This window comes from Taudactylus pleione, unplaced genomic scaffold (genome assembly GCF_031769625.1).
Source record: "Taudactylus pleione unplaced genomic scaffold, aTauple2 ptg001845l, whole genome shotgun sequence".
In the NCBI taxonomy this organism is placed as follows: Eukaryota; Metazoa; Chordata; class Amphibia; order Anura; family Myobatrachidae; genus Taudactylus; species Taudactylus pleione.
The window spans coordinates 991,473-1,063,561 of NW_028286242.1; the positions used below are offsets into that span (position 1 = coordinate 991,473).

General features: G+C 46.1%; 2 protein-coding genes across 3 annotated transcripts; one reads left to right on the top strand and one right to left on the bottom strand.

Moving 5' to 3' along the window:
* Positions 1 to 6,721: 6,721 nt before the first annotated feature.
* Positions 6,722 to 14,712, bottom strand: LOC148436289 (uncharacterized). 2 transcript variants are annotated; one of them, XM_088465086.1, is made up of 4 exons: positions 14,592 to 14,712; positions 11,070 to 11,231; positions 10,867 to 10,990; positions 6,722 to 10,510 (listed from the first exon to the last, which is right to left on the bottom strand). In XM_088465086.1, the coding sequence occupies exons 3-4, from the start codon at positions 10,895 to 10,897 to the stop codon at positions 7,734 to 7,736; spliced, it is 2,808 nt and encodes a 935-aa protein (XP_088321212.1). In that variant the 5' UTR covers positions 10,898 to 10,990; positions 11,070 to 11,231; positions 14,592 to 14,712; the 3' UTR covers positions 6,722 to 7,733. The 2 variants fall into 2 exon arrangements, with proteins under 2 accessions (XP_088321212.1, XP_088321213.1); XM_088465087.1 differs by lacking the exon at positions 11,070 to 11,231.
* Positions 14,713 to 39,580: 24,868 nt separating this feature from the next.
* On the top strand, positions 39,581 to 60,204 carry LOC148436290 (uncharacterized; the record flags this gene model as incomplete). The annotated part of the gene is made up of 6 exons (XM_088465083.1): positions 39,581 to 39,696; positions 41,521 to 41,627; positions 45,549 to 45,646; positions 45,800 to 45,911; positions 47,204 to 47,298; positions 60,093 to 60,204. Coding segments are annotated over exons 1-6 (541 nt in total), but the record flags the coding sequence as incomplete, so codon positions are not given.
* Between the last annotated feature and the right edge of the window lie 11,885 nt (positions 60,205 to 72,089).

The following is a 72,089-nucleotide window of genomic DNA, read 5'->3' on the forward strand; positions in this document are numbered from 1 at the left end:
AGGGGATACCAGTATAACCAGGCCAGTGTCAGGTCAGGGAGGACAGGGATTTTCAAGAAGAAATTTACTTAAAAACCTCCACCCAAAATAGATATATATAATGGGCAACCACAAAAACCATGGAATATGCCCACCACCAGGTTGCACAGCCTCCCAGCAAAACTTCAAGGACATTGGCCACATTTCATGGAACCTAACAGGAGCAGGATAAAGCCCATGAAAAGGAACTTACTGTGCATTTCAGCATGCTTAGCACATGTCAAGACGCGATAAGACGTGATATACAATCCCACTGCTTGGTAATGTAGTTGCATCAAAGGTCTGCCTCCTATTGTAGTTGTACCACAGTAATCCTAATCAAAACAGGCTGTGAAAAAAATTCCAATATACAATTGCCTCCCCCTGGATTTATGGCAAGACAACTAACTCAGAGGTCGTGCGGGAGGCAGGCGTAAGATATTGGTGGTTTTATGTGCCTCTCTTACCCAATTCGTAATCTGAAGGTATGGCCTGATTTAACCCGAAGTTGGTCAAAAGATAAAAACAACTGAGGAGAGAAAATATCAGTAGGGGTGGGAAGACTGCTCGTCTGTCACAGGGATATTCATATCAGGTATTAAACATATGACATAAAATACAGTAATAAACCAATAAAAATGAATTGTATATCCCTAGAAAAAAAACACTGGCTATAATCTCTCAAACATGCCGTATAATATAATGAGACAGTCTCATCTTAAAGGTCGAGAAGGGTGGGAGCTAATTCCACACAAAATGTGATATAGAAATGGTTTATACAACATCAGGGCCTGGAGCCGTGCCTTTAGGGAGTTGTGCAATGGCATATTTCACCTCATACATGGTCCATGGGGCACTCAGGGAATGCTCTTATATGTAGAGGGTATGTTGGGACCAGACAGGAAAGACGATACAGGTGAGTCAGAGTGATGGACATTGGTGCAGAACCCAAATGATACAGTTAGGATTAATAAGACCCTGATTGTCTAGAATGAATTTAATTCTTATACGGACTCAATGACCAGGCAGATTCCGAGCCAATAGTCCACCTGCTTTATTTTATATAATATAATATAAAATTTATATAACATATATGGAATGAAAAGAAATTGAACATAGGGGGGAATTCAATTAGCCGCAATAATGCGATAATTTTAAATATGTTATCACATCCTTTGCGGGTTTTTACTGCTCATCATGGCTATGCGCATTCACTATTGTCCTGCAATCCTATTACAAAAGCCAGAATGCGGTATTCGCGATATTATTTTTTGTACATTTTGAAGCGATAAGTATCGGTAAATATGGGGAAATGTGCCTGTACCCCAAAAAAAGGCAAATGGATATAGGATAACAATATGATTAGCGGCCCTAATGAAAGTATTAGGGGTTCTTAAAATGTGTCAAATGGCTGTTATACGCATGTCTCTAACACACTGACCTAATGATAGAAAGGGTTTTTTGGCAACGTAATTGTTATTTTTAAATTGGGGGTACATAAAATGTCTAAAAAGTTTATATATTTGTGTCATTTAAAAGCTCTAACACCGACCTGCAATCTTAAAAACACCTGTCCCACTCATACAGCACCCCCATATACCTGTCCCACTCATACAGCACCCCCATATACCTGTCACACTCATACAGCACCCCATGTACCTGTCCCACTCATACAGCACCCCCATATACCTGTCCCACTCATACAGCACCCCCATATACCTGTGCCACTCATACAGCACCCCATATACCTGTCCCACTCACACAGCACCCCCATATACCTGTCCCACTCAAACAGCACCCCATATACCTGTCCCACTCATACAGCACCCCCATATACCTGTCCCACTCATACAGCACCCCCATATACATGTCCCACTCATACAGAACCCCCATATATCTGTCACACTCATACAGCACCTCCATATACCTGTCCCACTCATACAGCACCCCTATATACATGTCACACTCATACAGCACCCCCATATATCTGTCACACTCATACAGCACCCCCATATACCTGTCCCACTCATACAGCACCCCATATACCTGTCCCACTCATACAGCACCCCCATATACCTGTCACACTCATACAGCACCCCCATATACCTGTCACACTCATAGCACCCCCATATACCTGTCTCACTCATAGCACTCCCATATCCCTGTCCCACTCATACAGCACCCCCATATATCTGTCCCACTCATACGGCACCCCCATATCTCTGTCCCACTCATACGGCACCCCCATATACCTGTCCCACTCATATGGCACCCCCATATACCTGTCACACTCATACGGCACCCTCATATACCTGTCACACTCATACGGCACCCCCATATACCTGTCCCACTCATACGGCACCCCCATATACCTGTCCCACTCATACGGCACCCCCATATACCTGTCACACTCATACGGTACCCCCATATACCTGTCTCACTCATAGCACTTCCATATACCTGTCTCACTCATACGGCACCCCAATATCCCTGTCCCACTCATACGGCACCCCCATATCCGTTACTCATACAGCACCCCCATATACCTGACACTCATACAGCACCCCCATATCCCTTTCCCACTCATACAGCACCCCATATCCCTGTCCCACTCATACGGCACCCCCATATACCTGTCACACTCATACAGCACCCCCATATACCTGTCACACTCATACCGCACCCCCATATACCTGTCTCACTCATACAGCACCCCTATATACCTGTCACTCATACAGCACACCCATATACCATAGCGCCCTCCTCCTCCCCCTCTCTGTGCTGTGTCCGCTGGCGCTGCATCATTCACTCTACAGTGACTTCTGGACTGTGCGTTCCAAAGCAGAAAGGCTACAACAAAATGGCCACCACCGCTGCCTGTACAGGGGACAGATTTCTTACATATTATGAATAATAGTGATGATAGGGGTGTTTCTATGCAAATGAGTGTGTGGATTCACTACTGCTTCCTGCAGCTCCACTCCCAGTTGCACAGTCGATGGAGGCGGGCCGGAGTCTGTGCAGCCTGAAAGCAGTAGTGAAGGTGTGCAGAAATTAGAAACTATCCCAACGCTGTTCCTACTCCTGAAGAAGTCCCCAGAATCCACAGCGGGACGAAACGCGTTGAGCAGGACCCCCTGTTGGTCACCTCCTTCTACCAGACAGATAAGCTGTTCCCATGTTTATTTTATGTACGAGTCTTTATTGTAAACTTATTAAATTATGTGTATGTGTTAAAACGTATTACACGATTGGAGGCTTTTGTTCCTTGTGTTTCTCTATGTGGACATGAACCACCTATGGAACTGAATGGAATCCGATATGAACAAGGAATTTAGGACCTTATTCAGAGGCGGTCGCACGGAGCGATTGGTCATAGCGAGCGATGTTTTTTTCAACTGCGCATGCGTGTACATGGCATTGCGCGTGCGCAAGCCTGTCTTTCCGACCGCAATCCTCTTGCTCGCTAGTCACTACGAGGTCGTAGCTGTGACTGACATTTCATGCCATTTGTGGGTGGTTACAGGGGAAGGTGCTTGTGAGCGGGGGTGTGGTGGTGCGCACGCAGGCGTGGTTGACCTTAAAAAGGGCGTTTTAAGGGCGTGCATATATCACTCAGCGAGTCATCACACACGTCATCTCGTTGCAATAACGACGCTACTGCTCCCAGAGCTAAGGGTAGCCCAGGGTCTACCTTAAGCATTGCGAGTGCAGGCGATGGTTTCTGCCTCAACCGATGTCTGTAGGCAATTAACAATGTAACAGGTGTTAATCGTGCTGACGTAGGTAGCTGCCTGCGAAACGACTCTGAATTAGGCCGTAAGAGATAGGAGGTGTGCTTTCATTGTTGTGGGTGTTTCCGCGCTTACGATGTGCGTTGCGACTGAGCGCTCGTTTTGCATATTCTCGATCACTTTGGGTGCGACCTATCGCTCCCGAGCGACCGCCTCTGAATGAGGTCCTTAATCATTACTGAGCTGTAAAGACATACAGTTGGTACGAGGCTTTGATATTATTGGTGCTGGAAGTCTATCCTATAGCACGAGTGGAGTGCTTTCTCACTAATATTTATTCACTTTCTTAAGTGTGTTTAGCACTATTAACATTCATATACCAGCTACACTATGTTTTGTTCTTTTCTTCTGAGATACACACGTGAGGGTCGTTATGTGAGGACACTTCAGGAATCATCCTAATGGCTTTGTGTGCTATGGGCCTGATTCAGAGCCGGACGCTCTGAACGGCGCCCGCTCTGAATCAGGGTGTTTTTGTTTGTTTTTTGTTGCGGCTTCTTGGCCGCTCCCATGGCTGTGGGTTACCACCCACAGCTTATGCGAGCTGCCATGATGATGGTCGCGATGGTCAAGACCATCGCGACCATCGGGCTTGCGACGAGACCCTTGCGGTAGGGTCTCGTTGCCGCAAGCCCCAGAGTGCTTTTGGCTCTAACAGAGCCGACGCACTCCCACTGACATCACTTGTGATGTCAGTGGGGCCGGCCCCAGACGGTAGTCATTCCCATGGGAAAGCCTCCGTCTGGGCAGCCACGCCCCCGGCCCGCCCACCAAAGGGGGCGTGCTGTCACTTAACATCGACAGCACGCCCCCTTTGGTACGAGACCCGGAGCGACGGCTTGCCCGTTGCTATCCGGGTCTCGCGCATTCGCACTGGGCCACCATCGACCCGCTTGCGAGCGCATAGCGCTCGCGAGCGGGTCTGAATCAGGCCCCATTATCCTTGAATTTCCTCTCTGAACATTGTTATTTGATTGGTACACTGAAGGCGCCTGTCTTCCACATTTCTATTCAAAATATATATATATATTTTGCCAGAAAATAGTAGACCGCAATCCTAGGGGTAAATTTACTGAAGTGCGAGTCTTTAGAAGTGAGCCTTAAAAGAGATGTTGCCCATAGCAACCAGATTCTAGCTATTATCTTCTAGAGGGTGCTAGTTAAATGTTAAGTAGATTCTGATTGGTTGCTATGGGCAACATCTCTTTTAAAACTCACTTCTAAAAACTCTCACTTTAGTAAATGTACCCCCTAGTCTTGAAGAATGACCATTGATCAATTGTATTGTGTTACTGTTAAGAGTTTCAGCACGTTCTCCATTCTCTTGTCAATGTAAAGTTAATATGTTACCAAGTAACATAATGCCATACACTTTATCATTTTTTAAGACCCTGAGTGCCAGCTAATATTTTCTGAACTACAGTATACATACCTACACTAGATGCCACCTGGGTACAGTATACATACCTACACTAGATGCCACCTGGGCAAAATATTTGTTGGTAAGCTATAATATACAAGTAAATATTGAGTGAATTGGACTCGACCTACGAGTCACCTTAGTTTGTCCCCTGTCCCACCCCCTACCTCTTCATCAAGTACCAAGGTATCGGCACTCATATCATCACCCACTTGTATGTTCTGGGGTGCTCAGACCAGAAAATGGAGGAAGGAGGACACTCATAAGGCTTGATGCAAAAAAAAAAAAAAAATGGTTTATTACCTCAGAAAAAAAACCATTGCAGGATCAGGAGTTAAAATCAAGCATGGCAAGTGCCCTCTTTCATCCATTTCTCTCTCTCATTATATAGGATTACAAATTCGGATAGCGCCAATGATTTCGTGTCGGCCACGAGGGGTTAGGTACAGGATCTGGGCGGGCAGGAAGCAGACGCATTCCGATAGTCAGAATCTCTGCAGAATTAGGCAAATCTAACCCTTTCCCACCTTTGCTGCAGCCTAACCCACCCTTCCCACAGCCTTTCCCCCAACCCTAACCCTCTCCCTAGGGCCTAACCCTAACCCTTAAACCTAACACTCACTATCAGGATGTCAATGATCGGGATTCTGGAGCCAGGATTCAGGGTGCTGTCGAGATTCCAACACCTGGATTCTGACTGCTGGAATCCTGACCGTTGGGATACCGACTGCATCCCCCTATGACTCAGGTTCTCAAACTCGGTCCTCAGGACCCCCAACAGTGCATGTTTTCCAGGTCTCCTCACAGAATCAAGTGAAATAATTAGCTCTACCTGGGGATCTTTTAAAATGTGTCGGTGAGTAATGACTACACCTGTGCACCTGCTGGGTGACCTACAAAATGTGACGTGTGTGGGGTCCTGATGACCGAGTTTGAGAACCATTGCACTATGAGAACCAGGTTATTTTTTTTGTTCAAGCAGTATTATTTTGTATGGTGTCACAGACCAAATGACTGATTGACTTTAGTGCAGTTTGACCTGTGCTTTTGGCTATTATACATGCAGTGCAGATCGCACGGCAATCCACGTGGCAAATGCAAACTCAACTTTTATAGATTTCTCCCTATAAAGGGAGCTGTATCAAGCCTTGGAGAGAGGTAAAGTCGAGAAGGCCCCCAAAACAAACAATGGCATTTCGTAGACTGTACTAGATAAATGACAGTTAAAAGCTGATTGGTTGCTTTTGGCAACTTCTCCACTTTTGTCTCTCTCCAAGGTTTGATTCACTTCCCCCATATGTGTCCACTACTTCAGATTTATAGACGCATATGCACCTTACATCGTGTCCCTTATCCTATACTGAGAGAAGGTACAATTATTGTGACAAGGGATGGAAGAGGGCTAAAGTTATAAGGCATATAATACATCTAATCATGTGTCTGTAAGTACATCAGGAAATAAAACAGGTGAATCCATTTACATGTAGTTTTTTTTATTCGCTTTATCAGTATTTGACAGAAAGACAACCATCTACATGGACTAACAATTTTCTAACTGTATTTTCTCATGCAGTGCTTTCTGCTGATGAAAATTGCTTCTGACACACCTGCCATTAATGACATTAGTACTAATGCTCCTCTCTATGTATTATCTAGTGCAGTGATGAGAAACGGGTGGTCCAGAGGGTCTTCACTTGCAGTCCCCAGCTAATTCCCGCTTTGTTGTCGTATGTTATAGCTTGTAACAGTTTGTGAAAGGCCTGCCGATAGGTTATTACAGATGGGTGTCTCTAGCATTTAATTAAATCTATTAATTTACCTTAATATTGAAATGCAGAGTAATGTGCGGTATATATCTATATATCTATACACACACACACGAGTGACGTTGGCATCTATAGAATACTCTGTGTGAGTTGTGTGCACTGGGAAGAGAAGCCTGTTTCTGACCGATCTCCTGCACCAACCATGGGGTGCAGACCCTTCCATACCTCTGCCCGATTGAAAGGCAGGGGCATTTAAGGGGCGGAGTTGGCTGGCGTTCCCGGCCAGCCTGAGTAAGCTGAGGCTTACTCACTGACTGGCAGCCCGATGCCGTCCACCACTGCGACCGTCGACCACCGATGGTCGCAATGGTGATGCCAGCCTGCGACCTCTGTCGCAGTGATGGATCGCAAATGCAGCAGATGGTTGTCATACACCTCCTGCTGCATTTGCATAATAGCAAGGACGTAATTGCAAAGCTGCCTGCATACAGCTTTGCAATTGCGAGCCTTGCTGAATCACCCCCAAAGACGGCTGCAATGGATGGCATAAGATCTGCGGGCGGGGCAAAAACCATCCGCTAGCATGCGCAAGACACTCCCCTCCCTCCAGCATTAGTTGAATGCAATCTCGCTTCCACGAATGCCCACAACTACATCTACTTTGCATGCAACCCAAAATAAGCCCCGCAGTCTGTGTCCCGTTTGAATGTTTTCCTAATAAAACTATTTCCACATTCAGAGAATGAATTTGAGTATCTCCCCAGTGTGGCTTCTTTCATGTCTAACACGCCCCGAGTTGCTCCTAAAACGTTTCCCACACTCAGAGCAAAAATGCGGTCTCTCTTTAAAGTGACTTCTCTGATGTGTATTAAGCTGCGATTTCTGCTTGAAACATTTCCCACACTTGGAGCATAAATACGGCCTCTGTCCTGTGTGAATCCTCAGATGCATTAACAATATTGCTTTTCTAGCAAAACATTTTCCACATTCGGAACAAGGGTATGGTTTCTCCCCTGTGTGAGTTCTCTGATGCATTATATAAATGGCCTTCCTCGTAAAGCATTTCCCACATTCAAAGCAAGAATATGGCTTCTCCCCTGTGTGACTTCTATGATGTCTAGCAAGTTCCATGTTACTGCTAAAGCATTTTCCACACTCTATGCACCTATATGGTCTCTCTCGCGTGTGACTTCTCTGATGTACAGCAAGGAGTGATTTACGGCTAAAACCCTTCCCGCACTCGGAGCAAGAATGCGGCCTCTCCCCCGTGTGGCTTCTCTGATGTCTAACAAGTTCTGTGTTACTGCTAAAGCATCTACCACACTCTACGCACCTATATGGTCCCTCTCCTGTGTGACTTCTCTGGTGTATAACAAGCAGTGATTTACGGCTAAAACCCCTCCCGCACTCGGAGCAAGGATATGGCCTCTCCCCTGTGTGGCGTCTCTGATGCGCAAGAAAATTTGCTCGACTAGTAAAACATTTCCCACATTCGAGACAAGAATACGGTTTCTCTCCGGCATGGATTCTCTGGTGTATAAGAAAATTTGCTTTCCTAGTGAAGCTCTTCCCACATTCAGAGCAGGAGTATGGCTTCACTCCTGAATGGGATCTCTGGTGCGCGCAAAGGTTTGCCTTCCTCGTAAAATACTTCCCACACTCAGCGCAGCCAAAGAGTTTCTCTCCTGTGTGTATCCTCTGATGCATGAGCACGTTGGCTCTGCTAGTAAAAGATTTCCCGCATTCGGAGCAGGAATATGGCCTCTCTCCTCTGTGCATTCTGAGGTGAGTATTGAGCTGCGATTTTTGGTAAAACCGCTTGCCGCATTCGGGGCAACAGTACGGCTTCTCTCCTGTGTGAATTCTCTGATGTATAAGAACATTTGCTTTGCTAGTAAAAGACTTCCCGCACTCGGAGCAGGAAAATGGCCTCTCCCCTGTGTGGCTCCTAAGATGCGTATTCAGTTGTGTTCTCTTTTTAAAACATTTCCCACATTCAGGACAAGAATAAGGCCTCTCTCCGGTGTGGACTTTCTGATGGGCGAGAAAGGTTGCCTTTTTGATAAAACATTTCCCACATTCAGAACACGCATAGGGACTCTCTACTACATGGACTCTCTGATGTCTAACAAGCTCCGAGTTACTGCTAAAACATCTCTCGCACTCTAAGCAGGGATACGGCCTCTCTCCCGTGTGACGTCTCTGGTGTATGTCAAGCTGCGATTTGCGGCTGAAACATTTCCCACATTCGGAGCAGGAAAAGGGTTTCTCTCCGGTGTGAGTCCTTTGGTGAGAAAGAAAGTTTGCTCTGCTAGTAAAAGATTTCCCACATTCCGCACAAAAATAGGGTTTCTCTCCAGCGTGAATTCTCTGATGTATCAGAAAGTTGGCTTTTCTAGTGAAACTTTTCCCACATTCTGAGCAGGAAAACGGTTTCTCTCCCGAGTGACTTCTCTGGTGTGAACGGAAGTTTGATTTTCTCGCAAAACTTTTCCCACAGTCAGGGCAGGAGTACGGCTTCTCTCCTGTGTGAACTCTCTGGTGCGTACGGAAGTCTGGTTTTCTAGCAAAACATTTCCCGCATTCTGAGCAAGAAAATGGCTTCTCTGCTGTATGCGTTTTCTGGTGTACAAGATACGATTTAAAGCTAAAAGATTCCCCACATTTGGAGCAGTACCAACATTTGTCTTCAGTGGGATTGTTCGTGTTCTTACTTTGGGGACTAACACAGTTGAAACGTTTCTCGCCAGTAGAACAAGATCCTGTTTCCTCCTCATAATGACTAACTGTACATTGCGTCTGATCTGTGGGCATATCATTTCCAGTGAGTGTCATACGTCCTTTACCAATATGAGTAGAAGTATACGGTGTATGATATGTGGGTGTACACATGTCAGTGAGGTTCACTCCATCAAATGAGGCTGATTCCGCAATATGAGTAGATGTATACTGTGTAGGATCTGTGGGTGTAGAAGTGTCTGTGAGGTCTACTCCATCACATGAGACGGATTCCTCTTTGATACAAATAGATATATATTGTGTATGATCTGTGGGTGTATAAATATCAGTGTCTGTGAGGCCTCCTCCATCACATGAGACTGGTTCCTCCTTAGTATGAGTAGATGTATACTGTGTATGATATGTGGGTGTATAAGTGTCAGTGTCTGTGAGGTCTCCTCCATCACTTGAGACTGGTTCCTCCTTAGTATGAGTAGATGTACACTGTGTATGATCTGTGGGTGTATAATTATCAGTGTGTGTGAGGTCTCCTGCATCACACAACACTGATTCCACCTTAATACGAGTAGATGTATACTGTGTATGATCTGTGGGTGTAAAAACGTCAGTGTGTGTCAGGGTTCCTCCATCACATGAGACTGGTTCCTCCATAATATTAGTAGATGTATACTGGGTAGGATATGTGGGTGTAAAAATGTCAGGTTGTGGGAGATTTCTTTCTCCAGAGGAGACCAATTCCTCCGTAATACGAGCAGGTGGATCTTTATATAGCTCTGTTGGGAAAAAGGTATTGTAGTTAGATTTCTAATATTTAATTTTCGCTCTACTACTAATGTGGTCAAAAAACAAAATCAATCATGCTCTTCAGAACCAGTTTAAGCTCCTCACCTTCATTACACTCACTCTTTCCCTCCTACATGTCCGATTTCATCTCTATCCACACTCGCTCTAACCCATTAAACACTAAAATTCAGACTCCCTACTTATAATGTTACAGTATATTACATTGCACTGACATCTGACCTTCATCTGTATATTTTATATTAAGTTAAAATATAAACCTCATACAGTATACATACATGACATCATCTACATACACAGACAGGATGGAGATTAGACCTCCTCTTACCCAGTGATGTGAGGGGCTGCTGATTCTCCATTATCACGTCCTTGTGCAGACCCCTGTGTCTTTCTATATATTCTTACTCCTCCATGGGGAAATAGACAGTGACGTCCTCACACCTTATAGGAACCTGACACACACAATGATACGGTCATCACCCAGACACAGCCCCTGGTGTTACTGTATAATGTCCTATTTACAGCAGTCACCTCTCCAGTCAGCAGCTGAATGATCTTGTGGTCATTGTGTCTCTCATGTATCGGTGAATGACGTTGGGGTACCGCAATAGGGAATAGGGCCCTGCTATATCCTCCTGACACAAAGGGGTCATCTGTTACATGCTCCTCAGGTGTCTTTACTACAGTGTTATCCTGTGTATTTGAAAAACATTATAAAAGGAATAGCACAGTAATTTCCCAGAATTCACTGTTACTCAGTCTCTGTGTTAGTAATAGAGATAAGACTGATGTCACTGTGACACTCCCAGACTCCTTCACCTCCCCAGTCAGGTCCCTGTGTTAGTAATAGAGATAATAGTGATGTCACTGTGACACTCCCAGACTCCTTCACCTCCCCAGTCAGGTCCCTGTGTTAGTAATAGTGATGTCACTGTGACACTCCCAGACTCCTTCACCTCCCCAGTCAGGTCCGTGTTAGTAATAGAGATAATAGTGAAGTCACTGTGACATTCCAAGACTCCCTCACCTCCCCAGTCAGGTCCCTGTGTTAGTAATAGTGATGTCACTGTGACACTCCCAGACTCCTTCACCTCCCCAGTCAGGTCCCTGTGTTAGTAATAGAGATAATAGTGAAGTCACTGTGACATTCCAAGACTCCCTCACCTTCCCAGTCAACAAGTGGTTTATCTCCAGAGTGAAATTTAATATTGGGTACTTTTTAACTTATACATTCCTAAAATGTCCTTAATAGGTTTTCTACAGTACTGTCTGCCCAATATTGACTTTTTATTTAACTGCGTTAGAACACTTCTGTTCTTCAACTGAAAATAGGTGAGACTAAGCACACATATAAACCTAACCATTTTGTAAATGACATCAGTAATCTGTTAAAACCAGTTCAAATACTGACCTGTCAAAACTTGGGCTACTTCAGGACCATGAGAATATGTCATTATTTAATAAAAAGAATGCTGAAGGGCTATTGTTTGTTTGCCTTTATTAGAGTGCACTGTCATTATATACATTTTTCCCTGGTGAACTACAGGTCCCAGCTGACCCTGGTGCCAGGGCAAGAACCAAGAAGTGGTTCTCCATGGGCCAGCATGCTCAGCAGTCATATTAGGCAACCAGGCCATGCTGGGTCTTGTTGTGCACCAAGGACAGAGTGTTTCTTTTCATACATCATTACCCAACATACACAGGGCATTGGTTGCTGGAAGAGCCTAATGTTATTGGCACCAGTGCAGTTTAGGGGACCTGTACACACACATTTTTTGCAAGCTGAGTCCCCTTGTGAAGCCAGCCCTGTGTTAGGCAACTGGAAACCCCCCTAAGTACGCATCTGGTTAATCTGTTAATGACTGCTTTCTTTTTATGGCAAGCAGGACTGGGTTATGATCCTAGTTCATTCCCAGTAAAGTAACATTGTTATTACAATTATTATATTGTCGCTGGGGTTAAATTATAGGATTGTGAGCTCCTAGGTCCAAGTTAGCACTCATAAGAATAGAAGAGAGGGAAAAAGTATTTAAATAACATATTTAATTAAAATCCATCCAGTTATAACATAACAGGGATGTACTTCTATGACATGACTTGCTGGAGGTAAACTCATTTAGGGAACACAAAAAAAAAAAAAAAAAAGTTGAAAAGAGAGAACTAAAACATTCTCTAATTGCAAATAAACATAAGTGTAGCATTTACATTTGCAGGGACAACTGTTGAATACTTTTTAGTATATACTCCAATGGGTGAATCACCATACATAAAAAACGGGATGTAGTCAGCATCCCTGTGTATGTGATGCCCACGGGTGAAATACCGGCACCGAAATCCCGACTTTTCGCCAGTCGGAAAAGTTTTGCAAACACTTTTTGCGTATACAAAAACTCAATGCAATGTAATAGGCGAATAGGTGGAGAAAAAAAGTGCTAAATCGCTATTTAGGGGTGCAAAGGTGGGGAAACCACTCAGCACCCTTGGGACAGCTCCCCAAAGGATAACTGCGATAAAATACTCGATGTAGGCGAAAAGTACGGAATGCAAAAAAGTATTGCGGGTGCGATACTAATTGAATACAGGCCAGTGTCGGGATCCCGGCACCAGAATCCCGACCACCGGCATCCCAATGGTAAGTATAGGGCGTTCGGGGGAGGATCAGGGTACGGGGTTAAGGTTAGGCACTAGGGGGGGAGGTTAGGTTTAGACACTGGGGTGGGAGTGTTAGGTTTAGGGTGCGGGGAGGGGGAGTTTAGGCACTAGGGTGGGAGGATAGGGTTAGGCACCAGGGAGGGAGGGTTAGGTTAGGTTTAGACACCGGGGTGGGAGTGTTAGGTTTAGGGTGCGGGGAGGGGGAGTCCAGGGCGAAATTGGGGCGCGAGCTGCAGTGCTGCTGAAGGCATTGCCATTGCAACGGCAGCTCGCCCCCTCGCAGCTAACTGAATTGACCCCTAAGGGGGAGATTAAACTTTCTGAAGAGGACCAGTGGTGGAGTTAAGCTGGGTGCACACTATCAGATAGTGCGTGCCGATTCAATAAACGCTCCATTCGAAACCAAAATATTACAAAAAACTGAATATTTGGGGAGTGTTAGGTTTAGTTAGCATGGCGGGGTTACGGTTTGGGGGAAGGGTTAGGGTTAGGCACTAAGGGCGGAGGGTTAGGTTTTAGGCACGAAGGGGGGAGGGTTAGGTTTTAGGCACGAAGGGGGGAGGGTTAGGTTTTAGGCACGAAGGGGGGAGGGTTAGGTTTTAGGCACTAACAGGAGAGTTAGGCTACAAGAAGGGAGGGTAAATATATTTACCCGACCCCTTTCGGGATACCAAACATCGTGATGCCAGGGTCAATATTTTGACAGGAGGCATCCCGACAGCCAGCTTTACATACCGATTCCATGTAAAACTACTGTCAAGTGGATTAGACACAGCATTTTATTTTCTATCTTACTGAGAACATATTGTATTTGTATCATTTATAACTAATATTTCACTTGACAACAAACAATCCCCTATAGGAATAGATTGATATAAATTTATTAAACTTGAGATTTCCTACATGTACATATTCAGTCCCTTGCACCCACCACCCCCTCATTTTTGTGAGTACCCATTTAAATTATGCATTTAGGGCAGGGGTCCCCAAACTTGGACCTTAAGGCACCCTAACAGTTCAGGTTTTAAGGATATCCATGCTTGTGCATAGATAGTATAATCAAACTGACTGAGGTACTATTAAGTCAGCAGTGCTTAAGTATGGATATCCTGAAAACCTGGACTGTTAGAGTGCCTTAAGGCCAGAGATTGGGAACCACTAGTTTAGGGGTTAGCAAATTCTCAGAAAACTGAGAAAATAGCGATAATAGAGAATCAGAGGAGCCTTGGTGGTAAACTGCTTGGTGCAGGGACAATAGTCAGTGTCTTTTTTTTGGTCTTGGCACAAACACTATCCTATGTACTACTAATAATCCCCCATTCATGTTTGCTGGGAGACTATCACTGTTTATATCCCTCCTATACATAATAGCAACATCATAGCAGACAAAAATAACATTACCTCCGGCTCGCTGGGCACGTCTCACACCATAACACGGACGCAGTTGGTGAATATATGATGTAAAAACCTGGGTTGTACCTGGGAGACTATAAGAAAATGGCCGCCGCTGCCCTGTATTGAGGACACTTGGACTAATAGTCTGATTTAAATTCCACGTTATTTATAAAACTTCAATTGTGTTTTCATAAATATTTACACGGAACTAAAGGGAGACGGAGGAGATTTACATACAGCTATTCATTGTAATCCCACTGCCCACCCCGAGCTCATCCGCGGACACTGAGCATGCGCGTTACTGTAGCAACCCGGCAAGTGATGGCTCGACGGCCATGTTGCAATGGGGCAATATAAATAAGTGATAACAGTCTAACTTAAGGTTGTAACAGAGAGGGGAGGTGCTGCTTGTTATTCCTCTTTACAAGTAACTGTGTTATATTAATATTGTACCTATTATTTATATGTAAAACATGATATGTGCATTCATCTGTATGTTGTGTGACTCTGTTTTATACATTATATCTATATCGTGTTCGTGTAATTAGAGAGTTGTGTAATTAGGTGAGAGAGAGGCTAGTTAACAGGGGTCTTCAACCTTGGCCCTCCAGCTGCTGTGGAACTACACATCCCAGCATGCACTGCCATAGTTTTAGAATGCTGTTATATCAAAAAAGTGGCAGTGCATGCTGGGATGCATAGTTCCACAGCAGCTGGAGGGCCAAAGTTGAAGACCCCTGGACTAGTATGTTAGCTTTCATCTGAACCTTACCGATTAAAAACATCCCGATCTAAATTTATGTACAATTATACATTTCATTTTTTTAAAAACCTTTCTACAAAATGTGTTCTGTATGTTCTACGCAGCCTACCGCTCCTCCTCCCATGCTAATAATAGTGAGGTACACCATTTTTTTTAAACAGTAAATTAAAGTAGCAGACTTAGGCCCGTATTCAATTTGAGCCGAGCCGCAATACTTTTTCACAGCCCGGACTTTTCGCCTACTTCGTCTGTTTGCAGGCGGAAAAAGTATCGCGCGTGTGCCTGTGTATCCCCGTATTCAACTTGAAAGTACGCGAAAACGGCAACTGACGAAACTGAAACAGGCGGAAAGTCCTGTCAGATTTGGGGAAATCAGCCTGACACCCCCCAAAAGATGCTCTGACATGGGGGTTCACTATTGGTACCCCTGAATAGCCACGCTGAAGGTATTTGGATTTTTTAAATGGGCTCAATAGGTGCCGTTTTGCGTGTTTCTGTAAGTGGTGAAGAATAGTAGTTAGCAAGTTTTTTTGGTTAAAATAACTATTCCCAGCAAATTTGGGGTACTTGAAAATGGGGGTCAGCATATTTAAAAGTTGCTAAAGTGAAGTTGAAAAAATCCTGAAAAATCCAACTGCCGTAAGCAACTGCAATCCAAAAAATACCTGGGGCATACTTGGGGACCCCCCCAGAGTCAAGTTCGCTAGTTTTTAACTTTGTACCCCAACTTTTTTTTTGGCCCCCTTTTTCAAAGTAATTTTTGGGGTGTCCTTAAGTGTTTTTTTTTTATTTTTTTTACACAGTTTACCTTTGGGGGACTGTCTGAAGGCTGCACGTGGGTTCCCACAACGTTGCACAAATCCCAATTCTGCACTTTTTGCCGCCTGCTATTCATAGGCGAAACTTTTTCGCCTAGTACATTGCATTGACTTTCCGCCTAGGCGGAAAGTCTTTCAAATTGAATACGGGGTAAAACCAAAACAGTCGAAAATGACGTCATCGCCGAAAAAGTATCGCGGATCCGGACTTTTCGCCTCAAATTGAATACGGGCCTAAAAGGACTTCACTGTAAATTAAGAAATCCTTTCTATAAATGTACCTGTCCCTCTCAGTGACCCCTGATCTGTTTCAAAAGATAGAATGATATGACTTATGCTGGGTACATAGGACACGATGTGTGTACCCAACGACGGGACGGCGCGATGGAGCGATGCACCGTGCTGTCCGTACACACTGCAGGATGCAGCGGGGGATGGCGGGGCGCAATGTGTCATACCATGTGGCATTTAACAGCATGGCATTGGTCACTGCATCGTCCCATCTGCTGTGCACACATGAAAAACACATTAAAAAACAGAGTGGTTTGGAGCTGAAGAATGGTTTGCATAATGTTACACAGTTCAAATTCTCTATGTGTCAACAGGTAACGGTAGTAATAGGTGTACGCAAATTATTCAACACGTGATCCTCCGTATCATATCCAGGTGTGGTATGATATATCGCCATTAAGAATGTCTTCACCATATCCACTGACACTTTAACACTTAGTCTTTTACAACCTAGAATTACGCACCAATTTAATATGGATTGGTTAGAACTATCCCTTAATAAAGACAAGGAAGCAGAGAAGTTCTTTAATATTTGGCTCCCATATGTTCACACATTAACACCTCAGGTTAAAGACACGCTTCGAGCTGCAGTTCAACTTACAGCCTGGTATAATGAAGAAACCTTGTCTTCAGGTGAACCACCATTTTAATTCCTGTATTGTTACGTTCCTCATGGATACATTGTATTGCACATCACTGTTGTGGTCCTGTTGATGTCTTGTCATTTTCTGATCAATATGTTATATTGTTTATTGCGGTTTTACAATAAAAATATGTTTTAAAAAAAAAAAAAGAATGTCTTCACCGTAATGTTGACATACTTGCATTGGAGCTCCAGCCGGCAGCGGCCACCCTCTTCACAGGTTGCCGATGACGCAAGTCGCCTTGATTCACGTCATCGTGGCTCCGCCCTCCATTCCACAATGCCGGTAATCTCAGCATTGGCTAAGGGTGGGGCAGAGATACAATGACCTGCCCTCCTCAGCCAAGCCCCTCCCCCTCACCCATCAAGCCCCACACCCTCCCTCCCTTCCCTTTTTATGATACATTATTATATATGTCACAATGAGTATGGACACCTAATTAAAACCTCTATGCAATCCTGTCTATACCTTTAAAATCCTGCCTATGCCTTCTAAAATTGTCGCTATTTAGCGTAATGAGTCGCACAGTAAATAAATGCTTTCAGACTTTGAGTGTGGTTCCAAAGCACAAAAAGTTATTATTCATTATAAAAACAGATGGCTACACGCTGTGATCTAAAAACAATTAGCGCAAATAAATCATACAGATCCAAGGTACAGTTGTTATATACGCACGCGCTCTGGGCCCAGATACCGGCATCAGCATTAGAAACCTTCATCAACAGCACAGCAAGAAGACTCTCGACTGGGGTCAGAGAGCGCACATATATACTCTTACAGGGATAGGCAATACAATAGACAAGTTTGGCATGATTCCATTGGTTCTTCTTAAAGGTGCCTCTGTTACAGGATAGCTCATAGGTCAATTCGAATGGACACAACAGCCTCCGACAACCCTTTGTGTCCTTTTTCCTGCTGCATGCTAATCTAAGCTGTTAACATTACAGAGTACATTTTAATGTTTTAACTCTCTATAGTCCATAGTTTGCAGATGCATGTTGCGATCTTCTCACCGATGATACCGGAAATCTGTGGGGAGACAGTGGATCAGTACAACACAAAACACGGTCTGCTTACCATGTACTAAACCTTAGATATCAAATAACCTTTATTACACAACATTAATAATTACTGCATAAACCTTGAATATTACACTTTAATGCTAGGGAACCTATTATGTAAGTGTGCAGTATGTAAGTATTGGGGAATTGGGAAAAGACGCTAGTTAGCATTGTGCGACTATGTGTTTTGTGGAGTACACCATGGTACGTGTTTTGCAGGGATAATCAATTTATTTGTATTAGTGGCTGTCTGTATTTATGTGGTGAGGACTTTTAACTTTCTATTGCGTGGAAATTGCACAACGCTGAATAATAGCATCGCCGTATGTACTTATAGTGGCGAGTTTCACTAAAATGGCGCTGGGCGGCCAATCGCAAAATGGCGTCTCATTGCCATTCGCAAGATGGCGTCGCCTCAATTTAATTTTAAACCGATGCTGTCTCAGCCGATTATCCGGTTTCGACATGAGCAATAAATATATGTAAATATAATCAATCGATACAACACTCCTTAAATAGATTTTTCACTATTTTAACCTAACCCTAAACCTAACTTTAGCACAAAAAATGTTATGTCGACATTTTCACTGTCGACATCCAGAACATGTTGACATTCTGACAGGATACCATTGTATTATCCTTCATTATATCTTGATATGTTGCACTGACTATAGTAAGTAGGTGTCCTCATTAGGAGGTCCTTATTTGTGCCTCAGGGCCTGATTCAGACCCAGACGCTAAGCCGCGAACACACGCTATGGCCGATAATCGCCCGTTTGCGCTTGCATATGCGTCAATATGCGCATACGCGAGTCACTGCGCTCGGGAATTGTGCTCTTGTAGTACACAGACTGGACACTACTATGGGCTCTATTTACTACAATCCGCATATTGAATGCGGATTGTTGTGTGATATTACCGAGTGAATTCGCATTGCGAATTCAGGTAATATCACAGGGATTTACTATAAATCCCTTGCAGGGACAGAGCTTGCGATAAAGCTCTGTCCCTGCGGATCCCATCCGCACTCTAGTCGTGGTATTTTCGGAAAAAATACCGCGACTAAGAGCACGTGCATGCGCCGACCGACCACCGCTACTACCCCCCCACCGACGCTAACCCTAAGTCCCCCCCGGGTGCCCTAAACCTAACCCCCCGCGCGGCTGTCGCGCCCGGCATTCCTTCGATCGGGATGCCGGTCTCCCGGCATCGGAAAAATGACAGGCGTCTAGCCTGTCATTTAACCCTCGCCGGGATAAAGCAATCGGGAAGCCGGCTGTCGGGCTTACATCAGCCAGTTTCCCGATTGAATACCCATTCTAATGTATGTTTTCATCAATAGAATGAGCCATCTCAATATAGGTTTTGCACCAATAACATGTTATGCAAAATCATAGTATTATCCCAGCTAGGGTTATTGCAGTAACTTCATGAATCTTCATTCCTCAACATGACACGGCTACAATCCGCACAGCCATGATTTATTCATTGGCATTGTCATAGTGCCAGGAAGGCAACACCCAATTGCCGGGCCCCACAGTAAATTATGGAGAGTGGCTCTGAGATCACTGACACCCACCCTGTTCTTCTGAGCATGTGAGTGGTCTGGCCACAGTACCTCAGTTCTGTAACTGGAAGCCTAGGTAAGGCTTTATAGCACAGGCACCAGCCCGACTATCATGGGAGAAAAGAGTGGAGGCCCAACAGGTGGACCTGACCTGACTTGCCGGGCCCCACTCAGGACAATTGCTTGGACCACTACGATGGTAGATCTGCTACAGTATATTTCTCCTTTTCCCTACGGTCTATGATTCAGAGACGGACGCACATGGCCATATTTCCGCAGATCGAGCGATTGATTGCCAGTGCGCATGCGTATAAGTTACTATGCGCACGTGCCGCTATTGCTTTGCGATTATGTTTGCACAGAGGATCCACGTGCTGAGTGAGTGACCGGTAGTCAGCATTTGGGGGAGGTAACGGGTGGTCAGAAAAATGCATGCGTGTCTGACTGTTTGTACGCCGTTACATGGCCGTGCAGAAATTAGCCACTGCAATTATATACGCAGCATGAGAGTTCTCTGTGTGTCAGAGCTACCGCGAGGGCAAAATGGCTGCTCGATGTGCGTCAATGGTACCGATATTTAAGCAGGTTAGCGACGTCATTCGCAGACGAGAAGGCAGCAGTGGGCGTCCCTATGCTCAGGTGATCTTTGCAACCGGTAGCATATTTTCGCAGCTGCATTACGCACAATATCGTAGCTGCGATTGCATTAGCGTCCATCTCTAAATTAAGAACTCTGGGCCTGATTCAGAGCCGCCCGCTCTGACAGAGCGCTCGCTCTGAATCAGGGCCGGGCTTTTCTTTTTTTGGAGTGGACTCTTGGCCGCTCGCATAGCTGTGGGTGACCATCCACAGCTAATGCGAGCGGCCAGGATGATGGTCGCGATGGTCAAGACCATCGCGACCATAGGGCTTGCGACGAGACCCTTGTGGTAGGGTCTCGTTCATCGCAAGCCCCAGAAAGCTTTCGGCTCTAACAGAGCCGGAAGCTCTCCACTGACATCACTCGTGATGTCAGTGGGGCCGCCCCCAAACGGCAAGTGTTCCCTCGGGAACGCCTCCGTTTGGGCAGCCACCCGGCCCGCCCTCACTCAACATCGACAGCTCGCCCCCTTTGGTGCGAGACCTGGAGCGACGGATTGCCTGTCACTAGCCGGGTCTCGCGCATGCACACGATGGAGCCGGTTCCGTCGTGCGCATGCGCTGTGGGCCACCATCGACCCTGTAGCGAGCGCTCAGCACTTGCGACCGGGTCTGAATCAGGCCCACTGCTCCCTTACTTTTATCAATATTGTTTCTTCATTTTATTTTTTCTATTTTTATGTAAAACACTTTGTTGACATTTATGGTTGGGCATATGATTTATGATTTCATTCACGATTCCCATTTTCCGTTGTTCGGTTTCCGAGGCGGCCGGGCGAGTCTTACACAAGCCACAGAGAATATGTAACATGCAATCTAATATAATACCTCGCCATCTCAACAGACAGCGCATTTCTGGCTCCTTTCAACAATTAGGTCGTCATAGATTCCAAAGATGATACTGAAGACAACACAGAGTAAGAGTAGTAAGATCCATATATTTCACATGACATACAATGAAAAAAAAAAAAGCCACATATTGCACACAAATATATAGGTTGTGAAACAGAGCTCCTCACAGTGCTGTAGGAGGAGGAGCTTAGTGATCATATCTATGTGTATGATAAGGCCCTATTATCTGGTAAAGCATCGCTCCTCACAGTTACTGTATTAGGAGAAGCTATCTGTGTGTATGACAGTAGCTTGTGCAGAAGTGCTCACATCAGTGACTGCAGTAACTGTTGTTTATTCCATTCCTCTCCTCATTACCTGGTGTAGCAAATCTCATTACACAGTGACTGTAAGAGGTGACCACATCTATGTGGTTCTGACATTTTCCATCTCATTATGTTGTGCAGCAGTGCTCATCCAAGTGCCTACAGGAGGCGGAGCTCGGTGATCATTATATCGGTGTATGTACAACATGTCCACAGAGCAGCGGGGATCACTGACTGTCTGGTATTTGGAACTTAGGGCCTGATTCAGACCCGGACGCTATTTGCGGTCGCTCGTTCTGAAAAAGGGGCTGGCTATTTAAACTGAGTGCTCGCTCTTTGCGGTCTGTTGACGCCTCTATGTCTGAGCGAGCGTCCAAAACATGCGCTCGCTATTTTGTAAAGACGCCCCTTGGCCGTTCGCATCATACGTCATCTCCGCTATTTATTTGATTAATCGAGTACATCGAAAGGCGTCTGAACTGCTCGCTATTCTTGTGGTAGGATTTTCCTACCGCTATCACTGCGAGCAGTTCAGGCTAAAAGACAACCAAGTGACGTGGTCGATGACGCTGCTTTGTTAATTATGCACTCCCATTAAACGCCCTTTTTACCGTTAGCCACGCCTGCGTTCTGATCTCCACTCCCCCGTTTTCAAACACCTTCCCCTGTTACCACCCACAAACGGTACATTGTGTCACTCAAATTAGCAGGCATTCGCTATTTTGCGAGCGCACGATTTCCGACCGCAATGACTGGTTGGTGCATGCGCATTACGACCCATACGCATGCGCAGATGTGAGTGGCCGCTTATGAGCGGCTCTGAATCAGGCCCTTACTCCATATAATGCACTGTATATGTATACATGACAAGTAATATAAAGAAATATATTTATACATTTGTGATTCATGGTGAAGATCTTTCTTAGCTTCTATTCATTGTCATGATTTTAAAGGCCATATACAGTAATTATTGATATATGGTTGTGCACACATCAGAGGAACAGTCCAACTACTTAATCAAACATCAAAGGAATAGAACAATTAACGCTGCTGCTGAAATTTGAGCTGGACGTCTTCTCTGCTGCAGAAGGTTAGAAAAGGTCAGTGACCATGGCAATTTGTGTGCAAATGAGCCCAACCTGTTGGATCCGGATGCAGTCAGGAAGCTGACGGTCGAAATGCCGACCGCCGGCTTTCCGACTGTCTACTCCTGGCAGGGGTCTAATGACAAGTGTTGAAATCCCAATGCCTGACATTTTACCTACGCCGGGAGCACGACGCGCATACCGAACGAAGGTAAGCCGGGCGGTGGGGGCGGACAGCCGCGGGGGGGGGGTGAAGGGTTAGGTTAGGAGCTCCCAGGGGGCACTTAGGGTTAGGCACCACCCCGGGAGGGTTAGGCTACTGGGAGGGAGGGTTAGGGTTAGGCACCCCCGGGGGGAGGTTAGGGTTAGGCACCCCCTTGGGAGACTTAGGTTTAGGCTGCGGGGAAGGGGGGGTTAGGTTTAGGCACTTACAGGGGGGGTTAGGGTTAGGCTCTTGGGGGGGAGGTTAGGGTTAGGCACCCCTAAGGGAGGGTTAGGGGGGGGAGGTAAGGTTAGTTATAGTTAAAATACTTACCTGTCAGGATCTTCAGTTGCTAGTCTTCCGAAATCTGTATTTGAACCGCCGGACATGCGTCTTGCGGACTTTTAGCGTGCAATTAACGCACATTTCTGTTTGCACCCTGAGGTGCGAACAGACGGCCTGATTCAGCACTGATCGCTATTGCGCGTGCGTGAGTTAGCATTGCAATTTCTCTGCGATCACTGACGGAGAGAGATACAGAGCCATGGCAGAGTGAGTGTCGTCAGGTCAGCGTTTGGAGGTGGTGACAGGGGAGTGGTAGGAGAAACGCAAACGTGTCTGTCCAGTTGAACGCCGTTACTTGAGCGTGCATAAATTAGCCACTGTGACGGCATACGCAGCTTGAGTGCTTGAAGGTCCGATGTTACTTGATGTTCCCGATACACAGGATTGCAAGGTATTACAGATGTGAGACAGTGGTAATGGGAGGTAGTGGGCGTCTCTATGCTGGCAGTGCGATGGCATTGCAATAGCATTTATTAGAATATTTTCACAGCAAATCAGCACAAGTGATCTCAGCCACCATCGCAATAGCTGTCCGTAATGAATCAGGCTCAGAAATCTGTGTTAACCACTTAACTAGCTAATATTTTATCCAAAAATGTCCCCAAAATTGTCGATTCTTTTATTATTATCACTGACCTATCACTGTGGCCAGAGCCGGAGGTGCTGTGTCTAATGCAGACTCAGCTGCACTAGAGCCGTGGGCTACCCAATCACTATTGGCCACAGAGGAAGAGAGAAGCTGCGGACCTGGCTCCAGGGGTCTGAGCACCCTATGCCGGCCCGTTACGCTGCGCCCTGTAATTGGGGGTGTGGCCTCATTACCATCGGCCACGCCCCTAAGTGACGTTATTTGGAGGAATGCCTGCATGGCACGCCTCCAAATAACGTCAGGTTGGGGGTAAAGCCCAGCCCTCCGTCACTGGCTGGGCTTCCCCCAGCCCTCTCCCGTCAGTGAATGGATGCCGCGCGCATGCGAAGGGTCGGGCACCGCCGCACAGCTTTAGCGCTGGTCAAACACCCCTAGAGCCGGTCCTGGTCTCTGCATAAAGGTAGTGATGTCACCGTCACCATACAGTTGCATAGCGACGTTAATTGAGCAGCTCTTATTAAAAGGCGATAAGCTGACTTTTGTGATTTATAATTTGTTTCCACATATTGGCAGGATTTGCTGGCGGTATGTTTGTACTGTGGGTCTTATTCAGACACGCTCGCAAGCGCCGATGCGCTCGCAAGCGGGTCGATATAGAGGCCCTGCGCACGCACAGCGGCCGCACTGCACATGCGCAAGTCCCGGAGCGAGAGAGAAATTCTCTTGCTTCGGGGCTCACTACAAAAGGGGCGGCTGTCGGTGGTGATCGACAGCTCACCCCGTTTTGTAGGCGGGGTGGGGGGGTGGCTACACAAACGGAGGCGTTCCCGACGGAACGCCTGCCGTTTGGGGGCTGCCCCACTGACATCACTCGTGATGTCAGTGGTGAGCTTCCAGCTCTAATAGAGCCGAAAGCTCACTGGGGCTTGCGGCAGACGAGACCCTACCACAAGGGTCTTGTCGCAAGCCCCGATGGTCGTGATGGTCACCCACAGCCTAGCGAGCCGCCAGGAGGCCGGTCCGAAAAATAGATGCGGCTGCCCTCATTCAGAGCGAGCGCTCGCGTTTTGCGAGCGCCTCTGATTGAGGTCCTGTGTCCAGCCATGTGACTGGGAACAGCAGGACGTCCGTCTGCCCATGAGATACATTTTACAATTTTTTTGCAAGATCTCACACATTCGCACTAGGGCCGAGAGGCATGTTGTAGTACATCAACACTAGGCCAATGCGCCAGGGGATTTGATTTGGGCCTGATTCAGCACAGATCGCAAGTCTGCAGATGCACGCACCCGACCGCTGCGAAATTATGCAAATGAATGCAATCGCAGCACTATACCAAGGCGCTCACCACTGTAGAAAGTCGCCTACTTCCCTTTACTTATAGCTTAGCAGGTCTGCAAAAACATCAGTAACATCGGAACCATACGCACTATTGTGGTTGAGCTGACCTCATTCACAAACTGTTAAACTTCCTGTCGGTATCTAGAGCTCAGGCTGCATATGCCGTTGCAGGAGCTTAATTATGCACACCCCTGTAACGGCATCCAAACGCACTGACACGCCTGCGTTTCACTGACCACCCCCCTGTCATACCGCCGAACGGTCACTGCAGTGAAGGGTATGCCTAGTTTCTTGCTAGACATCATCCTCACTTGAGTAAATACACCTTCTCTGGAATTGGTGGGAAATAAATCTCCATGTAAACAGGCACGGTCCAACTCTACCAGGGGTATTCAATATGGAACGTAAACTTTGCTGTCGAAGTTTACGTTGCATATCGGAGATTTTCCTGGGATAAAGTATCGGGCGCGCGCCCGCTTTATCCCCGTATTCAATATAAAACCTACGAAAACGGGACCCGGCGAAGTGGGATCTGCGTAAAAAAACGAAATTTATCTGGAATAAATTGTAGGACCCCCCTAAAACTGTAAAAACATGGGGGATCACTATGGATACCCCTGTTTTAGCCTGCAAATGAAAGTCGGGGATTTAAATAGCCGCAGCAGGTGTTTTTTTCCCGGCATTGAAGAAGTGATGCAGAAGAGCACTCTTAGGTTTTTTTTTTTCGTTTTTTAAGTGGTCCCATCAAATTTGGGGTACATGAAAATGGGTACTAGCATATTTTTATGTCCCTAAAGTCTTTTTTTATTCTAGAATACACCTGCCGCATACTTGCAGAATAGCCCTGAACCTATTTCCCTAGTTTTAAGCACTTTTTTCCCATTATTTTTTTTTTCACCCCGAATTTAAAATAATTTTTTTGGGGTGTCCCTATTTTTTTTTTTAAACTTTTTTGACACAGTTATTTTTAAAATGTCATTCCCAGGGGTGCAGGCTATTTTTTTTAAGCCTGCACCCCTAAACCTCAATTCTGCACTTTTTTTCGCCACCTATTCAGTGGTGAAAAGTTATCTCTGTTTTTTTTCAAAGACTTTTCAAACCTGCGAAAAGTCTTTGAAATTGAATAGGGTGTAAAACCAAAACCTGCGAAAAAGACTTCATCGGTGCGATAACATCGCAATCACGGAGTTTACGTTCCATATTAAAATACCCCTGTACTGTACATGTCCTATAATTGTGCCCGACACGCCTGCTCTCAACTTTGTCTTTGTGAGAACACCCAACTGGAACCCAAGTCCACCTATTTGGCATTAAGTATAGTTGCAATCAAAATATGTACAAGTGCATAGGCAAACGCGGGGGGGGGGGAGTTTCTGGCTGCCTGGAAACCTCCCTCCCCAGCCCACACCATGACCACAATAGAAATGGTAACATAATAGAATGTTACTAGTGCTGCATGTTCTTCTCAGTATCACAAATGAAATAATTAGCACCACCTGTGGATCTTTTAACATGTATCAGCCAGTAATAAATAACATGTGCACTAACTAGGAGATCTGGAAAACATGCACTGTTAGGGATGCACTGCTATAGAGCCCAATATGTAGATATATGTCCAGGGCAGTGCTAAGTTCTTCTGCTGCTCCTCCAGGCTTCCGGACTTGCTCCAATAGTCAGGAATGGTGCCCACATCTAAAATATATACATTCAGCTCAGGCAGGATGGCCCTACTGCCGCATCTAATGGGTTACTGTGATCACTGGTCCTGTATATGCTGGGATTATTACACACAATACACTTTGTATGATGCTTATTAAAGCTGGTTATGTACTAATTATGCCCTCTTCATGGACTGGCCACACTCACTATAAAATCAAGCATTTGGACCCCCCCCCTCTAGAATTGCTGCGTTTGCCACTGAAGTCTACATCTCCCGTACTTCTGTGCGCTCATTTCCAGAGAATGTGCAGTGTGTATTCACACAAAATACCCTTAACAAATATCCTGAATCCTACACCAGCCCCTTAATGGCCATTTAAAAATGGAGGTTTGCAGACTGCTTGCTTCCCTAAAGTCATCAATCATTTAAAAAAAATATATATATATATATATACTGTATATATTCTACAAAAAAATGTACATTGTTATTAGAACAGTGAACAGTATAATGTCCCTTTACGTTTATGTACCTTAGATCCAGCGTGGAACCTGGAGGACGTCTGTGACCCTCACTGAGTAGTGGTATATCGGAGTACTGCATGTGGTTTCCTGTCAGGTCCAGTTTAATCAAAGATTGATTTGTTATGCTGCATACACACACAACGATTTTGTTACCAACGATTTTATGAACGATTTTTATGAACGATTATCTGTCAGATTTTTTAAAGTGTAATGAACGATTTTTATGAACTACAAACGATATTTGCATATTCCCTTACTGAAAATCGTTCAGTTGACAAGTCTGACTGAACTACAACTACAAACGTGAACGCACATGAACGATAATCGTTCATCGTTTCACTCAGAAAGTGAACGATTTTTTCAAACGGTTATCGTTAAACAATATAGTTTAACGATAATCGTTAAAAAAATCGTTGTGTGTGTATGCACCTGTAGAATAACAGAGCGTAAATCACCACAGCAGGATGGAGTCAGGCAACAGTACTGCAAGCTGTAAGACAAAGTTTAAAATAATGGTCTTCATTTTCAAAGCAAAAAACTAAAGTAACATCTGAAGGTGCATACACACACAACGATTTTTGTGAGCGATTATCGTTAAACGATATCGTTTAACGATAATCGTTTGACAAAATCGTTCACCTTCTGAGTCAAATGATGAACGATTATCGTTCATGCGCGTTCACGTTTGTAGTTTGTAGTTCAGTCAGACTTGTCAACTGAACGATTTTCATTAAGGGAATATGCAAAAATCGTTTGTAGTTCAAAAAAATCCTTCATTATGGAGCGTACACACGGTCAGATTTGTCAGACTTGTCAGATTTGTCAGATGAACGACTGAACGATTAAACGATTTGAACGATTTGGACGATTTGACCAAAGTTTTGAACGATTTGAACGATTTGAACGATTGATCGATTTTTGACTGCATTAAAATGAATGGAATCGTCCAAGTCTGACTGCAAACCCATCAGATGTCAGATATCGTTATCTGACAAACGGGAACGCGCATCGTTGATCGTCCATCGTTCAGGCATGTCAGATATGAACGATTTTCCTTCAGATATGAACGACTGAACGATTTTTAAATCGTTATCGTCCATATCTGAAGAAAAAATCTGATCGTGTGTATGCACCATAACACTTTAAAAAATCTGACAGATAATCTGACAGAAAATCGTTCAGAAAATCGTTGGTAACAAAATCGTTGTGTGTGTATGCAGCTTTACTCCTGCACCCCTTGTATCTGGGCATACCTCCCCTATTATTATTATTATCCTTTATTTCTATGATTTTATTTAAATCACTTGATAAATATTTACTTTATATAACGCCACTTCAGAATGCCTTCTGTGACATCGCAGGGACAGCGTGTTACCACAACCACTGTCCCTGCAGAAAATATTGCTGAATAGGTTACATATTTTATCATAATTGATAAAAACTGGTGACGATGTTGCCCGATAATATTCTGGGCAACATCGTCACTCTTGCTGAATAGACCCCTTTTTTGCGTTGCTGAATAGCAAAAAGCGTTAAAGCACTGTACAGATCAATGGCTGATCCCTACAGTGCGGTATTCAGCGACATGGGAATTAGTGGAGAAAATAATTGCGTTATCTTCTCCATTATCCCATTGCTGAATAAGAGATTTACATAAAAAATATGGATATCATAGTTTCCACATTTTCTTATGTAAAAAAATCAATGCAGAGTTAACTACACTATACACATTGAGGGGTAAATTTACTAAGGTTCGAGATGGTCCCGATTTTCAAAGTGATTTATCTCGCTGGAATTCGACAAAATTCGGGTGATTTAATCCTTTCTTCTACCAAATTTACCAACAGGCGATTTGAGGCTAAATGAGTTTGCCGATGGTGAAGCAGAACGAGATATCTCCCGAGTAACTCGTTTTGCAGGAGATGACTCACCCGAGATTGCAGTGTTTTCTCTCTGCAAATCTCTCCCGAGCTAGCAACCTGCACATATCAGTGAGATATGTGCTTGCTGCTTGTGTTTTCCCTTGTAAAAATTCTAAAAATATCTAAAAAAAAAATTACGCGAGGCCCCCCCCCAAAAAAAACACTAACCAGCCCCGGGCTTGCCAGCCTGTCCAGGTTCTTAACATTACAGGGAAAAAAATGTGTTGGGATCCCTTGTAATGTAAGAACCAGCACAAGGCTGCAGGGACAGAGCTGGTTTTAAATATACAGAGAAAAAAAATGACGTGGGTTACACCGTATATTTAAAGCCAGCCCTGGACCCTTTCTACCGGGGAGCTGATGCCACAGCCAGGGGTGTCCTTTCACCGGGCCCCCCAGCCACAGCATCAGCCCTGAACGTCAGTCAGCCCAGGCCAGGGATCCCTGGGGAGTTGGTGACCCCCCCAATAAAGTGGTCACCCTCTCCAGGGCACCCCTGGCCTAGGCTGATAGCCCAGGGCTATCCCCGCCACCCCTGGGTGGGGGTGGCAGGTTGATTGTGTTAGGTGGAGTGTAAAAAATAGATGTATCATCATTTTCTTTACAGTGGAACTACAGGTCCCAGCAAGCCTCCCCCGCATCCTGGTACTTGGAGAACCACAAGTACCAGCATGCGGGGCATTAAGGGCCCACTGGTACCTGTACTTCACCTGTAAAGAAATGGTTAACAAAAAACACACATCACACCTGTAAAATAAAGCTTTATTACATACATACATACATACTCACCAGGTTCCCCAAAGGTAAACTGCGTAAAAAAAAAAAAAAAATTAAAGAACACCCCAAAAAATTACTTTGAAAAAGGGGGCGAAAAAGCTAAAAGTTGGGGTTCAAACTTAAAAACTAGCAAAATAGACTTGGGGGGGGTCTGCAAGTATGGGGGAGGTGTTTTTTTTTATTGCAAGTGCATGCTGAAGGTGCGTTTTTAAAAAAATGTAAGACTTTCATTTTAGCAATTTTTAACCATGCTTGTACCCATTTTCATGTACCCCAAATTTGCTAGGACTAGTCATTTCTGACAAAAAAAACTGCTAAATGCTATTCTTTACCACTTGTGAAAAGACGCAAAACAGCAGCAATTGAGAGCATTTAAGCACCCCAAATACCTCCAGCAGGGCTATTCGGGGGTATCCATAGTGATCCCCCATGTCAGTGCATCTTTTGGGGGGTGTCAGGCTGATTTCCACATATCTTCCAGCACTTTTTGCCTGTTTGAGTTTCGCCGGGACGTGTTTTCGCGTCCTTTGGAATTGAATACGGGGATAAGCAAGGACACACGCAATACTTTTTCGAATGCAAACCCAGCGATGTCTTTTTGCTTCTAATTGAATATGCCCCTATATATATGATGGGTGTGGTATAAGAGATAGACAGTAATTAGATAGAAAATGTCTAGATCGACCCCAGATGTTAGACAGTTAATAGATCGACAGGTACAAAAGGTCGACAGGTACAAAAGGTCAACACACTAAAGGTCGACGCGTTAGAAGGTCGACAGGTACAAATGGTCGACATGGTCAAAAGGTCGACATGCAAATGGTCGACACTAAAATGGTCGACACATGATTTTTACTTTTTTAGCGTAAATACCATTCCGCCCCTCGCGGACTCGCTTCGCTCGCCACGCTGTGGACACGGTGGCTCGCTTCGCTCGCCACATGCATTTATTCCCCCTCCATGCCCACTTGGATGGTAGAGAATGACGGATGGCAGGGAATGACGTTAGACACTGGCTCATCTTAAGTGCCTAACCCTAAACCTCACCCTAAAAAAAATAATAATAATAAAAAAATATGAGATATGGTAAGAACTTACCCTTGTTATCTCTATTTCTACGAAGTCCATAGGGTTCCACAGGATACCTTGGGGTATAGGTGTGACGTCAGTCGCAGGGCACCAAAGAGTTAAGCTTTCAGCCTCCCAGGATGCACTAGGTCCCCCTCCTATACCCCGCCCCCGGGCCAAGGCACCTCAGTTAGTTACCAAGCCATAGGCCGGAGGAGGAGAAGGAAGAGAGAGAACAAAGATCTGGACACATACAAGAATCACATTCTCACCAGAGGGAGACGGAAAACCGGTGACCAGAGCAAAGCCCATCTGCAGCACAGGTGCGACAGGGCGGGAGTCCTGTGGAACCCTATGGACTTCGTAGAAATAGAGATAACAAGGGTAAGTTCTTACCATATCTCATATTTTCTACTTCAGGGTCCATAGGGTATCCACAGGATACCTTGGGGATGTCCCAAAGCAGTATCCTTTAAGGGTGGGGACGCTCCTGTGCAGAAAGGAGAATCCGCCGCCCGAAGGAAGCATCCTGAGAGGCGAAGGTGTCAAACCTGTAATACCTCACGAAGGTATGGACAGAAGACCACGTAGCAGCCTTGCAGATCTGAACTGCCGAGGCACCACGTCGAGCTGCCCACGAAGGACCCACAGACCTAGTGGAATGAGCCTTCAGAGAAGGAGGGACCGGTAGGCCTTCATGAAGATAAGCTTCAGAAATAGCCATACGGATCCAGGCTGCCAAAGTTTGCTTTGAAGCAGGCCAACCCTTTTTACGGAAGCCATAGAGGACAAACAAAGCGTCCGACTTCCTAAACGAAGAAGTGCGGTCAACATAAGTCCTTAAGGCCCGCACAACATCCAAAGAGGCCTCACCCACGGAAAGACCCGGTGAGTTAAAGGCCGGAACAACTATTTCCTCGTTAACATGAAACTGGGAAACAACTTTGGGAAGAAACTCGGGCCGAGTGCGGAGCACTGCCCTGTTCCCATAAAAAACCAAGAAAGGGGGTCTACAAGAAAGAGCCCCTAACTCAGAAACACGTCTGGCCGAAGCAATGGCCAGAAGGAAAACAGTCTTAGCTGTTAGCCATTTAAGATCCACTGAGCCCAGTGGTTCAAACGGCGGTCCTTGGAGAGCCCTCAGGACCACAGCCAAATCCCAAGGCGCCACAGGTGGAACAAAGGGCGGCTGAATGCGGAGAACACCCTGCATAAAGGTGAGCACATCCGGGATTGTAGCAATCCTACGGTGAAACCAGACAGATAGGGCCGAAACCTGTACCTTCAAAGAAGCAAGGCGAAGCCCATGATCTAGTCCCGCTTGCAGGAAGGCGAGAATCCGAGACAGACGAAACTCCCGCGGTGCATAACCTCTCGGTCGACACCACTGGAAGAACGTATGCCACACGCGATGGTATATCCTCGCGGAAGACGATTTCCGAGCTCGTAACATGGTACGCACCACAGAGCTGGAAAACCCCCGGGACCTCAGCATGGCCGTCTCAACAGCCACGCCGTCAAAGACAGCCGAGTCAGGTCCGGGTGAAGGCAAGGACCCTGAGACAGAAGGTCCGGTCGTAGCGGCAACCGCAGAGGACTGTCCACGGACAGACCCTGAAGGTCTGAGAACCAGTGCCGTCTGGGCCACGCGGGAGCTATCAACAGGAGCGTCCCTCCTTCCTGTTTGAATTTCCGGATTACCCGTGGAAGAAGGGAGACCGGAGGGAACAGGTATGCGAACCGGAACGTCCACCGGACGGACAGAGCATCCACCAGAGACGCCCCTTCGTCTCTTGTGCGAGACCCGTACACCGGCAACTTGTTGTTGTGCCGGGACGCCATGAGGTCGATTTCTGGAAGACCCCACCTGTCCACCAGTAGTTGAAAAACGTCCGGGTGCAGGGACCATTCCCCCGGATGAACGTCCTGGCGACTTAGAAAGTCCGCCTCCCAATTTAGCACTCCCGGGATGAAGACCGCTGATATGGCCGGAAGATTGCGCTCCGCCCAAACCAGGATCCGAGAGACCTCTACGAGAGCCGCCCGACTGCGAGTTCCTCCTTGCCTGTTTATGTAGGCCACGGTGGTAGCGTTGTCCGACTGGACCTGCACCGGGCGACCCTGGAGAAACCGCTGTGCCTGCTGGAGAGCATTGAAGACCGCACGGAGTTCCAAGATATTTATTGGAAGCTCCGCTTCTGTCGGCGTCCACCTGCCCTGGAACAAGTGTGGACCCGAAACTGCTCCCCAGCCCCGAAGACTGGCGTCCGTTGTCAACAGGACCCAATTTGGAACCCAGAACGGACGTCCCTTGTTGAGGTGGGTCGTCTGTAACCACCACGCAAGGGACAGGCGAACCTCCTGGGTGAGCACAATCGTCTGGGACTTCAAAGACTGAGTCAGCCCGTTCCACTTGGACAGGATCAGGTGCTGCAGAGGTCTGGAGTGAAACTGGGCGTATTCCACCATGTCGAACACCGACACCATGGAGCCCAGTAACCTCATCGCCGAGTGTAAGGACACCCGGCGGTTGTGCAGGCAACTGCGCACCCTTGACTGTAAAGCAGAGATCTTGTCCTCCGTCACGAAGATCCTTTGCTGTCCCGAGTCCAATAAGGCTCCAAGATGCAGAATCCTCCGAGACGGGATTAGAGTGGACTTCTGCCAGTTGATTAGCCAGCCGTGCCGTTGCAGCAGTGCAATGGTCAGGTCCAAGTGGCGTAACAGGAGCTCTGGAGATCCTGCCACCAATAACAGGTCGTCCAAATACGGCAACATGCGGACTCCCTGCAGCCGCAGAGAAGCCGCCATGACCGCCATCACCTTGGTGAAAACACGTGGTGCTGTTGCCAGGCCAAAAGGTAACGCCTGAAACTGGAAGTGGTCGCTGCGGATTGCAAACCTGAGGAACTGTTGATGGCGCCAAAGAATAGGGACATGCAGGTAAGCGTCCTGTATGTCCAATGACACCAAGTAGTCCCCAGGTTCCAGCGCCAGAATGATGGACCGTAGGGTCTCCATCCGAAACTTCGGGACCCGCAAAGACTTGTTGAGTGCTTTGAGGTTGAGAATCGGACGATATGACCCATTGGGTTTCTGTACCAAAAATAGATTTGAATAGAAACCCTGGCCCCTCTGGGAGAATGGAACCGCCACTATAACTCCAGCCTGGAGCATAGTGTGCAATACCTTCCGCAGCTCCGTAGCCTTGTTCCGGTCTGATGGGAGACCCGTGGTGAAGAAGCGAGCCGGGGGTCTGTGCCGGAAGGAGAGGGCGTATCCGTGGGAAACCACCTCCAGAACCCAAGTGTCTGTCGTAGTGCTCGACCAACACTGGGCGAACTGTAGCAGGCGGCCTCCCACCCTGGGATCCCCCAAAGGGAGGCCCGGACCGTCAGGCCGCAGGCTTGTCATCTGGCTTGGGGGCCGGACGTCTGGTACTCCATGCCTGCTTCCGGGGCTTGACCGATTTCTTAGGGCCAGCCTGTCGAGGAAACGACTGTGGTTTGGGCCTGCCCTGGGCCCTAGATGACCGAAAGGACGATGGTCCCGAACCAGAAGGAGCAGCGGCCGACGGGAGACAAGCAGATTTGGCTGCCGCCAGCGTGGCCCCAATCTTATCCAGATCCGGACCGAAGAGAACTTCTCCGGTAAACGGCAACGCTTCCAGACCTTTCTTGGAATCTGCGTCCGCCTTCCAGGATCGCAGCCACAAGGTGCGACGAGCAGCTACCGCTGCTGAAGAAATTCTAGACACCAGAGTACTAATGTCTAGAGCCGCCTCGTTGATGTAGGTGGCCGAATCACGGAGATTGCCAATCAACTCCGCCTGATCGGCCGGACAGTCGGATTCAAAAGAAGCCTCTAATGAATCCGCCCAGCGCTCCATCGCTCTGGCAACCCAGCAAATGGCCATAGCCGGCCGTGCTGCCCCCCCTGCAAGGGAATAAGCGGACTTCAGGCAGATTTCTACCTTGCGGTCCGTAGCATCCTTAAGGGAGGACATGGATGGCATCGGCAATGTGGCACTACGGACAAGACGGGTCACGTGAGAATCCACCTGTGGAGGGGATTCCCACTTAGCAAAATAATTATCCGCGAACGGATAAGCCACCGCCAGGCGTCTCTGCGGCTGGTATCTTTTGCCAGGTTGTTTCCACTCCTCCTCTAAATGGTCCACCAACTGACCCGAAAGAGGAAAGACTGTGGCATCGCCCTTCACATCTTTGAAAAAGGCATACTTAGATTTAGCCGCTGGGGGAACTTCGTCCTCAATCACCAAGGCTGTGCGGACCGCCCGAATAAGTCCAGGAATATATACTTTGGACTTAGCATCAGCGTCCTTAGTATGGAGAGGTTCCTGATCGTAAGGATCAAGAATCTCCCCATCATCAGACGTCCCTTCGTCATCCTCATAAGGAGCGGACAGAGACGCCACCGGCCTTTTATGAGGCCGCATCACAGACTCCCCTTGCAACACATCCGACAAGTGCTGTACAGAACTCGTCAGGGAGTTAACCCACGCAGGCTCCTGAGAACCCGGGAGCGGGGAAATAGGGAGACTGTGGGGTACCACCAATTGTCGTGGGAACCCCTGCATGGGTGACGACACCACAGACTGCTGGGACAAACCCATCGGAGTAAACGCGGGCTGCGGAGCTAACTGGCCCACTAAAGCTGTTAACGCCTGAGCGAAACAAGCCCAGGGCGGCTCCTGTACCGGTGCTGTAACCGTAATAGGCCGTGCCATGGACAAACACTGCCGGCAAAGGCCCTCCGCGCTACCCTCCCCCTCCGCTAACGGTACTTTGCACGTGGTACACTGTAGCCGGAGGGGAAAATCACTTTCAGACATGATGGCACCACGTATGTGACCTCTCTCACCAATTAAGTATTAAATAGGCGAGAGACCACCCTGCAGCACCGCACCGCAAGGGCTTTAGCAGAAGAACAGGGACAGTAATAAAGCTGACAGTTTAGAGAAGAAAAGTTACAGGCAGCAGCGCTAGCACAGTCACATACAATGCAGAGAAATAACAATTCCTGCACTAACAGCGCTGATCACTCAACTACACAGACACAGGGCCTGGTAGGACACAGCGCTGCATACACAGACCTGACCACAGTGGAGGAGAGGTATGCGGGGGGACCCAGACCACGATGCTTCCGTCCAGCGCTTCCAGCAGCGTTCACCATGCGTTCTGGAGAAGATGGCCGCCGAGGAGCAGAGAGGAGGCTGGCCTGGGGGAGGAGCGCTGCCACAGGACCAGTCGGCAGCATGCAGAGAGGGCTGTGTGCAGCGGGGGAGGCGCCGGCTGTGAGACAGGGAAGGCGCGCTCCCCTGGCATGCATTTAACCCCTGGGACGCCGCAGCGCTACCGCTCTGCTGCGGTCCGCTGTCCCAGGGGGTAGTGGAAGCGCAGGTTGGTCGCCTGGCTCCACGCTGCAGCCAGTCCCCAGGGAGCCCCCTGCCTGGGGACTTAGGACCATGTGATCAGCGGGGACCCACCGCGGGACCCCGCTGCTTACCTCTGTCCCCCTTGAATCCGGCCATGGTCCGGAGCATCTGGGGTCACCGCTAGCTGTGACCCCAGACGCCCACCAGCATCCCCGGATCAGTACCGGCGTTCTGGTACCGGCGGGGTGTAGGGAAGACAGCATGGACGTCAGGACTGACTGTCCATGCTGTTCATCCAGATGTGCAGCCACAGCTGCATGAAGAATAAGCTTCAGGGGCTCTTCTAGCCCCCACTCCAACAGGTGCACCCGACTCCGGCCGGGCACCAAACTAAACTGAGGTGCCTTGGCCCGGGGGCGGGGTATAGGAGGGGGACCTAGTGCATCCTGGGAGGCTGAAAGCTTAACTCTTTGGTGCCCTGCGACTGACGTCACACCTATACCCCAAGGTATCCTGTGGATACCCTATGGACCCTGAAGTAGAAAAATCATGTGTTGATCATTTTTTTGTCGTCAATTTTCATGTCGACCTTTTTACCCTGTCAACCTTCTTACATGGCGACCTTTAGTGTGTCGACCTTTTCTACCTGTCGATCTATTGACTGTCTAACATCTGGGGTCGATCTAGACATTGTCTAACTAATTACTGTCTATCTACAGTCCGGCACCCTATATGATACACTGAGATAGAGACTTGTGCACCTTAAGATCCTCATTCTTCTTTTTATCTTTTGATACAAAGGGGCCCATTTATCATTGATCGCTTTTGCAATGCGATCAGGACAGGACAGTAACCCCCCTGATCGCATTGCAAAAAGCGATCTCTTTGGCCGTATGTATCAGCCGAGACACGCAGGGACACGGACTCCGAAAGGAACCCGTTCCTGCGATGTCTCCGGGGAGCTGCCGGCCGGTGCAGGGGGTCCCAGGGACCGCACATGCACATCCGCCATAGCCGGGGAGTGTTCCGGCAGATCCCTCCACCGGCTAATAGTGCGCGGTGTAGCCCATAGGCTACAGCGGCTAACGCCATGGTCAGATGACGTTAACTGCAGGGGCCAATATCTGGAATAGAACGTATTCCGGATATTGGTACATTTTGCAGCATCGCTTCCCCCATAGAAACCTATGGGGGGAGATGGCTGCCAGCAGCAATGGAGGGATCACAGCATGTATCGGACATACTGTACCTGCTGTGGTCCCTCCTTAATACATTCGGGGGATACTTAGTATTTGAGGTAACCCCCGAAAACGTCTGTTTTTGGGGATTTTACCTCAAATACATTTTGATAAATGGGGCCCAAAATCACCAGTCAGCATGCAGCATCTGGTGCCACACTCAGCACCCCCTTCCCTGCACACACTCATGATGGTGAAGCAAACCTTTGCATGCCTGTGATATGTGATTGCTGTGCCCTCTCTTTTGGCCTTTTACTAGTCCCGTTGTATTGCCCAGCACAATTGCACCAGCACTTCCGTTGCATATAACACGCTCGCCCTGATTCCAAGATGGGCACTCTCCCGATGTTCCCACAGCTGAGTGATGTTTTGCTTGTGAAAAGCGAAAAGCCCAGAAATCCCATACTGAGCATGCGCAAACAAAGGTCCTATGCCATTCGCAATTGTGTACAGAATTGCTAACTCTCGAGAAGGGGTTTGCGATCCCTGAGTGTCACAGGTGTGCCTGGGAATGCTGCTGTGTATCCCAATAGCAAATCCACAGCCTCAGAGGCCATGTGTAGTTGGATTTGAGGAGAGTAGCTAGTAGGCCATAGGATACCGCAAATGTCGATGGTGTGACCGATGTTGCGTCGATGTTGGTGTTTTTACAAGCTCCATCACACATGCACAGACCACGAAGCCTGAAAGTGGGCATCTCACGCTTATACACTCCATCACACACTGTAACACATAGCATTTGCATATTCCAACAACCACTATTGCAAGAGCGGCTATGAAAGCGTACGCATTATAGAGTACTTTGCCCTCCTTTGGCCTTTCCCTAATAGATTTATAGCTGTCAAGCTAATTATGGCGCACACTACACAGCTGTATGCCAATTCCGGGTATGTGTTACACATCTGAACGCCGATATGGGGGATGTACCTGTACGCCAATATGAAGCACTTTAATCAACTGTACGCAAATATTGGGAACTTTACACAGTCGTACACCACTATAGGGTATATTACACAGCCGTACGACGTTTCAGGGAACGTTACAAAGCCGTACGTCATTACAGGGAACTTGTACACAGTTGTACGCCATTACAGTGAATGTTACACACCGCATGTTGTTTGTGGGGGACATTACACAGCCATACGCCCTTTGTAGCATGATGCAGTCGTACACAGATACGGATGCACGTTGCACAGCTGAACGCCTACATGGAGCACGCTACACAGACATTCGCAATGCAAATTATATTACACAGCAGTACATAGATATGGAGCACGTTACACATCTTCACGCCAATACGGGGCGCGCGTAACACACCCTTACACGAATATGGGGAATGCATTACAAAGCCGAATGCTGATACTCTCAAATTAAAGGGATGATAAGGCAAGCCCATGCATATGTGTATGTGTATACTGGGCTGGAAAAAGGCGTATTACTTGGAGGTGGTCAGGGGTAGGTGCAATTAGCAGAGAATGATAAAGGACAAGGCTCCAGCACTTGTACATGGCATTTCTTGATAATAATACTTGTGGCCTTATTATTTTAAGAATTGTGTTTAGTTGATGCGGTTCTATTGCAGGGTTTGCACCAGCTTGCAATTGTATTTAAAATCGACTTTATCAATTCTATAGTGCAATCACCGGGTGACACCTCCAGAGGGCGCTATTGTAATATCTACAGAACAATTGGGGCCGTATCCTAGGTATAATGGGGAAGCCGTGGCCTCCCATAGTTGATGGGCAACTACAAGTCCCAGCATGCCTCACTAAGCTAGAACGCTTGCTCGCTGGGACATGAATTTGCAAAGCACCAACAGTTGCAGCCTTACAAGCCCAAGATAGAAGATTGTCCCGCAATGCATCCTGGGAGATACTGCAGCTGTGGAACGCACGGAGCGGAAGTAGAGCTATGGAACGCACAGGGCGGAAGTGGTATTGATTGATGTGACAGGACAATTGGGGCCGTCGCCTAGGGATAATGGGGAAGCCGTGGCCTCCCACAGTTGATGGGCAACTACAGCGGGTAATTATATTATGTTATACAGTCATTTTACATGAATGTTATTCCCTCATACGCGGTATAATACATATGGAGCTGACTCTGGTGTCTCCTGTCTGTGTAATGTTATTCCCTCATACACTGTATAATACATATGGAGCAGACTCTGGTATCTCCTGTCTGTGTAATGTTATTCCCTCATACACTGTATGATACATATGGAGCAGACTCTGGTGTCTCCTGTCTGTGTAATGTTATTCCCTCATACAGTGTATAATACATATGGAGCAGACTCTGGTGTCTCCTGTCTGTGTAATGTTATTCCCTCATACACTGTATAATACATATGGAGCAGACTCTGGTGTTTCCTGTCTGTGTAATGTTATTCCCTCATACAGTGTATAATACATATGGAGCAGACTCTGGTGTCTCCTGTCTGTGTAATGTTATCCCCTCATAGATGGTAAAATACATATGGAGCAGACTCTGGTGTCTTCTGTCTGTGTAATGTTATTCCCTCATACACTGTATATCCCCTCATACACGGTATAATACATATGGAGCAGACTCTGGTGTCTCCTGCCTGTGTAATGTTATTCCCTCATACACGGTATAATACATATGGAGCAGGCTCTGGTGTCTCCTGTCTGTGTAATGTTATTCCCTCATACAATGTATAATACATATGGAGCAGACTCTGGTGTCTCCTGCCTGTGTAATGTTATTCCCTCATACAAGGTATAATACATATGGAGCAGGCTCTGGTGTCTCCTGTCTGTGTAATGTTATTCCCTCATACAATGTATAATACATATGGAGCAGACTCTGGTGTCTCCTGCCTGTGTAATGTTATTCCCTCATACAAGGTATAATACATATGGAGCAGGCTCTGGTGTCTCCTGTCTGTGTAATGTTATTCCCTCATACACGGTATAATACATATGGAGCAGACTCTGGTGTCTTCTGTCTGTGTAATGTTATTCCCTCATACAGTGTATAATACATATGGAGCAGACTCTGGTGTCTCCTGTCTGTGTAATGTTATTCCCTCATACAGTGTATAATTCATATGGAGCAGACTCTGGTGTCTCCTGTCTGTGTAATGTTATTCCCTCATACACTGTATAATGCATATGGAACAGACTCTCTCCTGCCTGTGTAATGTTATTCCCTCATAGATGGTATAATACATATGGAGCAGACTCTGTTGTCTCCTGTCTGTGTAATATTATTCCCTCATACACTATATAATACATACATCCTTAGCTGGTAAGGATTTGGGCGTACATGTTGTATGCATGTTAGATGTAATTCTCAATATATATTGTATGGGCCCTGTAAATCAATTTTAACCCAATTAGATTAAATGTCGGTAAGCATGACCTGATGAGGAGCACAGTACTATATATGTATGTATGACTGCAAACATGAAATATTTCCCATGGATCCTTAATTATATACTTCTGTATTTGGAGATTCTATTATTGGTGTGTTTTGCCTGCCATTTAATAAGTAGTATATTTTCAGTCTGGATGATATTTGGAAGTTATATATCATTGGTGCTGTTTATATCGGATTGTGTCATACTGTTTAGATCAACAACAGTCTGTCATGGCTTTTCCGTAACGTACATAGAGTAATCACACTAAAATCCCTGTATCCAGACTAATGTATATAATCATATTCTATAGATTACTTCTGATCACTATGCCCATATCCGATTACGAACACAATCTAACATTACACGATGTGCATGTAATATGAAACCGTTTTCTGATTATCGGTATAGATGATACAATACAATCCCACTGCTCTGACATCTGTGCCTGTGTTGTTGTTTTTTTATAGATGCTGTGATCAGGGCTCTATATGTGTGGAGTTTGTTTGTTTTCCCTGTGTTTTCATGGACTTCCTCCCGGTACTTCGGTTTCCTCCCACAGTTCAAAAACATACGGGTAGGTTGATTGGATTCTGTCAAAATGAACCCTATTCTGTATGTTTGTGTGTTCTTGTACGTTAAGGAATTTAGACCAGGGGTATTCAACAAGCGTCCCCTGCGCTGCTTTGGAACTATACATCCCAGCATGCTCATCCACAGTTTTAGAATGTCCTAATAGCAAAACTGTGGTAGGTCATGTTGGGATGTGTAGTGCCACAGCAGATGGAGGTGCCGCATGTTGAATACCCCCTGATTTAGACTGTAAGCTCAGGGGAAGGGACTGATATAATGGCAAATATTATCTCTGTACAGTGCTTCGTAAAATTGGTAGCGCTATACAAATAAACAGTAATGATAATCAGCTGGTTTTTTTTATTTTTTGTATTTAGTGTCCTTACATAGTTACCCCTTTTATGTGTACCTTGTTTACTGTATCTGTGACTGGTACATTATATCTCTTACTTACTCCTGGGGGTAAATTTACTAAAGTGAGAGTTTTTAGAAGTGAGTTTTATAAGAGATGTTGCCTGTAGCAACCAATCAGATTCTACTTAACATTTAACTAGCACCTTCTAGAAGATAATAGCTAGAATCTGATTGGTTGCTATGGGCAACATCACTTCTACAACTCACTTCTAAAAACTCTCACTTTAGTAAATTTACCCCCTGGTGTCTCTTACCTGTTACCTGCTCCTTCTGTGTGTTACTTGTGTCCTTCCATTCCTGCTTCTTGAGAGTGTCCCTTGTTCCCTCCCTTGTGTGATCCATGTTTCCCATGACTAGGTGTCCTTACTCCTTTTCTACCTTCTTTCTATTCCCTGGTAGTAGCGTGAGGGGGAAGGGGCTCTAAATGTTCGTTGCTTAGGGTAACTGGGCATGAGGTAATGCCCCAACCAGCAGGTGGTGCAGTGATGCACTGATATAGAGATGTGGGGAAGTGCAGGATGTTCTGTTATTTCTAAGATTTCATAATTTCTAATCGTATATAATATATCTTGTATATTCTGGCTTGTGTGTGATACCAACAACCAGTTTGCAGTCACTATAACCTCTTGGAACACCTCGGCCACCAGCGATGGTTCTTGTGTTTATAGGATGATCAATATACATTTAGATTTTTTTAAAAATCTGAGGCCATGCCCCTCCATATCCCCCACCAGGATGCTGAGACCCTTAAATCCTCCTACAGTTTTAAGTGGCAACATAGAAAAATTAAATACCTCGGGGTCTTCCTGACATCCCATTATGATCTTTTATATCAGGAAAATTTTCCCCAGCTTTTTACGAAACTACAAACGGATCTGACTTCCTGGAAACGGCTTATAATCTCATGGCTGGACAGGATCATCGCAGTGAAAATTAATTTTCTCCCCAAATGGCTCTACCTTTTCCAGACCCTCCCAGTGGCGGTCCCCCTTACCCTCCTTCAAAACCTTCAGAAATCTGTCAACCGTTTTATTTGGAATGGTAAGCCCCCTCGGCTATCTTTGTCCATCCTTAAAAAACCTATTTCCAAAGGGGGTAGAGATCTCCCGGATTTTAAGCGCTACTATCTAGCTTTACACTTTTCCCAAATAGTTTCATCCTACTCCCCCCCCACCCCCCCTTGGAATGTCCTCCTGGCTTCATATTGACTCTACCTATATCAATTCCCCAGACCTCTCTTCCCTATGGGGTCTACAAAATAAACACTGTCCTCCTCCCTCTAACCTTCCTCCAACACTTAAATTCCTCCTTCACATATGGGTCTTATACTCACTTAATTTGATATTACCACTCCTATATCTCCTCTTACCCCGATATGGTGTAACCCCAATTTCCGGCCAGGTTTAGATGCGGTCCGCATGAAGTCGTGGATAACAGCGTCCCTCAAATTTCCTGCTGATTTTTGTTCACAAGGGCTCTGTCTCTCTCTCTCTAAGATCCACAACTGCAATGTCCAACTCAATCTCTAAATCCCTTTGAATATTTCCAAATACGAAATTTTTTAGGCTCCCTACCACAGGCCCCATTTCCCGCGACCTCAATCCTTTTGAACGACTCTGTAAACATTGCCCTAGGGGCCTGATTCAGAGCTGAACGCTCTGACCAGAGCGCTCGCTCTGAATCAGGGCCGTCCTATTTAAATGTGGAGCGGCCTTTTGGACGCTCGCATAGCTGTGGGTTACCACCCACAGCTTATGCGAGCGTCCATGATGATGGTCGCGATGGTCAAAGACCATCACGACCATCGGGCTTGCGACGAGACCCTGCGGTAGGGTCTCGTTGCCGCAAGCCCAGGAGTGATTTTGGCTCTATCAGAGCCAAAGTCACTCCCACTGACATCATTACTGATGTCAGTGGGGCCGGACTCAGACGGTAGGCGTTCCCATGGGAACGCCTCCGTCTGGCAGCCACGCCCCCGGCACGCCCACCAAAGGGGGTGTGCTGTCAGTCACCATCGACAGCACGCCCCCTTTGATGCGAGATCCCGAGCGACGTATTTCTCGTCGCTCGCCGGGTCTCGCGCATGCGCACGACGGAGCTCCCTCCGTCGTGCGCATTCGCACAACATCGACCCGCTTGCGAGCGACCTTTGCTCGCGAGCGGGTCTGAATGACCCCCTATGTTCAAAGGGATGATCTCTATAAAATATACGGCATCCTCATTGATGCTGCTCTGCCTACTAATAATCCCCATGAATCCTCCTGCGAGATAGATAAGTCCCTCCCACCTGACGAAGAGGCTTGGGACGACATGAGACTGGCAATTGCTAAAACCTCTATCTCTACCCACCTTAAAGAAACTTCTTACAAATTGTATTGCCGTTGGTACTATACCCCAGTACGGCTCTCCCATATGTTCCCTTCTGCCTCACCCCTCTGCTGGAGAAACTGTGGCCTCCGAGGTACCCTAACCCATATCTGGTGGACCCGTCCGGCTCTTGAGCCTTTCTGGACCTCGGTTCATGCTATTCTGAACACTGTCTTTGGAGACCCGATTCCAAAAGACCCATGGACCTTCCTTTTAAGTACACCCCTCCTGATCTCAGCAACCGCTTTGTTAAATTGCTGTCTCACATTTTAGTTGCTGCTAGAAGTTTGATTGCTCGTAACTGGAAAAACCCTCTTCCACCGACCCTCCCTGCCCTAAAATCACAAACCCGACTTCTAGCGGAAATAGAAAATATTACCTACTATCTTCATGATAGAGGTCATATGTTCTCTCAAGTTTGGACTCCGTCGCACTTCGCCACCTCTGCTCCCTTCGCTCACTACCCATATGTGATTCATGTGCTATTGTTGAGTCTGCTCCCCCTAATTCGTCTTCTCTATGCAAACCTCCTTAATTAACTGAATATTCTTCTCTCCTGTTCTCCAAATGGCACGTTTTTCTCTCTACCTTATAATACTTCTTGTCCAGCATTTGCCATTCTCTATGATATTTTGCTTCTCTTGATAGTCCTGTTCCCCTCCCTCCCAATACCCTCCCACCCCCTCTACTGACCCTCCTCATATGCTTATCGCTATTTATTTTTTTGAAAAAAAAAATGGCTCATGTATACTGTTTATTATATTTGTGTTTTTCTATGTTACTTCTCTGTGAGCTTTCTAAATAAAGAATTAAAAAAAAAAAGCATTTAGATTTAACCCATTTGCTACTAATTGATACTAATTGATTACACATTACCATGACTGTATCATTGTGTGTGTGTGTAAGGTTCCTATAAGGTGTGAGGACGTCGCTGTCTATTTCTCCATGGAGGAGTGGGAGTATATAGAGGAACACAGGGGTCTGTACAAGGACATGATGATGGAGAATCACCGGCCCCTCACATCACTGGATAAGAGGAGACTGTCACTTACTGTAATGGAGAGAGCAGCTATGGGGCCACCTATATACACATCATCTGATAATCACATATATACAGTGTAATCAGTCACTGTGTCTCCTACAGATGGAGCCAGTAACAGGAATACCCCAGAGAGATGTCCCCGTCCTCTTTATTCCCAGGATGATACAGAGGAGAATCACAGTGTCCCACAGGAGGATCAGGTAGGTGGGATTCGGGGTCTCACCAAAGTACAGATGTGACTACACGATATGATCTGCAAAGAAGCTGTGTGAATCTTATACTCCTATAATTCTTATGTTTATCTTAATTCATTAAATCGGACATTATTCTATATTGTTTTGTGGTATATTTAGGCTGAGAACCTGAATGATATTAAAGTAGAAGGTATAAAAGAGGAAGAGGAGACGTATGTGATGGGTGATCATCAGTGTAAGGAGGAGGAAATCCCTACAGCTATCAGCACAGGTGAGTAATGCACATTAAGAGCAGTAAATACTCCACATTGTCCTTTTAGGAGTCTTCTGAACTATAATCTGCATACTGTGCCTTGAATAGACTGTGATCTAATCATCACAGTCTAATCCGGGGTCTCCGATATTACATGTGGGTTGTCCCACCCCCGGGATGCTGGGCACCCACCCTCCTCATGTGACCTTCCAGCAGTGGAGCATGGGTAAGTTCTAGTAGCGTCTGTGCAGGTCTGTCTCCTTGCTGCAGTGGTTTCTCCCTTCTGCGGATGATCCTGTTGTTTCTCTGCAGAGAGTGGATCCTTCCCATTGTCCCCATCTCGCCATTGTTAGCAGTGTCCACACATCGAGGGTTTACAGTCACCTGCAATTTCTGATTCTCTACCACTGATGTAAGCTGGGCAGCGCTAATTCCCACAATGGCGTTTTGTATGCAGTTATGCTAATGGTACTCAAATGTCCTGTAAAACCACGCTGCCGAGGCCGGTGAAACTGCGTCCAAGGACGCAGCCGCTGGCTTTGACACTCCCCCGTTTTCTGTAACGGTCCACCTCTTCCCCCCCCCCCCCCCCCCCCCCCCCCCGAATGGTTGCAGACTGTCACTCACCTGACATCTGGAGCCTCACTATGTCTGGAATCGTTGGAACGACTCCTGTGCATGCCCAAAATGTGAACTTGGCGAGTAACTGAATCGGCCCCACAGAACCTCAGTTCACCAGCCATTGGTCTTCTGTTCAAGGTCAAGGTGTGACTCTCATTGTTCAGTGTTGGATTTAAAAACAACAGTTATTGGCTCCCACCCATATTTGGTTGGTTCAGATAAATAGGTGGCGTGTATAGGCCAGAGGTAGGCAACGTGTGTCCGGCCATTTGCTGTGGAACTACACTTCCCAGCATGCCTTGCCACAGTATTACTTTTGAGCGTGCTAAAACTGTGGCAAGGTGTGCTGGGAAGTGTAGTTTCACAGCAGCTGGAGTGCCGCACGTTGCCTGCCCCTGGACTGTAGGCACTAGTGATGTAGCTCATCCTCAGCACTATACATATTATGCCATCCAAAAGTTTGGGCCTCTCCAGGTCTGATAATATGGTGCGTATCAGCTGGCCTATGCCGCCATGTGGCCCTAATCACCTTTATGGGGCAGTTTTGGTGAACATCTGGTCTAAACCTTTCAGGGGGAGGGGGGGGCATTATTTAATTAATAACCGTGCCGTTTTCAACACATGATCTGGTCCGCTATGTTCCTCACCTATTACAAATGTCCAATACTCCTGATGCATGTGTCTTACAGATGGATCCGTTAGCAGAAAATCCCCAGACCGTCCTTCTGCTTTATATTCTCAGGACCATGCAGATGAAGATCACAGTATCCAACAGGACTATCAGGTAGCTGGAGCATTTACCTGTACTAGCATGCAGACATCTGGGCTCGTACATTTTGAAATTCCCAGCTGAAAAAGCCATTCTTAATAAGGGCGAGGTGGCTTGTGGGTAGGACCAGTGGCGTCCCTATATGTTGATGCACCTGGTGCAGGCAGCTTAGCAGTGCCAGGATAAAGGGGGCATGGCTTTGTGACAGGGGGTGTGACCTCACAGGTGGGGGCGGGGCCACACACCCGAACCCCAGTTTTAGTCTCACCAGGGAGTCCCGGAGGTGCGGGCTGCCCCTGGGGACTTGTAGTGTCGGCTCCCTCACTGTGACAGGAGCCGAGTGCTGCCTGTAATTCTACAGTGCAGCACCCAGCTCCTGTCACTGAGGGGGAATCGGCACTTTGGTGACACCCGGGTGCGGCCCGCACCCCCCTTGTGACGTCACTGGGTAGGAGGTACCTAATGATCAGAAGCAGATTTGTACAGATTCTATTGTGGGAATATAACCCCTGACTTGCATATGAAACCATTTTCTATATATCTTTAGTACATTATACATAGAGTTTACCGTTCCAGATTATGCCATAGTCTGCTGCCAGTCTATAGCCGGTTCCCTCTGCCATCTTATCTCGCTACCTACCGCCATCAGGTTTTAACAGAATAGTGCAGATATTTATATGATGTGGGGCTTGTGATGCAGGGGGAGGGGTCCAGCTGTGGACAGAAGTCTCACTTAAGCCAGCCCTAGGAGTTCCTCTTTCCTGCCTAGGGTGTCGCTCTCTGCTCTGGTGCTTCTAGCACACTCAGCTGATGCAATACACTGCTGAGGTATTGACAAGAGTGTGCTAGAAGCACCAGAGATGAGAGCGGCACCCCAGATAGGAGTACGAGGTGGAAATAGAGCAGTCGTATAGGCAAGGAGAGGAGGTGTCTACAATATTTGAGCCACACCCTGTCCAGGACCCCACATGACCCACACGCATGGATTTAAGCAGGAAGGGGGGAATGGGATGGGAGTGGGGCAACTAGGAAATGTGCTAAAGTGCCCTAGGTCAGCGCTAGGTTAGTTAGGTATCCGTCTCTCCCTGCCATTATAGGTTCTGAGACTTCATACTGCGGCAGTCCGGCCACTTTGGACCAGAGATGCTGGTAAGCTCCAGAGTGCTGTAAGAAAGCATTTGTGTGTTAATTTCAGCACCACCAGCCTGCCGTGTTTACAGTGTTTCTGTTCCTTCGTTGTACTACATTAGAGTCCAACATCTGTAGAGGCTCCTCGAGAATGGGAGGAGGAGACCGAGTCCCTTAGTCACCCCTAGAAAATAAGGACCAAGGACATGGCAGTAGACAAGACGGGCTCTGCACTGATACTCTGAACCTACTATGGATGGAACCAGTGCAGATCTAAAAAGGGGTGCCCAAAAAACTAGATGAGGGACTTTGTAAGAAAGGGCCGGCAGGGAATTGCAGTTCCTACTGGACTGTCCAGGAGCATCAATGATATAGAATAAGTGTAAGCTTGATGAACTGTCATCCTGGTTGTGCACTGGTCTATGCCAACTGAATGCCTTGGGTTAGATACTAAGACCACTAAGAGAATTTGGAAGACTCGGACTATGCTCCACCAAGAGGCTTGTAATGTATGCTCTATGCTTGTTATGTAAGCTGTAATATAATAATTGTAGGGTCTTTGTTATATGTTCAGGTTTATGGCTATTTAAGGGACTTGGTAAATCAATTCTTATTCAAGGTATTTCCTTAGGTGTGAGGAGTTTTTCCCCTGGGGTGGGATATATGCTGAAGGATATGTCTGGTGTTGTCTTTTCGGGTTCAGAGGTCACAAGGGTAATCTGCCAGCATGAGTCCTGTGACTGCCTATTTTCCAAAACAACCTCTATATTTTCTTCACTAAGGGGCCTATTTATCAACAAGTTTTATTATACACAACAAATGATAAAACTCGTTGCACATGATAAATAGTGCTCCAGCCAATCGGCTCTCAACTGTGTTTTCAAACAGATGACAGTTAGAAGCTGATTGGCTGGAGTACAGTTATCATACACTACAAGTTTTATCACCTATTGCATATGATAAAATTTGTTTATAAATAGGCCCCATAACCCTGTAACCCAAGCTACATTTATGTCATGGCTGATATCATGAACTCCAATAAAATGAGAGTTATGGTAAGAACTTACCTTTGTTAACGCTCTTTCTTCGAAGTCCATAGGGTCCACAGAGAGACCTTGGGGTGTAGGTGATAGATCTGGAATCCGGGCACAATGTAGTTAAAAGCTTTCAGCTCCCAGGATGCACTGGTCCACTTTCCCTATACCCCGCCCCCGAGCCAGAGGCACCTCAGGTCATAACAAGCCAAAGGCCGGAGGAGCATAAGAGAGAAGGAAGACTGGAACACTCAAGAATCACACTTTCACAGAGAAGGAGACGGGAAACCGGTGACCAGCAACATAGCCCATATGAAGCCAAGTACGTCAGGGCGGGTGCCCTGTGGACCCTATGGATTTTGAAGAAAGAGAGTTAACAAAGGTAATTTCTTACTATAGCTCTAATTTTCTCCTTCAGGGTCCATAGGCTCCACAGGGAGACCTTGGGGATGTCCCAAAGCAGTCCTTTTAAGGGTGGGGATGCTCCTGCGCTGAGAGGAGAATCCGGCGCCCAAACGAAGCATCCTGAGAGGCGACGGTATCAAAGGCATAGAACCTTAGAAAGGTCTGGACCACGTGGCTGCCTTACACAGCTGAACAGCCGAGGCGCCACGGCGAGCTGCCCATGAGGGACCCACAGACTGATTGGAATGAGCATGAACAGAAGCCGGAACAGGAAGGCCTGCCTGAGATAGTCATACGAAGCCATCTAGCCAATGTTTGTTTATTGGCTGGCCACCCCTTCTTGTGAAATCCATAGAGTACAAACAAGAGTCAGATTTTCGGAGGGAACTGGTATGCTCCACATAAATCCTGAGGGCGTGGACCACATCCAAAGAGTCTTCACAGCCGAGAGGTCTGGTAATTGAAAGGCCGGGACTATAATTTCCTCATTAATGTGGAAACTAGAAACAACTTTAGGAAGAAACCCAGGGGGCGAGTCCGAAGCACAGCCCTGTCCTGGTGAAATATCAGAAAAGGGGAGCGACAGGAGGGCGCCCCTAACTCTGGTACTCTCCTGGCGGATGCAGAACAAAAAGAGTCTTAGCTGTTAACCACTTCAGATCCACCAATTCTAGTGGTTCAAAAGGAGGACCCTGAAGGGCTTGAAGAACTACCGCCAAATCCCAAGGAGCCACTGGGGGGACAAAAGGAGGTTGAATCGTGAGGACACCCTGGAGGAAGGTGTGGATATCAGGTAGTGGAGCAAGTCTACGTTGGACAGAGCAGAGACATGCACTTTCAACGAGGCCAGGCGGAGGCCGAGGTTCAACCCAGCGTGAAAGAAGGCCAGGACTCTGGAAAACTGAAACACCTGAGGGTCGAAATTTCTGGGACGACTCCATTGGAAATATGTATGCCACTCTATAGTAGATCCTAGCAGAAGCTGGCTTACACGCTCTAAGCATCGTGTTGACGGCTGAGCGAGAGAATCCTTTGGACCTTAGGAGGGATGTCTCAAGAGCCACGCCGTCAAAGACAGACTATCCAGGTCCGGATAAAGGCAAGGACCCTGAGACAACAGGTCCAGACGTTAAGGCAACCGGAACGGAGTGTCGATGGAGAGACTCTGAAGATCTGAGTACCAATGACGTCTGGGCCAAGCTGGAGCCACCAGCAGGACAGTGCCACTGTCTTGTTTGAACTTCCAAAGAACTCGAGGAAGAAGGGAGACTGGAGGAAACAGGTATGCAAACTGGATGGTCCACATCACTGACAGAGCGTCCACCAAGGTTTCCTCTGCATCTCTTGTTCTGGACCCATACACTGGCAATTTGTGATTGTGTCGGGAGGCCATGAGGTCCACCACTGGGAGGCCCCACTTATCCACTAGGAGTTGAAACACCTCTTGGTGAAGAAAAGAGAAATCGTAAGGGCGCTAATCAACTGGTAAAATTTTTAATGACACATAGACATGATATATGTAATGATCAAATCATCACTAAAAAATCGGGAGACATCACACAATAAAATAAAAACATTGAAAAATAAAATATATATATATATATATATATATATATATATATATATATATATATATATGAATAAAAAAACCTATATATACCTGATATAATAAAGGATGAAAAACAAAGTAAAGATCTAAACTACCTAATAAATATACAAAAAGATCAGTATGCACCACATGAAATAGATGTAATCTAAAACAGCATATAGAATATATAAGCTCATATGAAGCATAATTCAATACTGCTTAGCAACAGGAGAGAGATAAATAGAGTTGTCACAATTGTGACTCCATTCCGGGAAAATTGCTTTGTATTTGTTTAGAATGGCTCGGTGTTCATTAGCACAACTCCCAGAAAAAATAGTCCGTATACGTAATGTCTCCTGTACTGGAAAAAAGGGGAGGGGGGGGGACTGTGAATACGTCCGATTAAAACACTGTTTTATAGTGTGGCTGTGGAGTCTCAATATGGGTTTCCGATGGCAATTTTAGACAACATGCATGTTTGGTGGGTATTTATGTCCCACTCTATTTTCAACCACAGTGGTTACCCCTGTATGAAACGTGATGCTGCATGGCAGACGCAGAAGCCAGCAGTATTTGTTACCATTCGCTGGTTCTTTTCCAAATTCAGCAGGGAACCAGTGTCGTGGGAAGCGGAAGCCCGGAGACCCGTAGCCTTAACAGTAGTGAGCACTCGTGACGCGTTTCTCCGCCTCAGGCTCGTCGGCGGTTTCTTCAGACGATGAGCTCACACATCTTGGCAACAGCTATAAATACCAGACTAATTAGTCAATTGATAGCAGGCGTTTCATCCAAGTGCTGTTTTGCACATGCGCATTCTCAGATATTGCACGGACCTTGTTTAAATAAACAAAGTATCCACAGAACAATGAATAGGCAACACTGTATTGCGAATGTTAGATAGATTTGCTGGTCGTTATAAGCACTTGGTTTTGTGCAGATTCAATAATTAGCATCAAATAGATGAAAATATATATGTATATAAACTATTTATTGGTACATAACTGACCTATTTAAAACGACATTAATACATACATAGAGAGCAAACAAAAAAACACATTACATATTGACCTAAAACAAATTCCAATTAATCAATATTGGATATATTTGGATACACACATTTCAATAGTTCGTATCAAGTAAATTAAAATATATAGAGAACTGTTTATTGGTGCATAACTAATCTGTTAAAAATAAAAGGACAGTATTTATAATTATAGAGAGAACAAACAAAAAGATCAGCATTCTAGATCAACCTATATCGGATTCCAATGATCTATTGCTTTGACTGTAATATTATTAATTAATATTATTATTAGCTTTATTGTTTTTAGTTATGCTATTCCCTGTTACTGTAGGGGGTGTTTTCTCCTTCTGTTTAAACACTCTCATTAGGTTTGAATGATGCGGTGGGGTCTGATGACGGAGACTGATTCCTCGTTGGTTGGTCCAGCCTGTGCCAGTTCAGCTCTACTCTGTGTTATTTTGGGAACCTTGCTCTGTGATATCTTGGGGTTTTTTGCTGGCGAGCACAGTATCCACTGAGATATGTCCTCATATGATATGGGGAGCTATATATTTCTCATTTCTATGTACATGTCTGCACAATTCCCAATTTTATACTCATTATTAATTAGTATAGGTTGATAGCACCAATAGATATGGCCACATTATGTAGATTAAACAATGAATCGCTAGGCTGTCACATCCCCAGTTTCCAATATTACAAATACTTCCTATGCAATCATATGGCTATACAGATAGGTTGAGCAGTAGGACTAGGATGGAGCTCTGGCTACATTAGGTTTAATGTGATAGGACTGTAGGATAATTCACTGCGGATGGTATCTGGAATGTATTTTTTATCACTCTGTTTAAAATCTATAAATGTGTGGAAATTGGTATCTAGTATTCTACAGTTTACGGGATTAGATCCAGACACTTCTCTATGTAGTTATCGTATATTACCTGAACTGGCCTCTTTACAGCTTGAGGTGACATGGGGTTCTAACGGTGTAACTACATTGGGTCATTTATATGACACTTCAATTCTTAAATCTTTTGCACAACTCCAAGAAGCTCATCATCTCCCTCAATCATATTTCTATAGATATTTACAATTACGGCATGCTCTCTCGGCTCAATTTTCAGATGGCCCTCCTCTAATTCAAATATCCCCATTGAAGTCATTCCTTTTATCTTTAGGTCCCCGGAAGACGCTTTCTTACTTATACTCCTATATATTGTCTTCTTATCATAAGGATAGTTTACCACATCTTAGATCAAAGTGGGAGAGAGATATTGGCCTTATAAGTGATACGGAATGGGATAATGCTCTAGAAGCTCCTCGTATTTCCATGACTTCTATAAGATTTCAACAGATTCAACTGTTTATTCTACACCGTACCTATTTAACTCCCGTTCGTTTGCTAAAATTTGGGGGGAGAGCATCTGACATGTGCCCTAAGTGTAAAATTAGTAGCTGTACTTTCTGGCACCTTCTATGGGATTGTCCGGTGGTTAGCACTTTTTGGAATAAGGTTCTGAGAGTTTTGTCCAATACAGGTATTGCTCCCACTTTAGCTACGCCATTGACGTGCTGTTTAGGCTCTATGGACGATGAGGTAGTGGACAGATATCTTAAACAATACATTGTCAATATGTGTGGCTCGGTCGTGGATGGCTCCTACAGGACCAGATTATAATGCTTGGCTATCCTTGGTCCGTACCACTGTTGTACATGAAAAACATGTGTTTATTTGTCGCAAAGCTGAGAAGAAGTATGAACGTATCTGGAGCAGTTGGCTTAAATCCTGTTATGCCCGTGCACTGCCTAATGATTGACCGGTATATTATTGTTAGGATAATGAGGTAGATTATTACTTTGTTGGAGGTAATGTGCTGTGTGATAAGTTGAGAATTTGTTGGGATCTAGTTGATTTTGGCAATTTTTCAGGTGTTATTTTTGACAATATTCCAATATTTGTATAGTGTGGTATTTTTTTATTTTTATTATTTTATTTTTTTATATGTTTTACTTGTATATATATATATATGTATGTATGTATGTGTGTACGTATATATATATATATATATATATATATTCTCTATGTTTATTGTTTTGGTATACACATTAATATTATATGTTTTATAAGCAATGGATCTGGGATGCAGTTTGTAGATCTAGGTTTTATATTCCAGATACTGTTATTTGATTATGTATTTATGTGTATATGTGTGTATGTATGTATGTATGTATGTGTGTGTGTATGTGTATGTATGTATATATATAATAAAAAAAAAAATAATAACATATATATATATGTTATTATTATTTTTTTTATTATACATATTTTTTTATTATTTATTTTGTTTGGTTATTCGTTAATGTATTTCTATAAACCAATAAAAATTTACTCAATTTAAAAAAAATAAAAAATAAATCTATAAATGTGTGATCTATTTTCTGCGCTATTATTGTGTTGATTAAACATCATTGGTCTACTTCTAACATGACGCACTAAATGTGGTATGATTTGATCAACGTCATGGTTTGTGGAGGTTGGCCGTTGGTTTCTCCTCTTTATATATCTTCTTATATGTTTTTATTTCCATTTCTATTTTTCATCTATATTTCTAGGTGTCATGTGGGTGTGTGAGTCTGTACATGCACACACATATATGTGTGCCGTATATTCACGCACGGATATGTGTGTTATTTTTGATTTTTTTGCACATATATATGTGCTCATAAATATATCTAACATCGTTTTATTGGAATCCGATATAGGTTGATCTAGAATGCTGATCTTTTTGTTTGTTCTCTCTATAATTATAAATACTGTCCTTTTATTTTTAACAGATTAGTTATGCACCAATAAACAGTTCTCTATATATTTTAATTTACTTGATACGAACTATTGAAATGTGTGTATCCAAATATATCCAATATTGATTAATTGGAATTTGTTTTAGGTCAATATGTAATGTGTTTTTTTGTTTGCTCTCTATGTATGTATTAATGTCGTTTTAAATAGGTCAGTTATGTACCAATAAATAGTTTATATACATATATATTTTCATCTATTTGATGCTAATTATTGCATCTGCACAAAACCAAGTGCTTATAACGACCAGCAAATCTATCTAACATTCGCAATACAGTGTTGCCTATTCATTGTTCTGTGGATACTTTGTATATTTAAACAAGGTCCGTGCAATATCTGAGAATGCGCATGTGCAAAACAGCACTTGGATGAAACGCCTGCTATCAATTGACTAATTAGTCTGGTATTTATAGCTGTTGCCAAGATGTGTGAGCTCATCGTCTGAAGAAACCGCCGACGAGCCTGAGGCGGAGAAACGCGTCACGAGTGCTCACTACTGTTAAGGCTACAGGTCTCCGGGCTTCCGCTTCCTACGACACTGGTTCCCTGCTGAATTTGGAAAAGAACCAGCGAATGGTAACAAATACTGCTGGCTTCTGCGTCTGCCATGCAGCATCACGTTTCATACAGGGGTAACCACTGTGGTTGAAAATAGAGTAGGACATAAATACCCACCAAACATGCATGTTGTCTAAAATTGCCATCGGAAACCCATATTGAGACTCCACAGCCACACTATAAAACAGTGTTTTAATCGGACGTATTCACAGTCCCCCCCCCCCCCCCCCCTTTTTTTCCAGCACAGGAGACTTTACGTATACTGACTATTTTTTCTGGGAGTTGTGCTAATGAACACCGAGCCATTCTAAACAAATACAAAGCAATTTTCCCGGAATGGAGTCACAATTGTGACAACGCTATTTATCTCTCTCCTGTTCTTATGTTGCTAAGCAGTATTGAATTATGCTTCATATGAGCTTATATATTCTATATGCTGTTTGAGATTACATCTATTTCATGTGGTGCATACTGATCTTTCTGTATATTTATTAGGTAGTTTAGATCTTTACTTTGTTTTTCATCCTTTATTATATCAGGTATATATAGTTTTTTTTATTCATTATATATATATATTTTTTATTTTTCAATGTTTTTATTTTATTGTGTGATGTCTCCCGATTTTTTGGTGATGATTTGATCATTACATGTATCATGTCTATGTGTCATTAAAAATTTTACCAGTTGATTAGCGCCCTTACGCTTTCTCTTTTCTTATATATTTTTTTTCTTGGGAATTATCCAGTTTTTCCCATAACTGTAGGGCTAGCTGGTTAACAGGTGGAGTGTGTTACTAAGTAGGCCCCTATTGTGTTCATAGGTTTCAGCGCCTTTGGGTTCTCTTTTTCGTTGTCTCTTGGTGAAGAGACCATTCCCCTGGATGCACGTCGTGACGGCTGAGGAAGTCCGCTTCCCAATTGAGAACTCCCAGAATGAGCACTGCCGAAATGGCCAGGAGGTGACATTCTGCCCGTGTCAGAATGTGTGACACTTCTGTCATTGCTGCCCGACTTCCAGGGCCTACTTGATGGTTGATGTAAGCCACTGTGTTGGCGTTGTCGGACTGAACCTGCCCGGGTTTTCCGTGAAGTAAGTGCTTGACCAGCTTGAGGGCCCTGTACACTGCCCAAAGTTCCAATATGTTGATTGGAAGGGTTGCTTTGACTGCTGTCTAATGGCCCTGAAAGGAGTGCGGACGAGTCACTGCGCCCCAGTCCTGGAGACTGGCGTCCATTGTTAGGAGTACCCTGTCCGGGATCCAAAAGGGGCGACCCTTGGTTAGATGAGATGTCAGTAGCCACCAAGACAGAGACAGACTCACCACCAGAGAGAGCACCATTGTCTGAGCTTTGATCCGGTGGGGTAATCCGCTCCACCTGGAAAGGATCAGCCCTTGCAGAGTCTTGGAATGAAACTGAGCATATTCCACCATGTCGAAATGGACACCATGGATCCCAGAACCTGCATCGCTGAGTGGACTGACACCCGGCGACTGTGGAGGCATCTGCGTACTCGTAGTTGTAATGTGGAGATCTTTTCTGAAGTCAGAAAGATTATTTGCTGTTGAGAATCCAGAACGGCTCCCAGGTGAACCATCCTCTGTGAGGGGAGGGAGGACTTTTTCCAATTAACTAACCACCCATCAAATCAATTGCCAATTAACCAATATATGCAGCCATATCCCTAATGTGACCCACCAATGACACCTGATTCTCAGGAGCTTCCGAGGGGAAGGAGTCCTCAAGTGCATCTGCCCAGCTCTCTATAGCTTTAACTACCCATGAAATAGCCATGGACGGATGGGCAACAGCTCCTGAAAGAGAGTATATCGATTTCAGGCAAGTTTCCACTTTTCTATCTGTAGAAAAGCAATTTTAAAGAAGGTATGGAAGGCATAGGTAATGTAGCACTTTTTATTAGACGTGTAACATGAGTCTCCACAGCAGGGGGTGATTCCTATTTTTTACAATGAGTCTCAGGAAATGTGTAACATGAGGCCAAACACCTTTTGAGGCTGATACCTCTTACCGGGTGATTGCCAGGCAGCAGCCATGTGTTCTACTAGCTGATCTGATAGAGGGAATTCTGCGGAAGTCACCTTTACTCATTTAAATAGAGGGTGTTTGGATTGAGGGGCTGGCTCGTCATCCTCTATTACCAATATGGACCTGCCAGCACGCACCAAGGCAGGAATATTAATATTTGACTTAGTCTCCGCCTCTTGCTAAGAGGATTCGGGGTTAGAGGCATCAGCAACCTCTCCATCATCAGATGACATCCCAGACTCTGAGAGCTGTGTGGACTGAGATGACAACATAGGACGCTTAGCTGGCTTTAGGGGTTTCTCCCTGCAAAATGGTTTGAAGGGCAGTAGAAAAAGCCACCAGGCTCTGCACTGAAGTAGAGAAAACCTCTACCCATGGTGGAGGCATAACCTGTGGCAGTCCGGAATGAGTCTGCTGTGGTACAGGAGGAGTCTGCATAATTTGTGATAGTCCCTGTGAGAAAATGAAGGCCTGCTGAGGTAACCCCATAGGGGGAAAAACAGCCGGGGCCACTAGGCGGCCCGCAATGGAGGCCAGGCCCTGAGAAAAAACAGCCCAAGGGGGCTCCTGTACCGGTGTTGGGGGGTTTGAGGTGAATGGAGGATTATAACACCTCACACATAATCCATCCTGAACCAAATCCTCCTCCCTTAAACCTGCAGCACATAATCTGCAAGGTAGCAGAGTGGGTGCAGAAGTGTGCTCGTTACCCTTGTCAGACATATCTGCAAAGTATGACACCCAATATGGCACTGGGTACAATGCAACCATGAGTATCTAGGATACCAGTAGGAGAACAATACACTGCTTGGGTAAGCTGCAAGAGTCCACTGCCTAAATATGGCACAGTGCACCACACAACAATATGTGACAGACCTCACAAATATAACCTTTTTATATATATGTGAGGCATAGGAACCACCCTAACTACACCTGTATTAGGGTAGAATTAGAGGAAATATATAGATATATGCTGACAGTTAGGAAACAAAGACACAGACAGGCAGCGTTAGCATAAGTCACATACAATGCAGGAATTACTGCAAATTGGCACTACACTCAACTACACAGACTCAGTGTCTGGTAGGCTATAGTGCTATATACTCTGACCCCTGGGGAGAGGTGTGTAGGGGGACCGGACCACGCGCCATCCTGAGAGAGCTGCGACTGCACCACTGAAGAAAATGGCCGCCGGAGACATCAGAGGGGGTGTAGCCGTAGGAGGAGACCAGCACAGGGAAGCCAGACCTCAGTGGAATGGCGCCCTGAGCTGAGGGGAGGAGCCGCTTTAATGGGGACGCTGTCTCCCCTTGCTGATTATTAACCACCCGGGTTCCTGCACCAATTGCCCCTGGTGGGCTAGTGGATCGTGGTGGCTAGAGCCTGCGTCCACCCTCAGCACCTCCACTCTGTCCCTAGAGACCGGAGGTATGACTGCTACCGCGCAGGTCACCGCGAGCGGTGAACCACCTTACCTGTCCCCTTAGCGTCCGGCTGTAGTCTGGGTCCTCCAACGGGGCCTTGGCTAGCACAGACCCCGGGATGCCCGCCGAGATCCCCGTGGCACCGGAGGGGAGACAGAGCGGCAGCGCAGACGTCCCATGGACAGTCTTCTGCTACGCGCTCTAATGAAGTAAAATAAAAAGCTTTAGGGCTGCCTAAGCAGCCCCCCGCGTAACGGTGACCCGACTCCGGCCCGGCACCAGCGAAACTGAGGTGCCTCTGGCTCGGGGGCGGAGTATAGGTAGAGTGGACCAGTGCATCCTGGGAACTGAAAGCTTTTAACTGCGTGGTGCCCGGATTCCAGATCCATCTCCTAAACCCCAAGGTCTCCCTGTGGAGCCTATGGACCCTGAAGAAGAAATAGAAAATTCTCACTCTACCTTTTAGTAAATGTATTTGATGGATTTCCCTCTGCTCTGTCTACTATATGTAGAGTTTGCTTACAAGTAAAATCAAGAGTACGCTTAATATGTTTTCATCCAGAATGATTGATTCTATGTATTCCAATAAGAGACCTTCCTTGTATTTATTATAATTTAATTTTTATTATTATTATACACTTCAATGATTGAACAGTTGTGTATTAGCTTCGAACCTCCGTTTATAGATAAATAATTTTAGGTTCCTAGATATCATTATCCTGGTTTTTTTATGAAACATCTAGGATGAACACCTCAGCGATTTTAATATTATCATAAAAGAAGAGATAAAAGATGAGGAGGAAGTGATACCTGTGACTATTAAGGAGGAGGAAATCCCTACAGATATCAGCACAGGTGAGTAATAATCACTAAGTACAGAACAGTCACATATTCTCCTTGTTCTGTCACTACAGCACTCTCTTATCCTACACCTTCCTCTGTCACTACAGCACTCTCTTATCCTACACCCTCCTCTGTCACTACAGCACTCTCTTATCCTACACCCTCCTCTGTCACTACAGCAATCTCTTATCCTACATCCTCCTCTGTCACTACAGCACTCTCTTATCCTACACCCTCCTCTGTCACTACAGCACTCTCTTATCCTACACCCTCCTCTGTCACTACAGCCATCTCTTATCCTGCACCCTCCTCTGTCACTACAGCAATCTCTTATCCTACACCCTCCTCTGTCACTACAGCAATCTCTTATCCTACACCCTCCTGTCACTACAGCAATCTCTTATCCTACACCCTCCTCTGTCACTACAGCACTCTCTTATCCTACACCCTCCTCTGTCACTACAGCACTCTCTTATCCTACACCCTCCTCTGTCACTACAGCAATCTCTTATCCTACACCCTCCTCTGTCACTACAGCAATCTCTTATCCTACACCCTCCTCTGTCACTACAGCAATCTCTTATCCTACACCCTCCTCTGTCACTACAGCAATCTCTTATCCTACACCCTCCTCTGTCACTACAGCCATCTCTTATCCTACACCCTCCTCTGTCACTACAGCCATCTCTTATCCTACACTCTCCTCTGTCACTACAGCAATCTCTTATCCTACATCCTCCTCTGTCACTACAGCAATCTCTTATCCTACACCCCCCTCTGTCACTACAGCCATCTCTTATCCTACACCCTCCTCTGTCACTACAGCAATCTCTTATCCTACACCCTCCTCTGTCACTACAGCACTCTCTTATCCTACACCCTCCTCTGTCACTACAGCAATCTCTTATCCTACACCCTCCTCTGTCACTACAGCAATCTCTTATCCTACACCCTCCTCTGTCACTACAGCCATCTCTTATCCTACACTCTCCTCTGTCACTACAGCAATCTCTTATCCTACACCCTCCTCTGTCACTACAGCAATCTCTTATCCTACACCCTCCTCTGTCACTACAGCAATCTCTTATCCTACACTCTCCTCTGTCACTACAGCAATCTCTTATCCTACACCCTCCTCTGTCACTACAGCAATCTCTTATCCTACACTCTCCTCTGTCACTACAGCAATCTCTTATCCTACACCCTCCTCTGTCACTACAGCCATCTCTTAACCTACACCCTCCTCTGTCACTACAGCACTCTCTTATCCTACACCCTCCTCTGTCACTACAGCAATCTCTTATCCTACACCCTCCTCTGTCACTACAGCAATCTCTTATCCTACACCCTCCTCTGTCACTACAGCCATCTCTTATCCTACACTCTCCTCTGTCACTACAGCAATCTCTTATCCTACACCCTCCTCTGTCACTACAGCAATCTCTTATCCTACACCCTCCTCTGTCACTACAGCAATCTCTTATCCTACACTCTCCTCTGTCACTACAGCAATCTCTTATCCTACACCCTCCTCTGTCACTACAGCAATCTCTTATCCTACACTCTCCTCTGTCACTACAGCAATCTCTTATCCTACACCCTCCTCTGTCACTACAGCAATCTCTTATCCTACACTCTCCTCTGTCACTACAGCAATCTCTTATCCTACACCCTCCTCTGTCACTACAGCAATCTCTTATCCTACATCCTCCTCTGTCACTACAGCACTCTCTTATCCTACACCCTCCTCTGTCACTACAGCACTCTCTTATCCTACACCCTCCTCTGTCACTACAGCACTCTCTTATCCTACACCCTCCTCTGTCACTACAGCAATCTCTTATCCTACATCCTCCTCTGTCACTACAGCACTCTCTTATCCTACACCCTCCTCTGTCACTACAGCACTCTCTTATCCTACACCCTCCTCTGTCACTACAGCCATCTCTTATCCTGCACCCTCCTCTGTCACTACAGCAATCTCTTATCCTACACCCTCCTGTCACTACAGCAATCTCTTATCCTACACCCTCCTCTGTCACTACAGCACTCTCTTATCCTACACCCTCCTCTGTCACTACAGCACTCTCTTATCCTACACCCTCCTCTGTCACTACAGCAATCTCTTATCCTACACCCTCCTCTGTCACTACAGCAATCTCTTATCCTACACCCTCCTCTGTCACTACAGCAATCTCTTATCCTACACCCTCCTCTGTCACTACAGCAATCTCTTATCCTACACCCTCCTCTGTCACTACAGCCATCTCTTATCCTACACCCTCCTCTGTCACTACAGCCATCTCTTATCCTACACTCTCCTCTGTCACTACAGCAATCTCTTATCCTACATCCTCCTCTGTCACTACAGCAATCTCTTATCCTACACCCCCCTCTGTCACTACAGCCATCTCTTATCCTACACCCTCCTCTGTCACTACAGCAATCTCTTATCCTACACCCTCCTCTGTCACTACAGCACTCTCTTATCCTACACCCTCCTCTGTCACTACAGCAATCTCTTATCCTACACCCTCCTCTGTCACTACAGCAATCTCTTATCCTACACCCTCCTCTGTCACTACAGCCATCTCTTATCCTACACTCTCCTCTGTCACTACAGCAATCTCTTATCCTACACCCTCCTCTGTCACTACAGCAATCTCTTATCCTACACCCTCCTCTGTCACTACAGCAATCTCTTATCCTACACTCTCCTCTGTCACTACAGCAATCTCTTATCCTACACCCTCCTCTGTCACTACAGCAATCTCTTATCCTACACTCTCCTCTGTCACTACAGCAATCTCTTATCCTACACCCTCCTCTGTCACTACAGCCATCTCTTAACCTACACCCTCCTCTGTCACTACAGCACTCTCTTATCCTACACCCTCCTCTGTCACTACAGCAATCTCTTATCCTACACCCTCCTCTGTCACTACAGCAATCTCTTATCCTACACCCTCCTCTGTCACTACAGCCATCTCTTATCCTACACTCTCCTCTGTCACTACAGCAATCTCTTATCCTACACCCTCCTCTGTCACTACAGCAATCTCTTATCCTACACCCTCCTCTGTCACTACAGCAATCTCTTATCCTACACTCTCCTCTGTCACTACAGCAATCTCTTATCCTACACCCTCCTCTGTCACTACAGCAATCTCTTATCCTACACTCTCCTCTGTCACTACAGCAATCTCTTATCCTACACCCTCCTCTGTCACTACAGCAATCTCTTATCCTACACTCTCCTCTGTCACTACAGCAATCTCTTATCCTACACCCTCCTCTGTCACTACAGCAATCTCTTATCCTACACCCTCCTCTGTCACTACAGCAATCTCTTATCCTACACCCTCCTCTGTCACTACAGCAATCTCTTATCCTACACCCTCCTCTGTCACTACAGCAATCTCTTATCCTACACCCTCCTCTGTCACTACAGCCATCTCTTAACCTACACCCTCCTCTGTCACTACAGCACTCTCTTATCCTACACCCTCCTCTGTCACTACAGCCATCTCTTATCCTACACCCTCCTCTGTCACTACAGCAATCTCTTATCCTACACCCTCCTCTGTCACTACAGCAATCTCTTATCCTACACTCTCCTCTGTCACTACAGCAATCTCTTATCCTACACCCTCCTCTGTCACTACAGCAATCTCTTATCCTACACTCTCCTCTGTCACTACAGCAATCTCTTATCCTACACCCTCCTCTGTCACTACAGCAATCTCTTATCCTACACCCTCCTCTGTCACTACAGCAATCTCTTATCCTACACCCTCCTCTGTCACTACAGCAATCTCTTATCCTACACCCTCCTCTGTCACTACAGCAATCTCTTATCCTACACCCTCCTCTGTCACTACAGCAATCTCTTATCCTACACCCTCCTCTGTCACTACAGCCATCTCTTATCCTGCACCCTCCTCTGTCACTACAGCAATCTCTTATCCTACACCCTCCTGTCACTACAGCAATCTCTTATCCTACACCCTCCTCTGTCACTACAGCACTCTCTTATCCTACACCCTCCTCTGTCACTACAGCACTCTCTTATCCTACACCCTCCTCTGTCACTACAGCAATCTCTTATCCTACACCCTCCTCTGTCACTACAGCAATCTCTTATCCTACACCCTCCTCTGTCACTACAGCAATCTCTTATCCTACACCCTCCTCTGTCACTACAGCAATCTCTTATCCTACACCCTCCTCTGTCACTACAGCCATCTCTTATCCTACACCCTCCTCTGTCACTACAGCAATCTCTTATCCTACATCCTCCTCTGTCACTACAGCACTCTCTTATCCTACACCCTCCTCTGTCACTACAGCACTCTCTTATCCTACACCCTCCTCTGTCACTACAGCCATCTCTTATCCTGCACCCTCCTCTGTCACTACAGCAATCTCTTATCCTACACCCTCCTGTCACTACAGCAATCTCTTATCCTACACCCTCCTCTGTCACTACAGCACTCTCTTATCCTACACCCTCCTCTGTCACTACAGCACTCTCTTATCCTACACCCTCCTCTGTCACTACAGCAATCTCTTATCCTACACCCTCCTCTGTCACTACAGCAATCTCTTATCCTACACCCTCCTCTGTCACTACAGCAATCTCTTATCCTACACCCTCCTCTGTCACTACAGCAATCTCTTATCCTACACCCTCCTCTGTCACTACAGCCATCTCTTATCCTACACCCTCCTCTGTCACTACAGCCATCTCTTATCCTACACTCTCCTCTGTCACTACAGCAATCTCTTATCCTACATCCTCCTCTGTCACTACAGCAATCTCTTATCCTACACCCCCCTCTGTCACTACAGCCATCTCTTATCCTACACCCTCCTCTGTCACTACAGCAATCTCTTATCCTACACCCTCCTCTGTCACTACAGCACTCTCTTATCCTACACCCTCCTCTGTCACTACAGCAATCTCTTATCCTACACCCTCCTCTGTCACTACAGCAATCTCTTATCCTACACCCTCCTCTGTCACTACAGCCATCTCTTATCCTACACTCTCCTCTGTCACTACAGCAATCTCTTATCCTACACCCTCCTCTGTCACTACAGCAATCTCTTATCCTACACCCTCCTCTGTCACTACAGCAATCTCTTATCCTACACTCTCCTCTGTCACTACAGCAATCTCTTATCCTACACCCTCCTCTGTCACTACAGCAATCTCTTATCCTACACTCTCCTCTGTCACTACAGCAATCTCTTATCCTACACCCTCCTCTGTCACTACAGCCATCTCTTAACCTACACCCTCCTCTGTCACTACAGCACTCTCTTATCCTACACCCTCCTCTGTCACTACAGCAATCTCTTATCCTACACCCTCCTCTGTCACTACAGCAATCTCTTATCCTACACCCTCCTCTGTCACTACAGCCATCTCTTATCCTACACTCTCCTCTGTCACTACAGCAATCTCTTATCCTACACCCTCCTCTGTCACTACAGCAATCTCTTATCCTACACCCTCCTCTGTCACTACAGCAATCTCTTATCCTACACTCTCCTCTGTCACTACAGCAATCTCTTATCCTACACCCTCCTCTGTCACTACAGCAATCTCTTATCCTACACTCTCCTCTGTCACTACAGCAATCTCTTATCCTACACCCTCCTCTGTCACTACAGCAATCTCTTATCCTACACTCTCCTCTGTCACTACAGCAATCTCTTATCCTACACCCTCCTCTGTCACTACAGCAATCTCTTATCCTACACCCTCCTCTGTCACTACAGCAATCTCTTATCCTACACCCTCCTCTGTCACTACAGCAATCTCTTATCCTACACCCTCCTCTGTCACTACAGCAATCTCTTATCCTACACCCTCCTCTGTCACTACAGCCATCTCTTAACCTACACCCTCCTCTGTCACTACAGCACTCTCTTATCCTACACCCTCCTCTGTCACTACAGCCATCTCTTATCCTACACCCTCCTCTGTCACTACAGCAATCTCTTATCCTACACCCTCCTCTGTCACTACAGCAATCTCTTATCCTACACTCTCCTCTGTCACTACAGCAATCTCTTATCCTACACCCTCCTCTGTCACTACAGCAATCTCTTATCCTACACTCTCCTCTGTCACTACAGCAATCTCTTATCCTACACCCTCCTCTGTCACTACAGCAATCTCTTATCCTACACCCTCCTCTGTCACTACAGCAATCTCTTATCCTACACCCTCCTCTGTCACTACAGCAATCTCTTATCCTACACCCTCCTCTGTCACTACAGCAATCTCTTATCCTACACCCTCCTCTGTCACTACAGCCATCTCTTAACCTACACCCTCCTCTGTCACTACAGCACTCTCTTATCCTACACCCTCCTCTGTCACTACAGCCATCTCTTATCCTACACCCTCCTCTGTCACTACAGCAATCTCTTATCCTACACCCTCCTCTGTCACTACAGCAATCTCTTATCCTACACTCTCCTCTGTCACTACAGCAATCTCTTATCCTACACCCTCCTCTGTCACTACAGCAATCTCTTATCCTACACTCTCCTCTGTCACTACAGCAATCTCTTATCCTACACCCTCCTCTGTCACTACAGCAATCTCTTATCCTACACTCTCCTCTGTCACTACAGCAATCTCTTATCCTACACCCTCCTCTGTCACTACAGCAATCTCTTATCCTACACCCTCCTCTGTCACTACAGCAATCTCTTATCCTACACCCTCCTCTGTCACTACAGCCATCTCTTAACCTACACCCTCCTCTGTCACTACAGCAATCTCTTATCCTACACCCTCCTCTGTCACTACAGCCATCTCTTAACCTACACCCTCCTCTGTCACTACAGCACTCTCTTATCCTACACCCTCCTCTGTCACTACAGCAATCTCTTATCCTACACCCTCCTCTGTCACTACAGCAATCTCTTATCCTACACCCTCCTCTGTCACTACAGCAATCTCTTATCCTACACCCTCCTCTGTCACTACAGCAATCTCTTATCCTACACCCTCCTCTGTCACTACAGCCATCTCTTAACCTACACCCTCCTCTGTCACTACAGCACTCTCTTATCCTACACCCTCCTCTGTCACTACAGCCATCTCTTATCCTACACCCTCCTCTGTCACTACAGCAATCTCTTATCCTACACCCTCCTCTGTCACTACAGCAATCTCTTATCCTACACCCTCCTCTGTCACTACAGCAATCTCTTATCCTACACCCTCCTCTGTCACTACAGCCATCTCTTATCCTACACCCTCCTCTGTCACTACAGCAATCTCTTATCCTACACCCTCCTCTGTCACTACAGCAATCTCTTATCCTACACCCTCCTCTGTCACTACAGCAATCTCTTATCCTACACCCTCCTCTGTCACTACAGCAATCTCTTATCCTACACCCTCCTCTGTCACTACAGCAATCTCTTATCCTACACCCTCCTCTGTCACTACAGCAATCTCTTATCCTACACCCTCCTCTGTCACTACAGCAATCTCTTATCCTACACCCTCCTCTGTCACTACAGCAATCTCTTATCCTACACCCTCCTCTGTCACTACAGCAATCTCTTATCCTACACCCTCCTCTGTCACTACAGCAATCTCTTATCCTACACCCTCCTCTGTCACTACAGCAATCTCTTATCCTACACCCTCCTCTGTCACTACAGCCATCTCTTATCCTACACCCTCCTCTGTCACTACAGCAATCTCTTATCCTACACCCTCCTCTGTCACTACAGCATCTCTTATCCTACACCCTCCTCTGTCACTACAGCAATCTCTTATCCTACACCCTCCTCTGTCACTACAGCAATCTCTTATCCTACACCCTCCTCTGTCACTACAGCAATCTCTTATCCTACACCCTCCTCTGTCACTACAGCCATCTCTTAACCTACACCCTCCTCTGTCACTACAGCACTCTCTTATCCTACACCCTCCTCTGTCACTACAGCCATCTCTTATCCTACACCCTCCTCTGTCACTACAGCAATCTCTTATCCTACACCCTCCTCTGTCACTACAGCAATCTCTTATCCTACACCCTCCTCTGTCACTACAGCAATCTCTTATCCTACACCCTCCTCTGTCACTACAGCCATCTCTTATCCTACACCCTCCTCTGTCACTACAGCAATCTCTTATCCTACACCCTCCTCTGTCACTACAGCACTCTCTTATCCTACACCCTCCTCTGTCACTACAGCCATCTCTTATCCTACACCCTCCTCTGTCACTACAGCAATCTCTTATCCTACACCCTCCTCTGTCACTACAGCCATCTCTTAACCTACACCCTCCTCTGTCACTACAGCCATCTCTTAACCTACACCCTCCTCTGTCACTACAGCACTCTCTTATCCTACACCCTCCTCTGTCACTACAGCCATCTCTTATCCTACACCCTCCTCTGTCACTACAGCAATCTCTTATCCTACACCCTCCTCTGTCACTACAGCAATCTCTTATCCTACACCCTCCTCTGTCACTACAGCAATCTCTTATCCTACACCCTCCTCTGTCACTACAGCAATCTCTTATCCTACACCCTCCTCTGTCACTACAGCAATCTCTTATCCTACACCCTCCTCTGTCACTACAGCAATCTCTTATCCTACACCCTCCTCTGTCACTACAGCAATCTCTTATCCTACACCCTCCTCTGTCACTACAGCAATCTCTTATCCTACACCCTCCTCTGTCACTACAGCAATCTCTTATCCTACACCCTCCTCTGTCACTACAGCAATCTCTTATCCTACACCCTCCTCTGTCACTACAGCCATCTCTTAACCTACACCCTCCTCTGTCACTACAGCACTCTCTTATCCTACACCCTCCTCTGTCACTACAGCCATCTCTTATCCTACACCCTCCTCTGTCACTACAGCAATCTCTTATCCTACACCCTCCTCTGTCACTACAGCAATCTCTTATCCTACACCCTCCTCTGTCACTACAGCAATCTCTTATCCTACACCCTCCTCTGTCACTACAGCCATCTCTTATCCTACACCCTCCTCTGTCACTACAGCAATCTCTTATCCTACACCCTCCTCTGTCACTACAGCACTCTCTTATCCTACACCCTCCTCTGTCACTACAGCCATCTCTTATCCTACACCCTCCTCTGTCACTACAGCAATCTCTTATCCTACACCCTCCTCTGTCACTACAGCCATCTCTTATCCTACACCCTCCTCTGTCACTACAGCCATCTCTTAACCTACACCCTCCTCTGTCACTACAGCACTCTCTTATCCTACACCCTCCTCTGTCACTACAGCCATCTCTTATCCTACACCCTCCTCTGTCACTACAGCAATCTCTTATCCTACACCCTCCTCTGTCACTACAGCAATCTCTTATCCTACACCCTCCTCTGTCACTACAGCAATCTCTTATCCTACACCCTCCTCTGTCACTACAGCAATCTCTTATCCTACACCCTCCTCTGTCACTACAGCAATCTCTTATCCTACACCCTCCTCTGTCACTACAGCAATCTCTTATCCTACACCCTCCTCTGTCACTACAGCAATCTCTTATCCTACACCCTCCTCTGTCACTACAGCAATCTCTTATCCTACACCCTCCTCTGTCACTACAGCAATCTCTTATCCTACACCCTCCTCTGTCACTACAGCAATCTCTTATCCTACACCCTCCTCTGTCACTACAGCAATCTCTTATCCTACACCCTCCTCTGTCACTACAGCCATCTCTTAACCTACACCCTCCTCTGTCACTACAGCCATCTCTTAACCTACACCCTCCTCTGTCACTACAGCACTCTCTTATCCTACACCCTCCTCTGTCACTACAGCCATCTCTTATCCTACACCCTCCTCTGTCACTACAGCAATCTCTTATCCTACACCCTCCTCTGTCACTACAGCAATCTCTTATCCTACACCCTCCTCTGTCACTACAGCAATCTCTTATCCTACACCCTCCTCTGTCACTACAGCAATCTCTTATCCTACACCCTCCTCTGTCACTACAGCCATCTCTTAACCTACACCCTCCTCTGTCACTACAGCCATCTCTTATCCTACACCCTCCTCTGTCACTACAGCAATCTCTTATCCTACACCCTCCTCTGTCACTACAGCAATCTCTTATCCTACACCCTCCTCTGTCACTACAGCAATCTCTTATCCTACACCCTCCTCTGTCACTACAGCCATCTCTTATCCTACACCCTCCTCTGTCACTACAGCAATCTCTTATCCTACACCCTCCTCTGTCACTACAGCACTCTCTTATCCTACACCCTCCTCTGTCACTACAGCCATCTCTTATCCTACACCCTCCTCTGTCACTACAGCAATCTCTTATCCTACACCCTCCTCTGTCACTACAGCCATCTCTTATCCTACACCCTCCTCTGTCACTACAGCCATCTCTTAACCTACACCCTCCTCTGTCACTACAGCCATCTCTTATCCTACACCCTCCTCTGTCACTACAGCAATCTCTTATCCTACACCCTCCTCTGTCACTACAGCAATCTCTTATCCTACACCCTCCTCTGTCACTACAGCAATCTCTTATCCTACACCCTCCTCTGTCACTACAGCATCTCTTATCCTACACCCTCCTCTGTCACTACAGCAATCTCTTATCCTACACCCTCCTCTGTCACTACAGCACTCTCTTATCCTACACCCTCCTCTGTCACTACAGCACTCTCTTATCCTACACCCTCCTCTGTCACTACAGCCATCTCTTATCCTACACCCTCCTCTGTCACTACAGCCATCTCTTAACCTACACCCTCCTCTGTCACTACAGCCATCTCTTAACCTACACCCTCCTCTGTCACTACAGCACTCTCTTATCCTACACCCTCCTCTGTCACTACAGCCATCTCTTATCCTACACCCTCCTCTGTCACTACAGCAATCTCTTATCCTACACCCTCCTCTGTCACTACAGCAATCTCTTATCCTACACCCTCCTCTGTCACTACAGCAATCTCTTATCCTACACCCTCCTCTGTCACTACAGCAATCTCTTATCCTACACCCTCCTCTGTCACTACAGCAATCTCTTATCCTACACCCTCCTCTGTCACTACAGCAATCTCTTATCCTACACCCTCCTCTGTCACTACAGCAATCTCTTATCCTACACCCTCCTCTGTCACTACAGCAATCTCTTATCCTACACCCTCCTCTGTCACTACAGCAATCTCTTATCCTACACCCTCCTCTGTCACTACAGCACTCTCTTATCCTACACCCTCCTCTGTCACTACAGCAATCTCTTATCCTACACCCTCCTCTGTCACTACAGCCATCTCTTAACCTACACCCTCCTCTGTCACTACAGCCATCTCTTAACCTACACCCTCCTCTGTCACTACAGCACTCTCTTATCCTACACCCTCCTCTGTCACTACAGCCATCTCTTATCCTACACCCTCCTCTGTCACTACAGCAATCTCTTATCCTACACCCTCCTCTGTCACTATAGCCATCTCTTATCCCACACCCTCCTCTGTCACTACAGCAATCTCTTATCCCACACCCTCCTCTGTCACTACAGCACTCTCTTATCCTACACCTTCCTCTGTCACTACAGCCATCTCTTATCCTACACCCTCCTCTGTCACTACAGCACTCTCTTATCCTACACCCTTCCTCTGTCACTACAGTAATCTCTTATCCTACACCCTCCTCTGTCACTACAGCAATCTCTTATCCTACACCCTCCTCTGTCACTACAGCCATCTCTTAACCTACACCCTCCTCTGTCACTACAGCACTCTCTTATCCTACACCCTCCTCTGTCACTACAGCCATCTCTTATCCTACACCCTCCTCTGTCACTACAGCAATCTCTTATCCTACACCCTCCTCTG

Bases quoted from the DNA above. Each gene is read 5' to 3' on its own strand.
- LOC148436289 (XM_088465087.1), bottom strand. From the start codon at position 10,897: ATGGAGAATCAGCAGCCCCTCACATCACTGG. The intron at 10,511-10,866 runs GTAAGAGGAGGT...TTTTCCCAACAG, and splicing joins GCAGCCCCTCACATCACTGG to AGCTATATAAAGATCCACCT.